Here is a 72,089-nt window from a genome sequence, read left to right as displayed (position 1 = left end):
ATGTTTTAAATGAACAAGAGGTCTTGGAGACCTTGTCCCATTCACTGACTGAGCCAATGCAAGGGGATACCGAACAAAGCATAAGAGATTTTGCTGCTTATGAAAATTGGCGCAAAAAGGATCAATCTACGCGCTTTACTATGTTAAGCAGCATGCACAATTATCTAATTGGTGAGTTCGAGGTATATCCAACAGCTCAAGATATGTGGGAAGCACTGAAGATAAAGTTTGGTGGCACTTCTGCCACTAGACTGGGTGGATTGACCATGAGATTTGACTCCTACAAGATGCGCATAGATCATACAATGAAGCTGCATCTTAGGGTGATGTCATCCATGATCCGCGAGCTCAAAGCAGCTGGAAACCAACTTACTGATGAGCAGCAGGTCCAAGCGGTGATTCGTTCACTACCAAGCTCTTGGGAAGCTATGAGCCAAAATCTGACGCACAATGAGAACATTAAAACTTTTGATGATGTTTCGCGTCATTTGGAACTTGAAGCTGAGCGCCTAGAGGCTGCTAAGCCCAATAGTTCTGCATATTTGGCTGAGTCAAGTTCGCGCAGGGCATATAGGCCTAAGCGCAAGAACAATGACAAACATGGAGCTACTGGACCAGGGCCCAAGAAGGCAAAGGCTTACAAGCGCAAGAGAGGTAAACGCGCTGGTAAAAAAGACAAGTCTAAGCTGCTTTGCTTTAACTGCGGTAAGGAAGGCCACTTTGCTCGTGAGTGCACTGAGCCGAAGAAGGTACTCTCTGACTTTTCTCACTATGTTTATGTATCTAGCCATGTTTTGGTTGCTCATTCCTCTCCTATGTGGACTGTAGATTCGGCAGCAACCGAACATGTAGCTCGAGATCGGGTCGGATTTGTGGAGTACCGTCGAATTCCTGTTGGGAGTCGAGATATAAAAGTGGGGAATGGAGCTAGCGTGGAGGTACTTGGTATTGGTACCTACAAGTTGGACTTGCGAGGTGGACGCACTCTATTACTCCATGATGTGTTATATGCTCCCGAGATTCGACGAAACTTGCTTTCTGTAGTTACATTGCTTAAATTTGGTTTTCGGTTTGTATTTGATAATGGTGTTTACATATATTTGGGAACAACATATTATGGATGTGGTTTTATTTCAGATGGTTTTTTAATATTGGATTTGGATTATTCTAGTTATGATAAATCATTTGCTTTATTGACTTCTTCTGATAATGTTGATTCAATTAGATGGCATGCTAGGCTTGGCCATATTGGACAAGAAAGGATGACTAGATTAGCTAGAGAAAACCTATTAGGCAATCTCGCTAAAGTGTCCATGTCCACATGTGAACATTGTCTTATGGGAAAGTCAATTAGAAAACCGTTTGGAAAAGCCACAAGGGCATCTTTTCCATTGCAATTAATCCATTCAGACACATCTGTGGCCCAATGAATGTAAGGGCAAGACATGGGGGGTTCTATTTCATCACATTTATAGATGATTTTTCGCGATACGGTCATGTTTATTTGATTTCCCATAAATCTGAAGCATTGGATTGTTTTAGACGATATATGAATATGGTTGAGAATCAATTAGACAAGAGTATTAAAACTCTAAGAACTGATCGTGGACGCGAATATCTTTCTGAGCAATTTAAAAGGCTTTGTGATGAAAAGGGAATCAAAAGGCAACTTACGATGCCAAGTACGCCGCAGCAAAATGGCGTGGCGGAAAGGAGAAATCGAACTCTACTAGAGATGGTTAGATCAATGATGGCGCAAGCAAACTTACCAATATCATATTGGGGGGATGCACTTTTGACTGCTGCCTACATTCTCAACCGAGTGCCCTCCAAATCAGTACCTTCTACTCCTTATGAGTTATGGACCGGCAAGAAACCCAATTTGAGTTACTTGCGGCCATGGGGCTCAGCGGGATTTGTTCATGACACTTCTCATAAGTATGGGAAATTAGGCCCTAGAGGAAAAAAATGTATCTTTTTAAGATATTCAGAGCATTCCAAGGGCTACGTGTTGATAGGAGAACAAACCGAAGGAAGGGTGACTGAGATAGTGTCACGAGATGTGGATTTCATCGAAGATGAGTTTCCAACCAGAGGTGAGGTTGAAAGAAATTTAGAGCTTTATGAGGCTTTGGATCAAGAGGAAGGCGCTTTAAGTGGCCTAGTTGACAATGAGGAAGAAATTCCTCAAACTCCTAGGGATAGTGGGAGCGACTTGCCGCCTAGTGGGAGCATACCACTACTGGAGGATTCACAACAACCTCAACTGCGTAGGAGCAAACGTGGAAATCTTCCCCGTCGTCGTTTTGAGATTGAAGGGGAAGCTTTCATGATTGCTCCGCATGATGATGATGAGCCTAGGACAATTCAAGAGGCTCTCTCATCTTCTGCAAAAGATGAGTGGATTAAAGCAATGAATGATGAGATTGAGTCAATGAAGATTAATCAGGTCTGGGATTTGGTGAACCTACCGCCAGGGCGAAAGACTATTGGGAACAAATGGGTTCTTAAGGTCAAACGCAAGGCGAATGGTTCAATAGAAAGGTACAAAGCTCGCCTTGTGGCAAAAGGTTATACCCAACAAGAGGGTATAGATTATGAGGAAACCTTTTCACCAGTAGTAAGGTTTGCCTCAATTCGTCTGATTCTGGCCATAGTTGCTTCTATGAATTTGGAACTCTATCAAATGGACGTTAAAACAGCTTTTCTCAATGGAGAACTAGATGAGGAGATCTATATGGATCAACCAATTGGTTTTGTGGCCAATGGACAAGAGCGCAAAGTATGCAAGCTAAAACGGTCCATCTATGGCCTGAAGCAATCATCTAGACAATGGTATCTAAGATTTCATCGAGCTATTCTTTTGAATGGGTTTACGATGATTGAAGAAGACCATTGTGTTTATGTCAAACGGTCCAAGGGGAGTTTCATCATTTTGTCATTGTATGTTGATGATATTTTGTTGGCCGGAAATGATAAGGATATGATAGTCGCCGCTAAAGGGTGGCTGTCCTCCAACTTTGAGATGAAGGACATGGGTGAGGCAGACTACATTCTGGGAGTTAAGATTTTCAGGGATCGATCAAAGAAACTTCTAGGTTTGTCGCAACAAACCTATATAAAGAAGGTTCTTGAACGCTTTCAGATGTATGATTGTAAACCCATTGACAAACCTATTGCTAAAGGTGAAAACTTGTGCCAAGAGATGTGTCCAAAGACTCAGGATGAGAAAGAAAAGATGACCCGTGTTCCTTATGCTAATGCCATAGGTAGCCTGATGTATGCTATGATGTGTACTCGGCCGGACATATGCTATGCAGTTGGCCTGGTTAGTAGATTCCAATCTAACCCCGGACAGATCCATTGGAAAGCAGTCAAGCGGATATTAAGATATCTCAAAGGAACCGCAGATTATGTACTTTGCTATCAGGGTTCGAATTTGAGTCTTGTCGGATATAGTGACGCTGACTGGGGTAGTGACCTAGACGAGCGCAAATCGACATCTGGATATGCTTTCTTGCTTAATAATGGTGCCATTACTTGGAGTAGCAAGAAACAACCCTGCATAGCGTTATCGACTATGGAGGCCGAGTATGTAGCTTGTTCTGCAGCGGTTCAAGAAGCTGTTTGGTTGAGGAGATTCCTTAAGCATCTTGAGATTGTCGCGGATGCTCCAAATCCTGTGACAATTCATTGTGATAGTACAGCAGCTCTTGCTTATGCTAAGGACCCTAAGTATCATGGGAAAACCAAACACATCGACATAAGATATCACTACATTAGAGACATGATTGCGCAAAAAGAGGTGGTCCTGAAACACATTTCTACTGGTCAAATGATTGCAGATCCCTTGACAAAGCCTATCGCTAGAGATGCTTTTCAGACTCATGTTAGGAGTTTGGGATTGCGTAGAATGTAATCATTTGTTATTCAATTGACGATTGTTGTACTCTTTTGGGATATTTACTTATTAATGCATATGATGTTATTCATTATTTGTTTTTTGAATTATCATATGGCATATTGTTTAATACACACACTTACCAAATGATTGGTTCCATGGTATGAAAGGTATGTCAATAGGGTTAGATTGGCTCACTCACATGAGCAATCGCCTCTGGCGCTTGGGTAGCGAGTTGAGATGAGACATTGTGCCCTTTGATACTTGTGTAGCAAGTAAAGGTAGTTGACACAAACAAATGTTGCCTTAGTTGGTGCTAAGATGAGGTCTATAGTGTTGTTTAGACCATGCATGAATAACCCACAATTCATGTAACCTATGATTAGCCGGATGTGAGACCTTAATTTGGCGCCTAAGATGGTGAGCAAATGAAGGGCTCGGGTTAGGCGCTTGTGTAGCGACTAGACTAAGATCTGTACAGTTTATTGAGTTTAGACATACATTTTTTTTAAGAGAACTTAACTGTAACATGTATTTCATACTACATGTGCTCATGCGACCAAATTGAGAAGGTGAGTGAATCAATCCCTATTTCCTCACCATGTGAGTTCCACAAGTCATTTTTCCATGACTATATATATTTTGTGCCCTTGTTGACTTTTTTTGACTATGTCATAAGACGGAGGTCTTTATGTCTGCTGCTCTAGTATGTTGCCTATGGCTATGATTGATGCAGTCTAAAGGGACATAACTGGGAAAGCGATTGTACCAAAGTTGAGTGGCATGAGTGCGAAGGGAAGACTATTCGATAACACATTTCTGAGTGTATTCACTGTCGACAGGTTAAGGCGCTATATGATAATAGCGACATAATTGTGAATACATCATGGTATTTTATGGGTAGGTCAAACATTGTTCTGAGTTAACTCAAGAGGGATTAGAGATGTTTGATCTGATGTGTTCGAATGGGTCTAGGGCATAACGAGACATTTATTAGGGATGTTGCTATGCTGGTCTTTTTGATAAAGATTTGGTATAGTGCTCCCAACCTTCTTATGCAGGTGTACTCGGTGGTCGCACAGTCTATTTGCAAGTATGAATAATGAAAAATACATTGAGAGATGCATGACTGGGTCGTGCCCATTGTGTGCGAGTGGGAGATGTTGAAAATAATGATAAGGCGTCCACAAAAGGCACGTCTCTACGTGTACGAAGCCAAGTGATACAACACTTGGCTTGCAAGTAGGAAACTGACATGGTCAGTTATTCTAAAAAAAAAAAACTGCTATCTTCATTTAAATGAGTGATAGTATAAATACTCTCTTAAAGAATAGTTTGAGAGACGTACGTATGAAAAGGAAAAACAGAAAACAACTCTCTCTCTCAATATAGTTTCATTATTGGTGCTCTTAGACTGTGGATGCTGTGAATATTACTCCAGTAATTTCTGGTAGTGTATTCCATCACTGGGAAAAAGGAAGAAATTCATTGAAGAATTTGATTGCAGACAAATAAGGTACTCATTCCGCTGTGCATATTAATTTTCTAACAATATATATATCAAAGTGGGATTCAAAATTTTCATTACTCGAAGAAACCAAGCTCGAAAGCTACAAACTCCTATTAAAGTGGGGAAAAATAGTCTTGCCAAAAATATTCGCATTATAAGATAACGCCAGTTGAGTAAGCCAATGTGCTTCTTCATTCGCCGTTTTTCTAACGTCCTGGAATCTCCATCCCCGCAGGCTACTGAGCATCCCCTTGGCGTCAGCAATTAGATATTCAAACCTGTGTCAGCTTTTCTTTTCTCTTCGCAGCGTCGGGATAATCTCCAGTTAAACCATAAGTAAATTATTTCTTAAAAATTATATATTTTAATCTTGCTCCGCCACAGCTTAATACTAGTCACAAAACACCTTGTCAAAGGTCCTTTATGATCAGTTCTCCATCGGAATATAAAACAATGACGAAAATTTGAACAAATTCATTTGGTAGAATGAATACCTTTTTTAGGAATTCTAAAAGATCTGGTGGTCACAGTAAATAAGATTTCCCCGAAAAAAGAAAATAAAAAAATTATTAGGAGAATCTTTTCTTCTTTTAAAAATACTTTGGCTATGTTTGGTTGTAGCCACAGAAGTATTCTAGCATTGGGTGGGGTTACTTAACTTTGATGTCAGCAGGCCCAAACACTTTCTCCGAGTCCAGCTCGGCCCACTGATCAGCCCTATCTCGGAACGAAAGGAAAAAGAAAAGAAGAATATTATTGCTATTTGACCCAGTCTCCACTCTAACTACAACTATAGAAATAGAATACCCACAGTTTTTCCGTCTCTCTCTCTCTCTCTCTCAATTTCTTCCGAGGCAAGCGAAGCAGCATCTTTATCCTTCAGATCTAAATCTCGATTAATCAACTGGTACGCCGATTAATCTTTTATTTATTTATTTATTTTTTCAGTTTTTACTAATCGAGATTTCACTTTTCTTCAAACAACTTTTATTTTGGTTTTTCGATTCTTAATTTCTGCAATTAGAATCTAAGTTTCCACTAAGTTATCTATACATATGCCATATACTTTCTGTTTCTGTGATTCAATCTTCTTTTTCCGATAGGAACAATTTGTCTTTTGCCTGCTATGGATAATTAGGGTTTCGATGATAGAAGCTTATCATTATTCCACCAAAAAATATTGTTAGGGTTAAGTCATAAGAAAGCTTGATGATTTATAATCGGATAAAGCTGTATATTTTGTGGATTTTTTATTTATTTATTTTTTATTCCTTCGGGTTATCGTGGAAAATTAGGGATTTTGTGAAAATCCCGCTTTTAATTTCTAATGAAATAGTTTTACATCCTTGAAATACGAATGTTGCTACGTTGTCTATATATATTCGAGCAAGAGTGGTTTGTGGCTAACTTATGACGGTTGTTAGCGATAAAGCTATAGAAGTTGAAAGAGGATGGGCCATGTTTCATTATATCATTATATTGTTAACTTGTAATACATAATTGTTATATGAAAGTGGACTATGATATCATTCACAAATATTATACATCAGTCATTATAATTAACTTAAATGTGAATTGTTCTGTTTATTTTGTTAGTCTGGACTGCCTTGCTGGATGTAGTTCTTCCTCATGAAAGGATTTTTATCATTTGCTTTCTCCAACTGATGTGCTTCTGTTTTAATTGTACAAAATTAGTGTCTGGTAGTCATTGTTCATTATTACTTGTTCTCAAGAGATAATCATTCATTTTCATGGTGTGAGCCAATTTCTGTCTATTTATATGCGTAGATTGCAGAATTGCCTTTGCTGAATGAACCATTGTATTTTTTTCAAGCGTGATCATTCTTTTCTCAAATTGTTAAAAAAAAAAAAAAAAAAACAAACAGCAGCTTAAAATATGTCAGAAGAGTTGGAGTATCGGTGCTTTATTGGTGGCCTTTCATGGTCAACATCTGACAGAGCTCTAAAGGATGCATTTGAAAAGTTTGGAAAGCTTCTTGAAGCAAAGGTAACAATCCTTCCATTATTTTTGCGTGCTTATCGATTTTTTTTGGCCCCTTTTTTAGCTTGTCTGATATATATTTTTTTTTTACTGTTTACATGTATGTTTCAATTTCGTTTCTTCTTATTGTTTGATATATTTTCCTCTGGAGTTGGTTTCTGCTGCATTCATGGTGGAAAAGACTGCCGAGGCTGAAATATTTTTTGTTTGGATGACATCGTTTTCCATGAGGCTTTGTTGATTCAGAAGTGAAATCTGTAATGTCTGCCAAAGATATGACTGGTGGTCTAAAATCTTAAAATAGATAAATATACGGCGTAACCGAAACTCATGAAACTGTTCAATTATTAATTTTTTTTGGCCCATTTTTTAGCTTGTCTGAATTTTTTTTTTTGTTTACTGTTTACATGTATGTTTCAATTTGAATTTCGTTTCTTCTTATTGTTTGATATATTTGCCTCTGGAGCTGGTTTCTGCTGCATTCATGGTGGAAAAGACTGCCGAGGCTGAAATATTCTTTGTTTGGATGACATCGTTTTCCATGAGGCTTTGTTGATTCAGAAGTGAAATCTGTAATGTCTGCCAAAGATATGACTGGTGGTCTAAAATCTTAAAATAGATAAATATACGGCGTAACCGAAACTCATGAAACTGTTCAACTTTTGTCATATGAATTTATCTTAGGGTTAGTAGTCACCAATGGGATTCTGATGGTTAAGTTGTTTTTTTTTTCTTTTTCTTTTTCAAAAAAAAAAAAGGTTGTTGTTGACAAGTTCTCTGGGCGATCTCGTGGATTTGGGTTTGTCACTTTTGATGACAAGAAAGCAATGGAAGAAGCAATTGAGGAAATGAATGGAATGGATTTAGATGGGCGAACTATTACTGTTGATAAAGCTCAGCCTCACCAAGGTTCAGGTAGAGATTATGATGGTGACCGTAACCGTGACCGGGGGCGTGATCGTGACCGTAACCGTGACTATGGAGGTGGACGTGGTTCTAATGGTGGAGAGTGCTTTAAGTGTGGGAAGCCTGGACATTTTGCTAGGGAGTGTCCAAGTGAAGGGGCAAGAGGGGGCAGGTATGGTGGCAGGGATGATAGGTCTGGTGGTAGTGGTGGTGGCGGGGCTGGCCGTTATGGTCCCGATCGAAACGGAGATCGACTTGGTGGGCGCAACAGGGACTCTGGTAGTCGTGGAGGTTCTGGAGCTGATCGGTATAGTCGTGACCGTTCTGGACCTTATGAACGTCGTAGCACAGGAGGTTTTCGTTCCGGATAGAGTGACCGCTTCTCATTGTGGTACGCAACATATACTGTAGTTTGCATGTCCTTTGTGGTTACTTTGATTGTGACTGAATTACGTCATTGTGCTATATTGCAGCTTTGGAACCGGAGGTGCTGCAGTTACCGTCTTAAAAGCGTCCAAGTTTCATTTTGCTGGATTCTTACTTAGGAAAATTGTTTGGGTGGATCAATCCAGTCTATCAGTAGTTTGAAGTGCAAAAATTGGCATGATACTTGACCTGTTTTGTGTTCCAAAAATGCTCATTTCGATGTTTTGGTCTGATGGGATATTATGCTTGCTTGACATGGACTTTCAAAATTGGTCTTGTAGTCTGTGAATGCCATTATTGCTGCTGGATATCTTGTGATTTCATGCATAGAATTGGAAATACCCTAATTGCTGCCCAATCCGCATTGGCTATCTCATAGGCAATTGCAGAAACGGAAGGTTGTTTGGTTGGATGGGTATTCGGAGGACCGATTCATGGGTATGTCATTGGGAGTATGCTTCTTTTCACTTGGGAAGAAGTGGCTCTAGAAGTAGAATGCCCATTTTGGCTACCCTGTTTCAGTATCTTACTAAAAACAGGAGTCAAGCGGGTAATATATTTTTCTATACATGCATGCTAGTTCTTAAATTATTTGATGTGCTATATTAATGTAATTAACCTTTTGGCAGGATGATTCGCAGTGTATGGTCTTTATGGATACATGATTGGGTTTCTTTGTTGCTAATTGGACATGTATATGGTTTTAAATTTTAAATTGTGAAAGTGTTTTCTACTGGAACCAAGCCATCTGCAATTTAATTCAACATAAGCCACACTCATCTTCTGCATGGCGACTGATGGAGATATCCATTTTCTGGAAACATGTGGCAGGGTTGTGTTGAAGTTCTTGATGAATGCAACAACTGGTGCTCATTGTTTCTTTTTGTTTTTTCCTCTTATGCTGTTCTGCAATGCTCTTCTTGGATGGAAGATTTTATTCTCGCCATGTTTGCACAACCTTATATACGCTTGTGATCTCTTGGTCTTGTTTCCTGAGATCCAGACAAATGGCTATGCTTCTTTCATGTTGGATTAATGGGTTTTTGAGTCGGAGTTTCTTTAGTCAGACATGGTTTGTTCCCCACCATGTTGATTCTATTTCACCTCACTGAGTGGTGGGTTCACTGTCATATTCCCTGTTGAAGACTGCTTCCTCTGCCCCCCCTAGTCCTTTGTGAGAAACCTTTTAATTAAGCAGGGAACAACATTATTCTTCTGATTCTTGTAGATTTTCTATTATTGTTATTTTACCATATGAATCACGATATGGCATGTGTCGGGCGAGGATTTATTTTGCATATTTTGTTCACGCAATTATATCTTCTTATCATTAACATGTCATCCTTTTTTTGTTAGTTATTATACATTGCTTGCCCATCTATGATGGATGGACACTATTCTTATCTTTGTCACGCTATGCTAGTCAAGTCAAGTTTCAACAAATTTTAGCTTAAAAAACGCTCGGGTATTATTTTTTCAAACAAAACCATACATTTCACTCTCAATCTTTCCCTACTTTAAAATATTTTATTTAGAGAAATAGCTTACGTTAATATTTTTCTCATCTTTTTTTTTGTATTATTTTACTAATTTAATGGATCAACTATTATATTTGTGGAGTGTTCACCATTGAATTTGTTTAGGTTCCACTTAAGTTTACGAATTTAATGGTTAGATTTATAAGATGAGATGAGGAAAATATTGGCGTGAATCATTTTTCTTTTCTTTATTCTCTCTTATTAAGAAATTCATAACTACACGAAGAGAACAAACCTCTAAAGTGACGTCTACACTACTTGTAGATCGACATATTTAAGATGAAGTTACAATAGTTCATACGCTTATTAATCTTTTTTTGTTTTTTGTTTTTTTTTTTTTATTGAAATGTTCACATAAGGAAATGAAAAAGGGAGATTCAAACTAGTGATATTTGTTACATGAAACGTGATTTATAGCCGATTGAATTACTCTTGGGACCATATGCTATACCGATTGAAATACGAAGTACAAGGAATTCCCACCAGTTACCGTTTCCAACTCTCCTGTCTTTGTACAAGCACTGCACCATTGTATAAATTCTTAAAGGGCAAAACAGCTTCAAGAAGCATATTACAAATTAAACAATAAAAAACATAAGGAGAGAACCTCACAAATTCGGCAAATCAAGGAGTGAAGTCCTAAGTTGAAAAAACAATATTCTGACCCCAAGACGTGCATAACAAATACAAAGAAATTTATAAATTCAAATTAAAAATACTACAGTTATAAAAATGTCAAACCACAAATACAAAAATCTTCAAACACATCATCAACACACCAATATGTTGATGAAGAGGAAGACCTTTGACAATTTAAAGGAAAAATCTATTCGGAACAGCAAAACCAAGAAATATGCTACGAAAAATAATACAAGGACAAGACACTTACAAAACCTATTGTAGTTCCTGATTCTTTGTACAGATGAGCTCCTCACTCACCTCCCTGCATCCTCTGCAGACTCTAGTTCCACACTGGTCAGATTTCTCGTAGACTCCTTATCGACCCACTGATAAACTTATTGTTAATACATGAATGTGCAGCAAAATCGTGGTTTCATCCAAACTTCAAGAGTCTTCACATCGCATGAACTGTCCTCTTGGCACACAACCCCAAGGTATCTTGTGTATCAACACAATCAAGAAGATACTTGGTACAGAAAGATGTCTCTCAACTTCTCTTGAGTTCTCTGGAAAATCGTGCTTAAAAGAGAAAAGAATGAACAAGATTGGTATTTTAAATAACAAATTGAGTTTGCTCTGCATGGTGGCATCTAGACATGTAAAAGGAATGTCCAGATATAACTAGGGGTTTTCATGCATAATCAAACCTTTATGTCTGAACATTAGGGCACTGTTACGTGAATGCTTTTACATAAACGTAATAGGATAGATTATCAGGTTTTGAGGGAACCTAGATCCTTTAAATTCGTTGAAGGGAACCAAAAACCTTTTCAAACATAAAATTTAGATTAATTTTCTGGTTCCTTTATTCATAACATAAAAGCATTTAAATAGGCAAACTATTACAATATTTTCTAGGGCTAAGTCATCAGCTCTTATTGGAATATAAACTAGAGCTGAGTCATCAAGACTCTTATATAAAAATAAATAAAGACAATATCAAATAAAAATAAACATAATATAATATTCTATCGTATCATATATTTTAATATATCATAATATTACTAATTGTTCCGCATAAACTCCATTCTTGCAGCATTCTTTTCCCCTTGAAGAGGACCTTGTCCTCAAGGTCCGAAATCTTGTTCTTGAAATAATCTTGCTCTTGGAATAGGGCAAGATTTTTTTTTTTGAAAATATCTGAAAATATGTTCAATTATTTATTTTATTTTATTTTTTTCAAGAAAAAAGCTTGCTCACTCACGTGGCCTTCTTTCATTCCCACCATTTTTTTTTTTCTTTCTTTTTCTCTTTTGGAACCAAGCAACATCTAAGCCCTTTTTTCTTCTCCTTTGGGTGAGCCACGATCTAGCGTGAGATGACAAAGTTGGCATGATCAAGCAAGACGAAGTTGGTGATTTCAGTGGAGACACAGCTAAGATGGGGCAGTGTTGGACTGTGATGGCAAAAAGGCGCATATATGCAGTTGGGGGTGTTGCCTTTTTCTGATCCATTGGCGTGATTGGATGGTGGCGGAATTGGGTGGCAGTGAGATTGGGTTGTGGAATTGAGGCTTCAACATGCCGGAATGGCTGAACGATGACTTTATTTTTTTTGTACATCAAACCCCTTCTCTAAGAGAAAGCTATCGATTTTTTTCTCCATCCTTTTCATCTGCTCTTCTCATTTCATTATCAAGCCTTCGAACATAGTTATGAGACTAGCAAATTGTTGTTCAAGTCAATCAAGATGTGAATCCTCCATGGATTGTTAATTTCTATAGAAAACAATCAACTTGGCTTCTCTGATACCAATGTTACGTGAATGCTTTTACATAAACGTAATAGGATAGATTGTTAAGTTTTGAGGGAACCTAGACCCTTCAGACTCGTTGAAGGGAACCTAAAACCTTTTCAAACATAAAGTTTGGATTAATTTTCTAGTTCCTTTATTCATAACATAATGACCTTTAAATAGGCAAACTATTACAATATTTTCTAGGGTTGAGTCATCAGCTCTTATTGGAATATAAACTAGGGCTGAGTCATCAAGACTCTTACATGAAAATAAATAAAGACAATATCAAATAAAAATAAACACAATATAATATTCTACCGTATCATATATTTTAATATATCATAATATTAATAATTGTTCCGCATAAACTCCATTCTCGTAATAGGCACATGCTAGAGAATATGCACTCTTGGGTTTGGAGCATGTCTGGACATGTTTCCTCTGTGTCTAGACATCATTGCTAGTGATGCTTTTCGACCTAGGCATATCTAGACATGTTAGGGGACATATACTCTTGGGTCTAGCTCATGTTCGGACATCACCTATTATATCTGGACATCGATCTTCATAAACTACCTCATATTCGGACATCAGGGCACATGTCTCAAATAAAGATAAACACATGTTTAGACCCTGAATGGGCCAACATAAAACCTAACGAACTCCCCCTATGATTATTTGGGGACAAAACAGTTATAGACACGTATGAGTTACAATTTTCTATGAAACCACAAATAGATTAGTTGCAGGCTTGAATGAAATTCCTAAAACACTTGAACAAACTAGTTACGCACTTGGGGATATAGTAGATATTGAAACAGTTCAAGAATTAATTTCAGAACATCCAACAACAATTCAATAATACCAATTTACCTCTCCATAGAAATCTGGCTATTAGCCATGGTAGTGAGCTTCTCCATAAGTGCACCAAAAGTGATAGCTGATGATGAAGATCCTGGGTCGCCACTGAAAAATTTCATAATCAAATGGAAAAATAAAATAATAGCGGAATTAAAATAAAAGAGACAAAAGATTTTTACATAGTTCGGTTTATGACCTACATCCACATATAAAGCTCCAAGGGCTACATTATGCTTTTATTCAATGAATTGTTTACAATACAGAATGCTCTATTTATAGAGTTTACACATAAATGTAATCTTAATCAAATCCCTTAATTTACGGTGATCAAATCATAATAAAATCCCTAAATTAGGTTAATATAATCTTCATCAATCATAATCAAATCCCTAACTTTATGGTCATTCAAATATACTCTAACATCCTCCCTCAAACTAAAGGTGGAAGATCCTAAAACCTGGAGTTTGACTTTCCCTTTTTTTTTTTGTTTTTTTGTTTTTTTTTTTTTTTTTGAGATAGCAAACCAATACAAAAGAGGACCATCTATGGGCCAAAAAAGGGAGCCAACTTTGGGCCGAAATGAGAGCAAACTATGGGCTGAAGTGGGAGCCAACTATGGGCTGAAGTTGCCTAGGTTTTAAACAATACCACAAAGGCTGGGCCTGGGTTTTAAATAATACCACAAAGGCCAAACAAAAAGAGAGCCAACTTTGGTCAGAAGTGAGAGCTAACTTTGGACTGAAATGGACTCGGTTTAAAACAGTAGCACAGAGCCGAACAAAAATAGGCCAACTATGGGCAAATGGATGGGCAACTTTGCCTATTAAGAATCACCTTAATCCTGTAACCGAACACATCTAAAACTAGGATAACATATTCCTAAACTAGAATAGGAATATCTACAAGATTAAATCAAACCTATAACCAAACTCACTTCATCTTCTCAATGAACCACAAAAGAAAGCTTCGTGTTTACTGTCATGAGATGAAATATCTACGGCTGGGAGCCTGGGAGTGGTAGAGATCGGCACAGATGAACGGCGTGGTCTGGACGGTGATTGTACGGAGCAAGCCAGAGTCAATTCTGGGATACCGACAAAGAACGGCGACTAAGGGATGTAGATTTGCAGTGAAGGACCTTGAAACAGCCATGAAAGATGGTTGGGAATCATGATGTTTATTTAAAGCATAAACTTGTTCAACTGTTTTTACGCTGTAATCACTGCTAAAAGATAAGGGTGAAAAACTTGATTTATAAATTTCTTTGGTTGGGACCTTGGGTATGTTCCAATCATTTGAATCTGTATTTGTTTCAGGAATGTTATATTTATTTTGGGGAGGCCAATGAATTGTAGAAGTTTGAGTCATCTTTCCAATGCCGCTTGAATCACCTCAATCGGATATCTGAGCTGAAAGTTATGGCCAAAATACCGAGACGTATTCAGAATCCAATTTTGCATCCAATCCGATTTGACTTCAAATTGAGAAATTCCGAATTAATCCTTTCCTTTATTTGATTAAACTTTAACCATGATTGGTTAAGCTTAACCATATCTTCTAGATCTTCCCAATTTGCCCTTTAAGCTTGGAATTTTTCCATAAACGCTTTATTTTCTTCCAAAAGCCTATAAAACAAAGAAAATACAAAAAGGAAGTAAAATGGCCTAATTAACCAAAACTAAAGGATTAAAACATGCAAGTTAAGGGCTGAAAATATGAATATTCTAGCACTTATCACACCCCCAAACTTACATATTGCTAGTCCCTTAGCAATACAAAATTAAAAACAAGAATGGAAAAACAGAAAACAAAAGATAAATCCATCTTTCGTGGGATGTACGATTGCATTTAGCGTATGCAACAAGCCTTTTAAACCCCTAGGCATCCCTAGAGGACGAGTGAAGTCTCGTGAGGGTTTAATAGAAATGATACCCACAAACATTTTTAGCACTATGTCATTGATAAACACAATTTTCATACAAACATATGGTTCTCATATCATGAGCAGGTTTAACAAAGTAAACACCACAATCAAATCATCAAGCCAACCACAAATCATTCAACTCAAAGGTGGAAATTTGAGACAACACAAGCTCCAAATGTGCAAAGTGAGACTAACACAAAGTTAAGAGGTTTCAATTTTTCTCAAAGTTTGGTGTACCTCAAAATTCATAGGAATTTACACAAATGAAAACACCAAAGGCTTAGATCAAGACATGCATTTTATTTTTATTTTTTATACATATATTTTTTATTTTCATTTTTTTTGTGTAGGCTGTGCAATGTTCGGCTCCCTTAAGCTTTCTAATTGACCTATGTAACGAGTATTGGGCCAGTGACTCCCAAACCAGATGGTTTTAGGGCACTAGATGTAAAACATCCCTAAGGCTTAATTACTCAAGTCAAAAAGGCTACAAAGCCAAACTAGCCATACAGTCAACCAAGTTGAATTTCTCATCTTTTTACGCGAACACTCAATGCTTAGTGAGGCATGAGATCCGGTTACTCAATGAAAAGCTCAAACTGATGATGACAATTTTTTTTTTTTTTTTTTTAATTTTTTATCTTCAAGCCAAGGTTTCATCAACACTTCATCCTACAAATCACAAGGCACACCCTAATCAATCCAAATCTCATACCTCACAAACTTTATGCTAGTGTGCTTGTGATAATCAACTCAGACATGTGAAGTCTCTCTAATCCACCGAATGAGTCAAAGGACTCGGATTTCTAATGACATGTAGTGTTCAAAAAGTTAAACACACTAATGACATGCAAACCACAGTTATGATGTAACTCATGACCAATCAACAACATAGCACAATTTTTTATTTTTATTTTTTTTAAACAAAACAAACAGATAAAAACAAACAAAAAGACAATGTGTTTGTCCACACCCCCAAACTTAAATGACACATTGTCCCCAATGTAGCAAGAGACACAATACCGTAGGATGCGGAAACTCGAGTGTGCAAAGGCCAGGGCGTCCCCCAGACTTGAACACCAAAACACCTGTCAAAATCTAGCAGCAATATTTTCTCATAGAAACAAATATCAAAAGATTAATTGCTGATAGAAATAAAAAGAAAATGACACAAAATGAAATGACAAAAAGGAAAAGAAATCAAAATAAAGTGCTGAAAATAAAAAGAAAGAAAGAATACCACACTTTCCTCGATCATTTGGGTGTCCAACCAATCCCTTCCATCCTTTCTTCTTAAGAATTTGATAGCCCTCTGGAAGGATGTTTTGCCGTCTCAGGTAGCCTAGTTGCTTGCTTCGAAAGATCTTCTTAGGAACATGGTTCCTAGATTTGTGACCTTGTGTGCATAGATCCTTGAGAATTTTAGCATGAGATGGCTCTTTGAGACATTGAAGAACTGAAGGTTGGGGTTCATGAATTGTCTCAAGAGGGATTTTGATGAAGGAGTGAGCTTCAGTACTCACTCCCTTGTCACTGGACAGATTTGGAGTTGATGGGGGCTCAATGTGATCAACCTGCTCCTCTTTTTCTTTCTCCTCATGGTTACCCACAATGAAAGGCTTAGCTGCTAATGAGGGTGAGTTAGGGAATGATATCTCAGTGGTTTCCCCATTTTCAATTCGCATCTTAGGAGTGGAGTCCAATAAGGCATCAGCTTGCTCAAGTAACTTGTCAAGGTCTAGGTCACATCCAAATTGAGCAAAGCACTTTCCCAATGGGTCCTCTAGACTTGTCTCATCAACAGTCTCCTCAACAATTTTCTCTCTCCTAATTGGGGTGGTGGCTTTGACATGCTCATTATAAGGATTGCTAGAATCATCCTCATCAATCATGTAGTGCCTTTCAGCCATCAACTGACTTTGAAGCTCTTCTTCCTCTATTCTAGTGAGTTCAGCAACTAAATAACCAAGCTGTCCATCCAACTTTTCAATTGCTTGAGTGTTGGCCATGGCTGCATTCTTCACTTCATTTATGGCTTGGGAGTTGACCATGGTGGCATTTTTCAGCTCTTGCAAGGTTTGGCCATTAGACTGTATGAACTCTTTAAGGATGTTTTCCAATGATAAATCTTGTGGAGGATAATTGCAGGGTGAAGGGGTAGAGGATTGGTTGTCGAACTGCGGATATTCAGGATGGTGCAGTTCATCAAATTGGGGAGCATAATTTCCCGTAGCATTAGCTTGCCACGAGAAATTAGAATGGTTGCTCCAATCGAGGGTGTAGCAATTGAAATTTGATTCAGACCCCAAACTGGAGAAATTGGTGTTCATCTGCTCATGTGAAAAATTGGAAAATTGTCCCCAAGATGGACAATTACCTGAACTATGATAAGGGTTAGAGTAGTATGAACATGGTCCATGTGGGTGAAAATGATGAGGATGGTTGGAAAAAGCGGGTGTCCTACAACTAAGGGTAGCATTAAAATTACCTAAAGGAAAATTCATGCTTATCCTCACTCTTAAAACAAATCACACTTCCACATGCAACATTAACCAAAAAATTTTTTGGATTTTTTTTTTTAGTTTTTTTTTGGTTTTTTTTTTTAAAAAATAAAATAAACAAAAATACCAAAAATTAAAAACAAAAAAATCAAAACAAAAACTCACAAAACGGACCAAACATAAGTTTGGCAAAATTCAAGGTGCTGGCCCATTTTGGTGTAGTCTGCGAAGGTGCACTCAAGCGCAAGTGATGTGCGATCGAGCGTACATGGGCGTCGGGTGTGCGCTCGCGCGCACCTGCAGAAGTGTCGAGCGCAGGATGCTTGCTGCGTTAGGCTCGAATGCGCTCGAGTGTAGGTGATGTGCGATCAAGCGCTTTGGCAGGGACTAGTTCCTTCGGCAGAGCTGCAACAGAAACAACAAAAACAAACAACTTTTTCTCTTTTTTATATTTTTATTTTTATTTTTATTAGTAACTATAAACAGAAACAAATAAAAAAAATAAAAATAAAAGGCAACAAACTGTAAAAAGAAAATAACTAGTAGAAAAATAAAATCAATTTAAACAAAAGTCAATTTTCACAAACAAACAAATCCCCGGCAACGGCGCCAAAATTTGATGTACAAATTTAATTGTACTCGCAAGCGCACGAGTCGTGTGCAATATAGTGTGTGTGCAAGTGCGAGGTCGATCCACAGGGAATTGTGTTTGTGAAATTTAATTTCTATCTAAATCAATTATATCTTAACCTAGTTCCGAATGATTTTGATTTTGAAAATAAGCTAACATAAACTAAATAAAATAAAAATAATCAAAAGATAAACGACTAAGGTTTTAGAATTCACCTCACCAAATCAAAGCATACATTCTTATGTTTTCATTCATGCATCCGACAAACAATTAAACCCTATATATGTTCTATTGTTTTTTTTATAAACCAATTAAATCATTCGATGAATCCATCTCTATTACAAATCACAACGAATATCCAATTGAGATCAAATCATCCATTGTATCCGTAAATCACAATGGATATAAGTCTCAATCAAATCATTCGATGTATCCGTTGGATGAAACACAACGAATATCCAACATTTTTACGATTTATAAACAACAATCAATCACAATTTTGTCACACAATTGAACTGAAACGAACATACATTACATTAAACGACGGATTTGTACGAACGAAACATAAAAATATAAAACTAATGGTGAGGCTTCATCTTCAACCTTAGTTGAAGAATTAGCCTCTCATGACAAAAGAAATCATAAAGAAACTAAATTACTTCATTAAAATTAAAAACTCACAAAAGAATTCGAGTTCCAAGCTACAAAAACCCAGAAAACACGGAAAGCGACCAAGAACGGCGCCCCCGGCGCGTCTTCGTCTGATCCCCTCAATTGTAAGGTTTAGAGGTCTATTTATAGGGGTTAGGAGAGTCCTAGAAGCCCTAGTAATCCTAGGAATTTCGGAGATTTAAGTCCAAGCCCAATTAGGTTAAAGAAAACCTAAGCCCAAATCGGAATAGGATTCGCCCAGAATTGCGGTCCTATCTTGCGGCATGATTTTGGCCTTGCGGCGCTCCAAATTGGGAAACTTCTATTTCACAATGAATTGTAGAAGTTTGAGTTATCTTTCCAATGCCGCTTGAATCACCTCAATCGGATATCTGAGCTGAAAGTTATGGCCAAAATACCGAGACGTATTCAGAATCCAATTTTGCATCCAATCCGATTTGACTTCAAATTGAGAAATTCCGAATTAATCCTTTCCTTTATTTGATTAAACTTTAACCATGATTGGTTAAGCTTAACCATATCTTCTAGATCTTCCCAATTTGCCCTTTAAGCTTGGAATTTTTCCATAAACGCTTTATTTTCTTCCAAAAGCCTATAAAACAAAGAAAATACAAAAAGGAAGTAAAATGGCCTAATTAACCAAAACTAAAGGATTAAAACATGCAAGTTAAGGGCTGAAAATATGAATATTCTAGCACTTATCAGCCGTTATGAGCCATTTGAACAGGGCTTGTCAAGAGTCATCTTTTTCATCATCAGACATAGAGTTAAGAAAAGTTTGGATCCATTGTTTCTTTTTAGAAACAATTGAAGAAGAGAATTTCGGTACTGGAGGAGGAGGAGGTGCTAATATTGGCATAGCAGCAGCAACTCTTTGAGTTAAAATTTCAACTTTTTTGACAATGGGGTCAATCTTGGGGGACATTTCCCAAGTTTTAGCTTGAAACTAATGTCTTTCAATCTTTTCATTGTTCCTAACATATTTCCATTTTAGGAACCATGGAACTCTGAATTTTTTGGCAAAATGAAGTATTGGAGGAAATATAGGGTTATAATCATCACAGCAACCGTCACATGCGATATGGGATGAAAATAGATGGTAAGCGTAAACAAGCTGAGGGGGAAGAACGTCTAAAGTTAGATCAAATTGATTCCACCACCGGTTAAACCAAGCGGGGAGAAAACCATTAAATTCTTTATCAAAGCTGATAAACCAAAAGTGTTTAGAATCAAGGTTATGAAAAAGCATAAAATAAAACTAGGCATTCACATAATCATAATAAGAATAGGGAATTTGAGAATTGGAGGAAGGTATAAGGGCAGAAGGGTGAGAGCCCCATTCATCGACAGAGATGAAATTGACAAAATATGCAATGGTACCAACAATCGTTTGAGGATTGTTATGTTTGGGATCGAATGAAAATGACAAGGAAAGTAAGAACGAGCCAGTTGCTCTGGGGTTTGAGACTGATCTTCAGAAGAGAATAAATATTGAGAAAAGGGGAGAGTAACCCAAGGAAAGGAAATATTGACAGGAGGACTAGGTTTCGTTGGAGGAGCCATAGAACCAGGCTTAGTGAACTGACTAAAAGCAGAAGTATTTGACTGGGAAATTTGAGGGTGAGTTTGGGGAAGTTTTGAGAATTGAGCAGCCAAGGGATCATCAGGGGAAAGAGGAATAGTAGGTTTGGGTTTCAAAACAGTATTAACTTTTTCCTTGCCCTTTTTGCTGGCCATTGTGGCACTGCAAAAATTCACGAGTAAGAAAATCAGGAATTGAATTATTGACACCTTTAATATATTCAATATCAAAATAAAAAAACACTTAAAATGGCTTGCCATCTGGCAAAAATCTGTTTTGATACAATGTTTTCAACATCTTTTTTCAAAATATATTTGGCAGATTTACAGTCAATAAGCAAAAGAAATTTTTGATTAAGTAAATCAAATTGAAATTTAGTAATACACAAAACAACAGAAAGAATTTATTTCTTAATAGTACTGTAATTAATCTGCGCACTGTTCCAGGAACTAGAGTGGAATCGAACAATTTGTTTGGGAGATTCTGGGGAAGATCCTGGGGAAACAATTTGTTTCAGAATACCTCCAAATCCAATTTCAGAGGCGTCAGTATCAACAATCTTGAAAGAATTATCAAAGGGAATGCCTAAGCAAGGGAGGGTTTTAAGATGAAGCTTAATTTCTTGAACAAGAGAAGTATGAATATCAGACCAAGGGGGAGGATTGCCTTGTAACCTTTCAAACAAAGGTTTACAATGTTTTCGTAAATCCTTGTAGAAATCAGCAATATAATTCAGAGATCCAAGAAATTGTTGAAGTTGTGATTTCTCAGTGATAACATCAGGAAATTTGTCAGCAAATTGGATAGCCCTGTCAATAGGGTGAATTTGTCCTTTGGAAATGTCAAATCCAAGAAATCTGATTTTATCTTGGAAGAGTTTGATCTTTTTAGCTGAAACAACAAGCCCGTTATGTTTGATGGTTTCTAGAAACGATTTCAAATGTTTCCAGTGTTCATCAATGGACTTTGAGAAAACAAGGACATCATCAATATAGACAATAGTGAAATGACTGAAGGGATTAAAAATATCGTTCATGATATTTTGGAATTCACTAGGGGCATTCTTTAAACCAAAAGGCATGACATTCCATTCATAGTGTCCAAAAGGGGTAGTAAAGGCCGTCTTGTACCTATCACTATCCTTAATCTGGACTTGCCAAAATCCTGACTTCATATCAAACTTGGAGAAGACAACAGCATCGTTTAGACGACTGACCAGATCCTTCCTATTAGGGATAGGATACCTAATCCATTCTAAAACATCATTGAGGGGCTTGTAGTTGATAACTAACCTAGGAGCACCTCGTTCTAACTCAGCATTCTTCATGACATAGAAAGCAGCACAGGACCAAGCAGATTTACTCTTTCGAATAATTCCTTTAGCAAGCAAATCAGCAATTTCTTTTTGGCAAAATTCCAAAGTTTTGGCATTCATCTGAATAGGCCTAGCTTTAGTTGGAATTTTGTTTTCAGAAAAATCTTTCACATAAGGTAAAGAAACAATATGCTTTTTCCTATGCCATAAAGCATTAGGAAGTTCAGAGCAAATAGAATCAACAATCAAGGTATTGAAAGCAGAAATCTTTGATTGCAAAAGCTTGTCAGAAAGCTGTTCAGCAATCTTTTTATATCTTAACTCTTGTTTGAGAAAATTAAGTTGTTTATGCTTGGCAGAAACCAAATATAAACAACTATCATCAATATCAAATTTGGAAGCAAAATGAAATTTTACTTCAAATCCCATTTTAACAGTTGAGACACCAGTATCATCAATAGTTATCGGGTAGAGCATGGCAATAAAAAGGAAGACCAAGAATTACTTTATCAGTCATATTCTTGACAAGAACAGCAGGAATGTGAAAACAAACATTGTTTTGGCAAACATAACATTATTCAATTCATACTTAATATGCAATTTATTTCCACTGGCTGAATGCAACCGTTCCGTAGATTTTTCAAAATATTTGCTGGGAACAAGTCCTTCTTGGATACAATTTAAATCAGCACCAGAATCAATCAATGCAACGACATCAAGGGTAAAATCTGGGGAAACAATTATATGCACTTTGGAATACCATTTTGGAGGAACCACTTTGTTGATCAAATTGACAAAATTAACATTATCATAAACATGTATGTGTTTATTCCTTTTTAAATCAACCATATCTTTGCTAATGTTACTAATCTCATGTTGCAAATCTGAGATTGTAACAACCATGGATTTTTGTTTTGAAATTTTTCCCAAAGTATTTTTAGGAGAGATTTTAGCATTATCTTGTTCTTCAGATTTAGTCAGAACAGAACAAGTACTATTACTATCATGGCCAAATTTACCAGGAAGAGTTGGCTCTGGATGAAAATTCTTTGTAAGATTAAAGGGTTTAGATCCGTCAAAGATCCTTTGGGGTTTTGGCTCCATTTCAATCTTACCAAAGTTTTGTTCAAGGATTCTAATATCAGAATCAGTAGAATCCTGAGAAGAAGTTTCAGAATCAGAAGAGGAAACTTTTTTAATACCAAAATTTTGTCCAGAAGAACTGGCACGAACATTAGTTAACTCAGAAAGCAATTTGTTGACTTTCTCAAGGTTCATTTGAGAAGTCGTTTTCAAACCTGAAGATTTTTTCAAATAAGGGAGAGAAATCAGGGGTTTTTCAATTTTTGAAGGAGTAGAGGAAACTTTTGGATCAAAAGAGAGAGAGGGAATTTTCTCTTCGATACGGTCCAATTGTTGTCCTAAAATATGAAGAGAGTGGGAGACAAAATTGTTTTGTTCGATAATTTTCCTATCGTTATTAATAGGATTCTTATCATCATGTGTTTTAAAAGGGGAACATTTAACAACAATTTTATTGACATCAAGAAGAGTGTTTTCAAGAGGAGGATGAGAAGATCTGATGATAGATTTATCTTTTTTGGTAAAATTCTTTTTGACAACATTCAAAACATTATCGACAGGGAAATATTTTTGAAGATAATCAAAAAACAAAAAATGTTTTTGGGACTTAATCATCATCTGGGCCCATTTGACCCTAGTGAGATTTCGTTCATTTTCAGAATATTTGGCACGGTAAGCATGCCGTAAATCACGATTTTCAGAAGAATTAAAATCTTTGTTCAAAGTAGGCCAATCAATGATAAAAAAAGAAATCTTTGATGGGAGCAGTAGCAGTGATAACATTACACTAATGATGAGGAGCAATAGGAAGAGGAGCATTAAAATCAGAAGCAGAAGGAGAAATAGATCCACCTTCGTCATCCATTTGGGGATGATTTCTAGTAGAATAAAAAGCGGAAGAAACTTGGGAATCGGTAGAAATTCCTTTGAGTTTCAAATCAGGGTTAACAGTAGGATAAAGAGGAAGAGGAGCGTTAAGGGACTCATCCACTTCTTTATCACGACGTCGAAGTCCTTCTGAGGTTGTGGAACCAGCAAAAGAATTCCTTCGTTCGTTAACCAACAGAGGCCTTTCGATTCTACCCGAAAGTCCTAAATCAGAAAAATTGATTTTGACAGATCCATCCATGTATTGCTGGATGTAATCAAGATTAGAGGCATCATTCACTACTCGAGAAGGTTTTGTAACACCTTCCAAAAGCCACTCGTTGGGGAGGTCAATCTCATCCCAGCGAATCATTTTTGGAGTTTTGATATTAGCATTCTGAGTAGAACTTTGAATTAACAAAGTAGATTCACCTAGATTCTTGATCACAGCTCGTGGATCTAAATTTGTCTTCATCAATTTATAATGAATACGGTAGATGATAGTAAGAGGTCTGCTACCTTCTTCCATATTATAACCAGAAGTAAGAATATTAAGCGTCAAGGCTTTCAAAATATGAGCATCATTTAAAGCAAGAGAGATATTGGGAAAAACATCAAAATGGACAGGGCCATTAAACAGAGAAGACTGAATCATACCAAGAATACTAGTATGAAAATCAACAAATCTTGCGTCACGCAAGCATAACAAAACAGAAGCATTAATACCAAGTCGAGTCAATGGCTTGACAACAACTTGAACAGAACCAATATGCAAAAACTTGTAACCTTTTGCAAGAGAATCATTGACAAGTTTTTTGTTAAACAAGGTAATAGTTTGATTATTACCTGATATGGCAAATGTTTGTTCAACAGTTTTGACAGAATATGAAATTTTAAAAGAAGATTTAAACCAAGAAGTAGTGTAAACATCCTTAGCGTCCAGCTTAGGGATGTTCCATTTATCAAATTTAAAATCAGAATCAGTTTCAACAGAAAAGTTTTCAAAATTAACCACGTCAGGTGGTAAACTAGAATTGGAGCTAACAGAAGAATTAGATCTCCACATTATGACACACAAACTAAACTGAAAATTACTCACTAGGCAAAGTCTTAACGGATCTCATCCTAGGTACTCACTCACAGGGCAAACTTCCTAAGCATGTCCTCCCTAGACGCAAAACTATCCACACATACCCTTGGCCTAACCCGCAGTTGAAACCAAAACTATTCACACATACCCTTGGCCTAGCCCACAGTCACTTCTTCACGCCCTAACACGCCAACCCAGGCTTTCAACGGGACTTACAGATACCTCAACAACTGTAGTGACGGGGTGGTGAACTACCGTTTCTTACAACTGTAGTGATGGGGTGTTGGACTACCGTCTAACAACTAGGAGCTCGACACAGAGAAAGGTTAACAGGGAGTAAATAAAGAGGAGAAGAACAAGACAATACTCAGGGGGGTCAAGAAAGAGCAGGGTGTACATCAAGCAGCAAAGAGATCGGAACTCTTATGGCTCTGATACCAAACAAAGGGGGGATGGAGGAAGTGCAGGATGCATATAGATGCAGGGAGTAGGGGAGAGTGATGTACATGCAATAAGATAATTTAAAACAAAGCAGTAAAACTGGCCATGAGGCGGTAATGACAGTTGTATGATCAAAATAAAGAACGAAAATTATAGATAGTTGATAAACTGGATAAACAAAGCTTGATAGAAGCTGAAATCGTTATAGATTAGATAAAGTTTACAAAAGTAAGTGATAGTGCTTACTGAAGTAAGTGATAGAGAGGGAGAAGATATAAGAACAGGGGAATGGCTAGAGAGCAAAGGAGCTTCAGAAGATGAAGATCTCTGGTAAATTGCTTCTGCCTTACAATGGGGGAGGGGAGCCCGTTACATAGGCGAATTACATTCAATAAAACAAAATACAATCATGAACCAAATAGTAAAAGCAGATGCCGCGTTAATGCGGTCAAAGATGAACAGTAGAGGCACGTTTGGCGCCAATCTGGAACAGTTAAAGTAGTCAATCTGGAACAGTGCCTGTCGGCACTGTAGTGTCGGCAGACAAATCTTGAACAGTGAAAAGTGCGTCTGAACAGTAATCCTGTACAGTGTCGTCCGTGACAATGAACAGTAAAAGTGAACAGTGGTTTGCACAGTAACTACAAATAGTGATGAACAGTGATCCGTTAGAGAATCTTGAGAAAATCTTGGAGAAGGGCCGTTATGAGCCACTCTGTAAATATTGAAAGTTTAGCCGTTAGGAGGCCATTGATTTACAAGTCTTCTATCCCTGGGTAGGGATAATATTCCTGTGTGTCTTCATAATATGGGGGAATCTGAATGGGCTTTCCGGATGATGGTTTAGACTTTTCTTCATCTTCATCATCAGAGTCATCCAGGGCAGCAATTTTTTCCTTCTTCTTAGAAGATTTCTTCTTTGAAGATCCCGATGAAGCAAAAGGGGGAGAAATTGGTGATAAATCTTTTTCTTCTTTTGGAGAAGAGAAGATGCTGGGAGTAATCAAGAGTGGTGATTGAGCCGTTAGTGGCAAAACATGAGCCTTAGGGGCTTGGGATAATTCTTTGACAGAGATGACAATGGAATCAACTAGTGAGCATTTATCCCACCATTTGACAAACCACTACCGTTGGATCTTGTCTTCTGAAAGGTGATATTGCCATTTCAGAATCCAGGGAATTTTGTATTTTTTGACAAAATGGAGCATAGTTGAAAACTTAGAGCCATAAGAATCAACTTTATAGTTGTTCTTGAATAATTGGAAAGCTTCAACTAGTTGGAGAGGGAGGATATCAGGGAGAAGGCCAAATTGGTTCCACCATCTGGAGAACCAGAGAGGAAGGATACCACATAAATTTTTGTCAAAATTGCTAAACCAGGAATGATCAAAATTCGAGGTTTGATAAAGCAAGAATTTAAACTAGGCATCGACATAATCATAATAAGTACAAGGGATAGTAAATCCGTTAAGGAATTTTGCGACAGAGGGATGGTTACCCCATTCCTTTTCAGTGATAATCCTTTTAAAATAGACACTATGATAAAGTATCTTTTGGGGATTATTCCTGTCAGGAATAGCTTTGAAGGAGACAGAATCAGTTTGTTTTGAGACAGCAGAATAATATGCCAAATTTTTTTGGGGATGTTCAGGAATCCAGTGAAAATTTGGAGGGAAGTAGGAGAGGGCAATATCTCCGGCAGATTTGGAAGAAGAAGAACGATTTAATTCGACAAAGAATAAATTCTGAGAATAAGGGAGAGTCATATAGGCAGACGTTTTATCATACCTAATGAAGGGATTTTTTGATCTATCAGAAAAGGGATCATAAGAGGAGGCAAGTGTACTTGAGTACGACATCTGAGAATCAGGATAGAACGGAGAAAATCTGTTGGTTATGGCAACAGAAGAATTAGGCAGAGAAGAAGCAAGGGAAGACTCTGATTTTAAAGTCAGAGCCTTAGAATTGACTTTCTCTTTATCCTTTTTGCTTGCCCTTGTGGCACTACAAAAATTCATAAGGAAAGTAATTAGAACCAGAATGGTTAAAATTTTTATGAAATATATGCAAAATAATGTCAAAATTACTTTTTGCAAAAATGAAATAATAATATGCACCATGTGATGGGGATAGGTATGAACAAAGAATTCTGGGATAACACAACCGTTAGGGGGGTGTTTAAGCAAGATAAAATTCTGATGGGAATAGGGTCCTTATCCAACTCTAGATCTGGGGACTGTCTAAACTTAATGTTCAACCTATTAATATCAATTTCAAATTTAGAAGCAAAATGTAGTTGAATATTAACACCAAATTTAACAGTTGAAACACCAATCTCGTCAACAGAGAATGGATAATGCAAAGCAAGGAAAGGCATTCCAAGAATTACTCTTTCGCTCATATTTTTGACAAGAACTGTAGGAATATGAAAATGGATATTATCATAATAGACATAAGCATTATTTAATTCAAAATCAATGTGCAATTTGTTTCCACTTGCAGAGTCAAGTTTCTGAGTGGATTTTTCAAAATATTTGCTAGGAATAAAGCCTTCTTGAATACAATTCAAATCAGAACCAGAATCAATTAAAGCAAAGACATCAAAAGCATAATCAGGGAAAATGGTAATTCTGACTTTTGAATACCATCTGGGAGGAACAATTTTACTGATCATACTGACAATCTTAACTTCATTAGACAGAGATTTATGACTAGATTTAGCCTCATCATCATGCTCAGTTGTTTCGTCATCAGAAACACTTCCTGGAAAACATTGGTTAAGATTTAAAAGCAAAAGCTTTTGTTGTAAATCTTTGTTCTCAATATTAACATTTTGCAAGGCAATTTGCAAGTTAACAATATCTTTCTTGATGATACTAATCTCATGCTGCAAATCTGAGATAGTAACTACCTTGGATTTTTGTTTTGAAAATCGTTTCAAGGTATCTTCAAGAGAGATTTTAGTGCCAACAGGTTTTTCAACATCTTTGGTCATGAGTTTCTTAAGTTTTTTAAGATACTCTTCTTTTAAATCAGAATTATCAATTTTTGAAATCAGGGTAAGAAGTAAATCTTCTTGTTCTTCTGATTTGGTCAGAATAGAACAAGTTTTTGGATTGCAGCAAGATTCAGTACAACCAAAATTGACACAATTTGCAGAAATATCAGAGGCAGAGTGATAATCAGAATCAGAGGAAGATAGAAAATCATTATCAGAAGAATAATCAGAAAAGGCATTGTTTTGAAAAATTCTAAAGATTTTTTGCTTATCATCGTCATTGATGTTTAAAGCATTAATCTCTTTTTTAATCTTTTTGGGAGGTTTTGGGCACTTCTCAGCATAGTGTCATGCTTCTCCACAATTGAAACATTTATTTTTAGAAAAATATTTTTCAAATTTAGATTCTTTATTCCTTTTAGGAGGTTTTGAAAATTTAGGTTTATTAAATTTTCTTTTCTTGTGGCTATTGTAATATGGAGGGGGTGATTTCATGAAAGCTTTAGATTTCTTCCTTTGCGTTCTGGTGGGAGCAATAGGAGGTAATTTAAACTGTGCATAGAAATTTCCCATTTCATACTTAGATTTCTTGGCGTTCTTAAGCTGCTGTCTGATCATCTTTTGATCGATGCACATCTTAATACCAAGTTTTTTGACAGTAGAGAATAAATCTCCATAAGTTAAATTTTCAAAATCAATAAGACCAGTGTCAGAACTAATCAACTCATCTTTAACTTTGTGAGCAAATAATGAAGGCAATCCATCAATAAACTTTTCTTTCCAATAAGGTTTTTGACTATCAGGTCTAACCATGACATGGGAAAGAAAGACATCTTGATACGATTTATAGTCAGACATAGTAAGGCATCGAAGATTATTCAAATAATCAGAAATACGAGAAGCAATATTAGAGGGAGTACCGACAAAATGTTTGATAATTGTATAAATCAAAGAGTTAACACCATCAGGTTCACCTATACCAATTTGTTCATTGAAAATGGGTATTCCTTCTTCATCACTTTTTACTGCTTTCCTGATCTGATCTCTTCTCAGTTCAGTGAGATAATTATCCCACCAATTTCTAAGAGTACCAGAAAAACCAGTAGCAAGTAAGTCCACAATATCAGCTTGGCTTTTATTGTGATTAGTGAGATAGGCGTTAGCAACCATGGACATATGATTCATCTTATTAAGTAGTTCTTGCTCAGACAGAGCATCGATATTCCAGTCATACAATTTATCAGCAGAGACAGAGAATTGGGATTGGAGAAACCTTTCCTCAAATTGTAAATTAGGAGGAGTGGGTTTTGAATAAAAATTCTTTGTAAGATTAAAGGGTTTAGATCCGTCAAAGATCCTTTGGAGTTTTGGCTCCATTTCAATCTTACCAAAGTTTTGTTGAAGGATTCTAATATCAGAATCAGTAGAATCCTGAGAAGAAGTTTCAGAATCAGAAGAGGAAACTTTTTTAATACCAAAATTTTGTCCAGAAGAACTGGCACGAACATTGGTTAACTCAGAAAGCAATTTGTTGACTTTCTCAAAGTTCATTTGAGAAGTCGTTTTCAAACCAGAATATTTTTTCAAATAAGGGAGAGAAATCAGGGGTTTTTCAATTTTTGAAGGAGTAGAGGAAACTTTTGGATCAGAAGAGAGAGGGAATTTTCTCTTCGATACGGTCCAATTGTTGTCCTAAAATATGAAGAGAGTGGGAGACAAAATTGTTTTGTTCGATAACTTTCCTATCGTTATTAATAAGATTCTTATCATCATGGGTTTTAAAAGGGGAACATTTAACAACAATTTTATTGACATCAAGAAGAGTGTTTTCGAGAGGAGGATGAGAAGATCTGATGACAGATTTATCTTTTTTGGTAAAATTCTTTTTGACAACATTCAAAACATTATCGACAGGGAAATGTTTTTGAGGATAATCAAAAGACAAAATATGTTTATGGGACTTAATCATCATCTGGGCCCATTTGACCCTAATGAGATTTCGTTCCTTTTCACAATATTTGGCACGGTAAGCATGCCGTAAATCACGATTTTCAGAAGAATTAAAATCTTTGTTCAAAGCAGGCCAATCAATGAGAGAAAAGAAATCTTTGATGGGAGCAGTAGCAGTGATAACATTACACTGATGATGAGGAGCAATGGGAAGAGGAGCATTAAAATCAGAAGCAGAAGGAGAAATAGATCCACCTTCGTCATCCGTTTGGGGATGATTTCTAGTAGAATAAAAAGCAGAAGAAACTTGGGAATCGGTAGAAATTCCTTTGAGTTTCAAATCAGGGTTAACAGTACGATAAAGAGGAGGAGGAGCGTTAAGGGACTCATCCACTTCTTTATCACGACGTCGGAGTCCTTTTGAGGTTGTGGAACCAGCAAAAGAATTCCTTCGTTTGTTAACCAACAGAGGCCTTTCGATTCTACCTGAAAGTCCTAAATCAGAAAAATTGACTTTGACATGTCCATTCATGTGGTGCTGGATGTAATTAAGATTAGAGGCATCATTCACTACTCGAGAAGGTTTTGTAACACCTTCCAAAAGCCACTCGTTGGGGAGGTCAATCTCATCCCAGCGAATCATTTTTGGAGTTTTGATATTAGCATTCTGAGTAAAACTTTGAATTAACAAAGTAGATTCACCTGGATTCTTGATCACAGCTTGTGGATTTAGATTTGTCTTCATCAATTTATAATGAATACGGTAGATGATAGCAAGAGGTCTGCTAACTTCTTCCATATTGTAACCAGAAGTAAGAATATTAAGCGTCAAGGCTTTCAAAATATGAACATCATTTAAAGCAAGAGAGATATTGGGAAAAACATCAAAATGGACAGGACCATTAAACAGAGAAGACTGAATCACACCAAGAATACTAGTACGAAAATCAACAAATCTTGCGTTACGCAAGAATAACAAAACAGAAGCATTAATACCAAGTTGAGTCAATGGCTTGACAGCAACTTGAACATAACCAATATGCAAAAACTTGTAACCTTTCGCAAGAGAATCATTGACAAATTTTTTGTTAAACAAGGTAATAGTTTGATTATTACCTGATATGGCAAATGTTTGTTCAACAGTTTTGACAGAATATGAAATTTTAAAAGAAGATTTAAACCAAGAAGTAGTGTAAACATCCTTAGTGTCCAGCTTAGGGATGTTTCATTTATCAAATTCAAAATCAAAATCAGTTTCAACAGAAAAGTTTTCAAAATTAACCACGTCAGGTGGTAAACTAGAATTGGAGCTAACAGAAGAATTAGATAATATATATATATATATATATATATATATATATATATATATATATATATATATATATATATATATATTTCTGTGCGTGTGTGTGTGTGTGATTTTCACAAGCATGAAAATAACATAAAATCAATGATTCATGGATAAAGAGGTAAATAATTAAGTAGCAGTATCCTTAGCCTTAACTTTGCTACGAAATATTTCATGGATGAATCATAAGTTTGTTAAATACGTCAAATGGATTAATTATTTAATCAAAAATATTTATTCGAGTATTGTCAGAATAATTTAGTGGAATTAATTGTGATTAAAATATTGTCGCGTAACGAATGTCAGGGTGACATGATTACAGATTTATTTAAGCTAATAATTAGTTTTTCCTTTAGGTCCCTCATCAAGATGATGTAATTTAACCATAATATGGCTTTCTTATTTATTAGGCTAAATGTTTTATTTAAAGCATGGGCTAGAAAGATATAATGCAATTGAGCTTGAGATAAAACCTAGATGCATAATGAGCATTATCGAACGCATAAGGCCAGCGGAAATTCTCTAGACTTGTGCGTTGGAGACAGAGGAAAGGCCTAGGATTAAATCCCAGGCTGAGTTCCCTAAGCAAGAGCAAAGAACACAGAGAAATTTTCCTTGGCCCTTGCAGCAAGGTGAATGGGGGCTATGGCCATGCCCTGGCTGGCCATGCACCTCTCCTAGTGTTCCTTGGATTATTTTTTATTCCTAATCCCACATTGCTTAAATCTAAAACTCTTCTTCTTACTTAGCCAATAAATAGGTAGGACCCTAAGCTCTCAAATCATCTTATCAAGTTCTCTGATGTGGTATTTTTGTGACCAAACATATCAATTAAAAATAACCACTCGCAATAGGAAGAATCTTCGTAGGATACGGCTATATTGATGGTGTCGAACCTCAAGGACTGTAGGGGTTTAATTATCAAAATTTAAAAAAATTAAAGTTAACTTAATTAAAAGGAGATTTGATTTGATTTGCTTAAAAACTAAAGTGCATGAAAATAAAAAGAGTTAATATATGAGAGAGAGAATAGGGTATTGATTTCACCACGATCTGCACATCAGTGGTTAACCATATTTAATTCTAGCAATTCATTCTATGCATGTTGTAATTTAAACAAGAAAACATATGAAAATAATTTCATACAATCAACGGAATAGCATAACCCATCTTCGGTTGGCACGGATCGTCTACCTAAATTACACTAAACTAGGGTGTAGTATGATCTGCCTTTCCTAGGTATGGTCTATCTAACCCAATTGATTGCATGCCAATTAAGTACCATTGTATAACCATCATTCTTATAATTACAGAAAATAAGAATGATTTGAGTTCAATAATAGTAAAATAATTTCTAAGACAAGATAATAATTTTACTAATATTGAATTGGAATTAAAGAACAATTGCATTTAATATGAAGAACAGAAATCAATTGTAGCAATCCTCAGAGTTGTACAATCAACATGCATAAATTGAAAAACTAGAAATTAAATACAATCAAACCATTGTGCTTGGAAAGGGTTACATCAATACCCCACAATTGGGTTTAGCCGCTCATGATCTTCTAAGCTCCACAGACAATTTACTGAAATTTTAACTCTAGAAAGCGGTGTGTCTATTTACAACGTTTAGAGCCCTATTTATAGGAATTAGGAAAACCCTAAAAACCCTAGAAACCCTCAGAAAATCGGAGGTTAGCCTCCCAGTCCAATTGGGAGATTGAAAACCAATCCACGCGGGAAAAGGATTGCTGCCGTTCAATACACGCCCGAGTGCGCTCGATCTGAAGTTTTGTGTGCTCGAGCGCAGTGCGCTCGAGCCTAGCTGTTATGCGCACGAGCGCAGGCATCCACTCGATCCCTGGCCATAGACGCTCGAGCGCAGGTGCGCTCGAGCTCAGGAGTGGTTGCGCTCGATCCTAGATTCAGAATGCTCAGCTTTTTGCCCTTTTAAGCCCAATTTTTCAATGGTTTGTCAAATAAAACCTGAAACACAAAAACAAAACAAAATCAAACAAATAACAACGCTAAGGAATAAACATATGTAAATTAAGGGGCTTGAATGTGCAACATTTGGCGCTTATCACACCCCCCAACTTACATATTGCTAGTCCCTCAGCAATTCAAAATAAAAAATATACTGAAAAACAAAAAGATAAATCCATCTTTTGTGGGATGTACGGTTGCATTTAGCATATGCAACAAGCCTTTTAAACCCCTAGGAGTTTCCTAGAGGACGAGTGAAGTCTCGTGAGGGTTTTCCAGGAATGATACCCACAAACATTTTATAACCATGTAGTTCCCAAGGATGCAATATCATGACCATCATGGTTCTCAATCATTAACAGGCTTAATAAAACAAACACCATCTTCAAAATTTCAGGAAATTACAACTTAGCTTCAATCATGGCAATTATGAGATATTACAGGATTCAACTAGTGTATGTGAACTCAACACATAGTCATGGGATTTCAAAACTAATCTCAATCATGCATGGATCAATACTCAAAATTCATTAGACTCCCCATCGGATAAAACAACCAAGGCAAAAATTTCTTTTTTTTTTTTTTTTTTTTTTTTTTTTTTTTTTCATTTAATAACTTAGCTTTTTTAAGCTTTCTGATTGACTCATGTATCGAGCGTTAGGCCGATGACTCCCAAACCAGACGGTTTTAGGGCATTAGGTGTAAAGACACCCCTAAGGACTTACTAACACGGGTCAAAAAGGCTACAAAGCTAAGCTACTTTTTTTTTTTTTTTTTTTCTTTTACATTATCAATCAAACTAAACTTCTCACTTTTTGATGCGAACACTCACTGCTTAATAAGGCAAGAGGTCCGGTTACTTGGTGGAAAGTTTAAAATGATCATTTTTTTTTTTGTAAGAATTTATGCCAAGGTCATTTTCCCAATAAGTTACCCAACTACATTCCAAATATTAAAACCAAACACTATTGATTCTAGATTTTATGCCCCACAGACTACATGCTAGTGTGCTTGTGAAAATCAAATTGAAACAAGTAATATTTCATGCTGCCAATGAAAGTAACACAATTTTAATTCCTTAATCAAGTGATCATGTGTTTGTCATGTTAATCCCATCAATGAATTTCAAATCACAACAGGAAAATTAATTTCATGCTCAGAAGAAACATGTATGCCCACACCCCCCAACTTAAAACGCACAATGTCCTCAGTCTGTGGAAAAAACAATAAAGCAGTGCAAGGGATAAAAGTACTTGACCTGTCACTGTGGCGCGGAAGAAGATGCCTCTGAATCAGGTGGCAGCAGTACTAAAATGGCGCGCTGCAGTTCTTGCTGGGCTTCAAATCTTTCATCTACCAGGCGCTTATCCTCTGCCCTCTGGGTAGCAAGCTCAGATCGGAGCTCCTGCAGTTCTTTGTGGAGGGACTCATATTGTGACATGCTCATAGTAACGGTCGCCGCTGCTCCCTCTCTGGCTACCGGCTCAGTTGCAGGTGGCTCATTGTGTATAGGCCCATCGGCCTCTCTAACGACCTCAGCTACTGCGGGCTCCCGACGTCGTCTCGGCATGTGGGAACAACTCTGGTTCCACTGGATCCGTTCGAACTGAGGGTGAGCAGAAATAGGCCCATCAGCCGGTGTACCCTCAATGCCTCGGGTTTGAAAGATATGGATGAGGAGAAAAGGGAAGGGAAGTGATAAGCATTGAATGTTGCACATTCAAGCCCCTTAATTTGCATATGTTAATTCCTTAGCATTGTTATTTGTTTGATTTTGTTTTGTTTTTGTGTTTTCAGGTTATAAATCAAGATGCAATTAATTCCATTGATTTTGGGCTTAAAAGCACACTTTGGGAAGACCTAGAAGATATGATTAAGCTTAACCAATCATGGTTAAGTTTAAATCAAATAAAAAAAAAGGATTAATTCGGAATTTCTCAAATTGGAGTCAAAATCGGATTGGATTCAATTTGGGATTCTGCATACGTCTCGGTATTTTGGCCATAACTTTCAGCTCAAATATCCGATTGAGGTGATTCAAGCGGCACTGGAAAGCTAACTCAAATTTATACAAATCATTGTGAAATAGAATGTTCCTAATTCGGAGCGCCGCATTGCCAAAATCGCCCCGCAAGATAGGAACGCAATTCTGGGCGAATCTTATTCCGATTTGGACTTAGGTTTTCTTTATCATAATTGGACTTGGACTTAAATCTCCGAAATTTATAGGATTCCTAGGGCTTCTAGGACTCTCCTAAGCCCTATAAATAGGCCTCTAAGCATTGAGAAAAGACACACCGCTTCTAGAGCAAAAATTCAGTAAAATAGTCTGTGGAGCTTAGGAGATCATGAGCGGCTAAACCCCTTCGTGGGGTGTTGATGTAACCCTATCCAAGCACAATGGTTTGATTGTATTTAATTTTTAGATTTTCAATTTATGCATGTTGATTGTATAACTATGAGGATTGCTACAATTGATTTATGTTCTTAATTATTAAATGCAATTGTTCTTAAATTCCAATATCAATACTTGTGAAATTCTTCTCTTGTCTTAGAAAGTATTTTACTTTTATTGAAATCAAATCATTCTTATTTTCTGTGATTATGAGGATGATGGTTATACAATGGGTTTAATTGACATATGATCAATAGGATTTGATAGGCCATGCCTAGGGAAGACGGATTGTACTACACCTTAGTTTAGTGTAATTTAGGTAGACAGTCCGTGCCAACCGAAGATGGGTTACACTTATTCATTGATTGTATGTATCCTGTTATAGAATTTGATAATTTATACCTAGGGAAGACGGGTCGTACCGCGTCTTAGTGGTTAGGTGGACGATCCGTGCCAACCGAAGATAGATTATGCTTATTCTTTAATAAGGTAGTTTCTTGTTTATTTATAACATGCATATAATGAATTTATGGGATTAATTATGATTAACCATTGTTGTGCGGATAGAGGTGAAGTCAATACCCTACACTCTCTCTCTTATTTTAAATCTCTTTTATTTTCATGCACTTTAGTTTTAAAGAAAATCAAAACAAATCTCTTTTCAATTAAGTTAATTTTAATCTTTTAAATTTTGATAATAAAACCCCTGCAGTCCTTGAGGTTCGACACCCTCTCTATAGCCGTATCCTACAAAGATTCGTCCTATTGCGAGTGGTTATTTTTATAATTGATATTTTTTTGTCACAAAAATACCACATCAGGAAGTCCCCATGAAGACGAACCCTGAGTGCACCGCACAATCACCCCGTCCCAAAACTTGTGTATCTGATCCCAAATGAGCTGAGGGATGGAAATCCAAAAGCCTCTCTGAAAGGCATAGAGGGCCGCGAAGAAGGGGCCGCGCCGCTGAGTTTTGTGTCCAAAGGGACACACATTCCTCTGCAAAATGAAATCCACGAACCAAATTCGGGAAAGCAGCAGAACCTTGCTTGTACAGTTGCGGAGATCATCGGTATAACGGCCGCGGCAGATGTCGTCCACAATATATTGCAGTGTAAGATCGGACGGTAGGTCTGAGTACCGAGGGGAGCCATCCCGAGCCAAAATATTAGACAGGCAAGCATGAGAACATTGCAAAGCAGCAGCACTGTTGTCGGTGGTCAGCTTAACGTCCATGCCCGCCACTGATGAAGAGAGGATGCCCGGCCGAGTACAATCAAATGTGAGATGGGCATAAAATTCTCAGACCAAGCCTTCGTAAGCAACAGGGCGGCCTGGTTGGAACAGTGTTGTGAGGCCGTGGTATTTGCATTCTTTGACCGCCCACTTTGTTGTTTGGAGGCGTTGGAAGACGGTGTCAATGGCAAACAACGTTTTCAAGATAAGCTTCTGTTGCTTCCCACGGTGTTGTAACGGCTGGGATGGGGCTTCGGGGGTGGTATCCTGAGCGGGGGAAGACTGGGAGGTGGAAGTGGGGGCCAAAAGCATGATGTTGCTTAGTTGAGGCTTTGTCGAACACCTGGTGGGCACCTCAAAAGGGAAGTGGTAGAGAACCACCTTACTCGGCTACCCAACGCCCTGCACAAAGAAGAAAACACAACACAGAGCAGACCTTGTGTGGTGGAGCACCCACATACTGCTATTTCCACAAAAAAAAGGAAAGAAAATTGGGCACAGTGGGGATTTTGGGGAAGGGGGAATGGGGGAGAGAAGAGTGGACAGGGAGGGGGAAAAAGGGAATGTGGTGGCGGCGTTGGGTGTTTCGGCCGTCGTAGTGGAGTGCGGCGGTGATAGGGTGGTGATTGGTGGTGGTGGAGATTCGGTGGTGGGTGAAGGCAGTGTGGCGGTGATGGGGTGCAAGGGAAGTTGGGTGCTTAGGGGATTCGGCATTTGGGGGGGAAATGGGAGAAAGAAAAGAGGTCATGACCTAAAAAGGTCACGTGAGACCTCTGAACGAGTGCGCTCGATCGTACTTGCGCAGAGGGTGGAATGGATGGGTGGGGGTATGCTTGAGCACTCCTGAAGGTGCGCTCGAGCGCATTTGTGCAAGTGTGTTTCAGTGTGGAGCTGCTGCTCTTGATCCCACTCAGGGTGGGCTCGAGCGCAAGCCCGTGTTCTGGGATCGAGCGCACAATGGGTGCGCTCGAGCCCAGAGTGCCAGTGCCTCAATCAAAAAAGTAGACGGGATCAGTCAAATCGACGAATTCCATGTCAATACCTGGCTCGAAGTTCTGGATGCAGGGCTTCAACCTTTGACCGTTGACCTTGAACAGAGTGCCGTCCTTTAGGTCCCAAAATTTGATGGGGCCATGGGGCGACACCGAGGTGACTATGAAGGGGCCATCCCATCTGGAGCGGATCTTCCCAGGGAAAAGCCAGAGTTTGGAATTGAAGAGCCATACTTTCTGGTCCAGTACAAATGTGTTGGGCAAGATATGTTTGTCATGAAAAGCCTTAGTCCGCCCCTTCTAAAGGCAAGCACTATCATATGCATCTTGCCGCAGCTCATTCAAACTCTGTCAACTGAAGTTTCCGGTGGGGACCGGTTGCTTGCATGTCGAAATTGAACTGCTTAATTGCTCATAGATCCTTGTGTTCTAATTCCACAGGGAGGTGACACGCCTTGCCACATACCAGCCTATAGGGAGACATTCCAATGGGGGTTTTGTAAGTTGTGCGGTAGGCCCATAATGCATCATTGAGGTGCAAGGACCAATCCTTTCGGTCTGGCCTAACTGTCTTCTCCAGAATATGCTTAATCTCCCGGTTAGAAACTTCCACTTGGCCACTTGTTTGAGGATGGTAGGGAGTGGCTACCTTATGTGTGACGGAGTACTTGAGAAGCAAGGCTTTGAAAAAATGATTGCAAAAGTGTCTACCTCCATCACTTATGATGGCCCGAGGAGTACCAAATCTGCTGAAAATGTTGGCTTGGAGGAACTTCACCACAACCTTGTGATCATTGGTCTTTGTGGCAATGGCTTCTACCCACTTAGAGACATAATCCACTCCTACCAAAATGTACTCATATCCACAAGATGGTGGGAAGGGTCCTATGAAGTGGATACCCCAGACATCAAAAATCTTGACAATGAGGATGGGGTTCAATGGCATCATGTCCCTCTGAGACATAGCTCCTAGGCGTTGACATGTCTCACAAGCTCGGTAGAATTCATGGGCATCTTTGAACAAGGTGAGCCATGTGAATCCGTATTGTAGAACCTTGGCTGTTGTCTTCTTGGCGCTGAAATGTCCTCCACAAGCTAGAGAGTGACAGAATGTGAGAATACTGGAAAATTCACTCTCAGGGACACAGCGTCGGATGATCTGATCAGCACAATACTTGAACAACTCCGGATCTTCTCAAAAATAGAATCGAACTTGCTTGAAGAAGCGGTCCTTATCTTGCTTAGACCAATGAGAAGGAATCCGTCCTGTAGCTAGATAATTGACAATATCGGCATACCATGGTGGATTTCGCGGAGTGATTTCAAATAATTGCTCATCTAGGAAAGAGTCATGAACTGGAATCGGCTGGGGTGTCTCCAATAAAAGTCGTGACAGATGGTCTGCAACAACATTCTCAGTGCCCTTCTTGTCCCGAATCTCAATATCAAATTCTTGCAGAAGTAGTATCCAGCGGATCAATCGTGGCTTTGTTTCCTTCTTGGCCAGCGAATGTCGCAGAGAAGCATGATCAGAAAAAATGATAACTTTTGATCCCAAAAGATATGAGCGGAACTTATCCAGGGCAAAGACCACGGCTAGCAATTCTTTCTCGGTAGTTGTGTAATTGACTTGAGCATCCATTAGAGGCTTGCTAGCATAGTAGATGACATGAGGAAGCTTCTCTACCCGCTGTCCCAATACTGCACCTACAGCATAGTCAGATGCATCACACATGATTTCAAAGGGCAAGGACCAGTTAGGAGGCTGCAGGATGGGGGCAGAGGATAACAAAGACCGAAGCTTCTGGAATGCCTCGTGACATGCTTCATCAAAGTGGAAAGGGGCATCCTTAGCAAGCAAGTTACATAAGGGCCTTGAAATTTTACTGAAGTCCTTGATGAAGCGGCGATAGAAGCCTGCATGCCCTAGGAAGGAACGGATCTGCTTCACTGAGGTGGGTAGTGGTAAATTTTCAATGAGCTCAACTTTGGCCCGGTTCACCTCAATACCTCTTTTGGACACTATATGGCCTAAAACTATACCTTCCTGCACCATGAAGTGGCTCTTCTCCCAACTTAAAATCAGATTAGTTTCTTTGCAACGTTGAAGCACAAGTGAAAGATTATGGAGACATTTATCAAAAGAAGATCCAAAAATAGAAAAATCATCCATAAATACCTCCAAAAATTTCTCCACCATGTCGGAGAAGATAGACACCATACATCTCTGGAATGTGGCAGGTGCCGAATGGGCAGGTGAACATCGTCTTCTCTTGGTCTTGGGGATCAACTGCAACCTGATTATACCCGGAATAGCCATCTAGGAAGCAATAGTAGCTTTGGCCAGCAAGATGCTCCAAAATTTGATCAATGAATGGGAGCAGGAAGTGATCCTTCCGGGTATGGGAATTGAGCTTCCTGTAGTCGATGCAAACACGCCATCCTGTAGTTGTGCGTTGTGGAACCAGCTCTCCAGTAGAATTCTCAATGACGGTGATGCCGGATTTCTTTGGAACCACTTGAGTGGGGCTCACCCATTTGCTATCTGAGATAAGGTAGATGATGCTTGCATCAAGTAACTTGACTACCTCTTTCATGTTGGGATTCAACCGGCGCTGTGCCTTATGGGAAGGTCGAGCATCTTCTTCCAAATGGATCTGGTGCATATAGACAGAGGGGTCGATGCCTTTCAAATTTGCCACGGTCCGCCCAATGGCCTCTTTATACTTCTTTAACACTGCGAGCAGACTGTCCTCTTGGTCCTTTTGAAGGTCAGAAGCAACGATAACCGGCAGAGTGTTGTTAGATCCAAAAAATGCATACTTGAGCTTTGTTGGCAGGGGCTTCAACTCAAGCTTTGGTGGAGACAATAGAGAAGGAATAGGAGAAGTGCTCGATGTCACAGGTAGGGGCTCCTTTACTACTCTCCATGGATGGAAATCTGCACTTGCGGCTGTTTCTAGCAAATTATGAACCTCTTTGATGTACTGGTCGGTGTTGAATTCTTCAAAGTCGAAGTAATTCAAGCAGGCTTCCACTGGATCCTTTGTCAGGAGACTAGGTAGTGAATCTTCTACATATTCTTCAATGTTGTCCAAAAAGAAACACTCATTCTGAGTAGGACCATGCTGAAATGCAGTAAAGATATTCAAACAAACCTTTATATTGCCAAATGAGATCTCCATGACTCCAGTTTTACAATTGATACATGCATTTGCTATGGCTAAGAAAGGACGCCCAAGGATGACAGGAACCGGCTTCTCAGGATTGGGCACAGGCTCGATGTCAAGCACTATAAAGTCAACTGGAAAGAAAAATTTATCCACCTGGATGATCACATCTTCTACAATCCCTCTAGGCTTCTTAATCGAACGATCAGCTAGTTGTAGAATCAATGTGGTGGGCTTCAGCTCCCCTAGGCCAAGTTGCAAATATACTGAATATGGAAGTAAATTCACACCAGCTCCCAGATCTAAGAGTGCCTTATCAATTTCCCTTTTTCTGATGATGCATGAAATTGTAGGAGCCCCGGGGTCCTTGAACTTCGGAGGAGTGTTGTGTCTAATCAGGGAACTCACTTGCTTAGTCAAAAGGACTTTCTTGGGGATGTTATTTCTGGTCTTCCTGTTTTGAGTACACAAGTCTTTAAGGAACTTGGCATACGCAGGCACTTGGGCGATGGCATCAAGAAGAGGGAGATTGATTTTTACATGTTTGAACATCTCCATCATTCCTTGTATTTTCTCTCCTTGTTTCCTAAAGTGGGATGGTGCCTTGAGACGTTCTAGGAAGGGGGCCCGTGCCTCATATGGAATCTCTGGAGTGGGAGCTACTGATGACGAAGCCTCATTGCTTACTTGCTTGCATTTATATTTCTGCAGATTCCGTGCAACCTCCGTGTGCCCATCCTTCTTCTCCTCCACATGATTGTCAACTATTCTTCTGCTTCTCAAGGTGGTGATGGCTTGAACTTGCTGATGGTATGAAGTGCCCTCATCTACCATGTAGTGCCCCTTAGGATTTACCACCGGCTAACTCGGAAGCTTTCCTTCGTCCCTTCTATTGAGGGTGTTGGCAAGTTGTCTGACTTAAGCTTCTAGCTTGGAAATGGATTGGGAGTGTGAGTTTACTATTTCCACCTAAGATTTGGCTGTCTGCTTTATCTTGCCCGCCAGCTCACTCATCATTTTGAGCACCCAATCCTCAAAATTAGAATCTGCGGCCTGGTATTGCTGCTGTGGAGGCCGGTAAGTGGAATGAGGTTGATAGGGCTGCCTGTTGGATTGAGCTTGATTATGTGGCCCTGGGGCTGAGTTGCCCGAATTTGGATTCTTCCATGAGAAATTTGGATGATTTCTCCACTCGGGGTTGTAGGAATTGGAGTACGGATCATTACCCGGTCTGGAGAAAGCTGCATTAACCTGCTCATTAACAATATCAGTATAATTTCCATTAACAGGGTAGTTATTTACATGATGCATAGGACTGGAACAAAATGAACATGGTTCAGGTAGTGTGTGCGTGTGAGCAGCATTAGGAGAAAAACCAACAATCATCCATTGGTCTAGCTTCTTGGTGATAGCCTCAACTACTTGGTTAGCCATATTTGGGGAATGGCCTACTTCATACAAACTCTCTGTCTTGATTGCTTTAGGTGCTGGTGCCTTTCGTTTGGTGGAAACCTGCTGAAGAGAATTGTTACTCAAATTTTCAAACATAGCCCATGCTTCATCTTTGCTTTTTAACATGAAAATTCCCCCACATGATTCATCCACCATTTTTCTATTGGACTTGGTCATGCCATTATAGAAACACTGCACGAGCTGCCATTTAGGGACAGCGTGGTGTGGACATGATCTAAGCAAGCTCTGCAGCCTATCCCAGGTCTCATGGAAATCTTCTCCCTCATATTGGGAGAAGGTAGTGATAGCTCTCCTAGTGTCATTGGTCACTCCTATGGGATAATACTTCTTAAGAAATTCTTGTTGCAATTGAGCCCAATAAGTGATAGAGTTGGGTGTTAAGGATTGGAACCAATGTTTGGCTTTTTCCTTGAGGGAGAAAGGAAAAAGACGCATCCTTAGGGCATCCTCAGTGAATCCGTTCATTTTAGTGGTATCACAAATTGCTTCGAAATCACTGAGGAAGTCATAAGGATTTTCAGTGCTAAGCCCTAGGAATGAAGGTGAACTTCGTATAGTGCTAGGCTTAATTTCATAATGGGTTGCTGTAATTTCCTGCAGCCGAAGACATGTGGGAGTAGTGTAAGTGGTAGGAAGATAATGATCTTGCAAAGCTACGTGGTTACCGTCTCCCATGGTCTCAATGGAACGCTCTTCTAGCAAATTAGGGGTCCTTTGGGATCTAATTTGTCTAAGAGTGCGTTCAATTTCAAGGTCACAAGAAATTAATGGAAAAGGCAAAGAACGGCGATCGAGCATAAACAAAACACAAAATAAAGAAAAACTAAGCTAAAACATAAAAATAAAGCTCACAAACGGCCCTTAAATGTGCTGGGATTTTGGATGCAGGTTGCCCAAGTGCGCTCGATCGCACGGCAGGGTGCTCTCGAGCGTACTGTCGCAGATGGGTGCGAGCGCAGGAGGGGAGGGCTCGAGCGCTACTGGCTTGATACCTACTAGAATGTGTTCGTGCGCTCGATCGCACGCGACCTGCACTCGATCGCAGTCACAGAGAAGGTAGCTTACGGACCTGTTTTTCAAATTCTAAAAAAAAAATAAAAATAATAAAAATAAAAACCAAACACACAACATAATTAAAATTAGCAACTTAAAATAGAAAAATAAATTATTAAGCTAAAATCAATCCTTAAAATGAGATAATGAAACCGTTAAGCAGTCCCCGGCAACGGCGCCAAAAATTGATGTGGTATTTTTGTGACCAAAAATATCAATTAAAAATAAACACTCGCAATAAGACGAATCTTTGTAGGATACGGCTATATTGAGGGTGTCGAACCTCAAGGACTGCAGGGGTTTAATTATCAAAATTTAAAAGATTAAAGTTAACTTAATTAAAAGGAGATTTGATTTGATTTGCTTAAAAACTAAAGTGCATGAAAATAAAAAGAGTAAATATATGAGAGAAAGAGAGTAGGGTATTCATTTCACCACGATCCGCACATCAATGGTTAACCATATTTAATTCTAGCAATTCATTCTATGCATGTTATAATTTAAACAAGAAAACATATGAAAATAATTTCATACAATCAACGGAATAGCATAACCCATCTTCGGTTGGCACGGATCGTCTACCTAAATTACACTAAACTAGGGTGTAGTACGATCCGTCTTTCCTAGGTGTGGTCTATCTAACCCTATTGATTGCATGCCAATTAAGTACCATTGTATAACCATTATTCTTATAATTATAGAAAATAAGAATGATTTGAGTTCAATAATAGTAAAATAATTTCTAAGACAAGATAAGAATTTTACTAATATTGAATTGGAATTAAAGAACAATTGCATTTAATATGAAGAACATAAATCAATTGTAGCAATCCTCAGAGTTATACAATCAACATGCATAAATTGAAAAACTAGAAATTAAATACAATCAAACCATTGTGCTTGGAAAGGGTTACATCAATACCCCACAATTGGGTTTAGCCATTCATGATTTTCTAAGGTCAACAGACAATTTACTGAAATTTTAACTCTAGAAAGCGGTGTGTCTGTTTACAATGTTTAGAGCCCTATTTATAGGGATTAAGAAAACCCTAAAAACCCTAGAAACCCTTAGAAAACCGGAGGTCAGTCTCCCAGTCCAATTGGAGATTGAAAACCACATCCACGCTGGAAAAGGATTGCTGCCGTGCAATACACGCTCGAGTGCGCTTGATCCGAAGTTTTGTGTGCTCGAGCCTAGCTGTTATGCGCATGAACGTAGGCATGCGCTCGATCCCTGGCCGCAGATGCTCGAGCGCAGGTGCGCTTGAGCTCAGGAGTGGCTGCACTCGATCCTAGATCCAGAATGCTGAGCTTTTTGCCCTTTTAAGCCCAATTTTTCAATGGTTTGTCAAATAAGACCTGAAACACAAAAACAAAACAAAATCAAACAAATAACAATGCTAAGGAATAAACATATGTAAATTAAGGGGCTTGAATGTGCAACATTCGGCGCTTATCTCCTAATACATAATTTTAAAAAACACTGAGAATTATTAGTTCTTGTATTAGCTCACAAAGAACAAAAGTTTAAGATTTGAAGAGCCATGTAAGAGTCCATACTCTCTTGATTATTATTAGTCATTGATGAGAAGATCTATAGGTGTTAATATCCTGGAGATCAATTGTGTTCTTGGAGAAGAAGAAGCAAAAAGTTTTTGTTCATAGCCAAGATGTGGCTGTAGATCTTCAACTAAAAGTAGTCTTTGTTCTTGCTATTTAATTAAAATAGCAACTGTTCTTCATAAAGTTGTTCTCGGGCATGGGAATATGATTTTTCTGTTGCGCAAATTTTGATTTGCATATGTATTCCCAACAAACTTGTTGTGCAAATTTATTTAACTCGCAAGTGCACGAATCGATTGTAGTTTAATGGATTGCAAGTGCGAGGTCGAACCTACAGAGAATTGTATTTTTGAAAGAGTAACTTATATCTAAACTAATTAAATCCTAATCTAGTTCCAAAAGGGTTTTGATTTTGGTTTTGAAAATTAAAAGACAAACATAAACTAATTAAAATAAACTAAGAGATAAAAGACTAAGGTTTGGGAATTCACACTCATCGAATCATAACAACATACTTCCATGTTCATCAATATTAATCTGAAGTTCTCACAATTAAAATCTTAGATATGTTTTACTATGCTTCAACAGTTAATCAAAATCATCCTATGTATCCATTCATTGCACAAATCACAAGAGGAATCCAATATCAATTAAATCATCAGATGTATCCGTAAATCACAAAAGATATCCAATCTTAATTGAAACACCAAATGTATCAGTAGAAAAAATCACAAGAGATATTCAATTATTTAGGCAAATAAAATCAAGCAATCAATTATGTGAAATTATCTTAAATCATCAAGTGTATCCTTGAATCACAAAAGATATCCAAGAATCACTCCACACATTGAAAAGAAGTAAAAACAATTGAAATATTAAACCCAATAAAATCAGATAAATAAAGACTTACATGAAAGTATTGATTTTCTTCATCGGTGAGGCTTCATCCCTAATCTTAGTTGGGAATTTAGCTCCACATAAAAATAAAACCTAAATCTAAAGAAAACCTAAACTAAAAAGAGAAAAACTGTAGAATTTTGCTATCTGGAATTTTATATCTTTTCTTGAATGCAAAGAGGTCTATTTATAGGCTTAGGGAAGTCCTAGAAGCCCTATTAAACCTAGATAATTTAGAGGTCTGTCTCCCAGTCAAAATAGAAGTCTGAAATCGGAATAGGATTCGTCCATATTTTTTGTCCTTTAATTTCGGGGCGATTTTGGCATAGTAACCGTCCGAATTAGGAAAATCCTATTTCCCAACGAATTGTAGTATTTTGAGTTATATTTCCAATGCCATTTCAAGCATTTCAATCCGATATTTGAACAGAAAGTTATGGTCAAAATACTGAGGCATGTGCAGAATCTAATTTGAATCAAATCCGAAATTTTTTCCAAGCTGATCTTTAATCCAATCTAATCTTTAATCCGATTTAACCTTTTCTTGGATTTGGTTAGACTTAACCACATCATCTAGGTCTTCTCAAAGTATGCTTTCTTCCAAACTTTGCATTTTTCCCTTTAAAGTTGTAGGTTTTCTTCATTGACCTAGAAAACATTAAAAACACAAAACTAACACAAATATTAAATTACGACACAACTAAAAGATTAACTAATATAAATAAAGGGGTCCAAATATGGAATATTTGGTACTTAATGCATGAACTCATACAATCATAAAGATTTGCAAAATACTGAGAAGCAAGATTTTATGGAATTTTGAAAACCTAATGTAGGAATAGACAATTTATCATAAGGCAAAGTGAACCATTGTAGAATGCAAAAACAATCAAACTGAATTAAAATTCCAACAACAATTCTACCTAGACATTTGATCAATAACCACATGTGCATACCCAAAATCTAATCAAGTTGTAATACCCCAACCTTTAATATGGGTTAAGTACCCTTTATTGGTATAACTGAGTACTGGGATTATTGGAAGTGTTTAAAGGTAGAGTTTTGGACTTTTAAGGGTTTCTTGCATAGGCCGAATGTTCAAATGGGATCTTGAATGCTCAATGCCAAACCTTCAAGTTGGATCTCAAATGCTCAAATGGGAGTTCGAACGTTCAATGTTGGACCTTGAACGTTTTAAAAGTGTCTCAAAGTTTTTTTTTTTTTTGAACAAAACTTGGACAACTCAGCCCTTTTTAACGTCCATAAGAGGCCTATAAATCCAAACATATGTTCAGCCTTCTCATTTTGGTTGCCCTTCACCTTAGAACCCTAGAGTGAGAAGGAGTGGAGTGTTGTGAGTTTTAAATTACTCGCATGCACACGAGTCGTTTGCAATATAGTGTGTGCAAGTGCGAGGTTGAATTTGTAGGGAATTGCGTCGTGAAAATAAATTTCTACTTAAACTAATCCTATTTTAACATAGTTCCAAATTGTTTGAGGTTTTTCTTGCAAAAATGAATAAACTAAATGAAAATGATTTCAACAATGATTAAGACACTAAGGTTTTCAGAATCCACCACACTAAATCAATACAACACACTTTCATGTTTTTGTTCATAAATCCGAAGAACGATGAAAATCCAAACATGTTTTATTTTTTTATAAACCTTATTGAAAGATTCAATGAATCCATCCATTGTATAATTCACAACGAATATCCAACTTAAACCAAATCATCCAATGTATCCGTTTAATCAACGAATCACAATGGATAACCGACCTAAATTGAATGATTCGATGTATCCATAGGATGAAACACATCGAATATCCAATTTTTGCAAAGTTAATAATCAACAATCAATCACAAGAATTTAATCACATAATTGAAATGAAAATAGAACATCAAACTTTATTTAAATGCCGGAATTGTATGAACAATCACATGAAAGCATGAACATACATCAATGGCGAGGCTTCATCCTCATCCTTAGTTGAAGGATTTAGCCTCTCATGACTAAACACAACATAATCAAATGAATTAAAAACATTAAAATGAGTAAATTACAAGAAGAAATGAACTCAGCGCTCAAGAACAACAAAAAGTTGAAGTTATGCTTTGAACAGCGCCTCCAATCTCTGTTTACAAAATAAAAGAATAATATAAATACTAAAAATCCTAGGGTTTCGGCACTGCCAGGTCAGCCCTAGTGCGCTCGATCGCACACTAGGTGTGCTCGAGCATACTCGGGCGTGCATCAGGGCTCCTACAGTGCAGCACATGGGTACTGTATGTTTGGGCTTATGTGGACGTGCGCTCGAGCTTTCAATGCTGGGCTCGAGCGTAAATGTGCTCGAGCGTGGTGCTGTGCGCTTGATCCCAACTTCCCAGAAATGCACTTTGCCAATTTCTTTGCATCTTTCAAAATAATACTGTAGTTTTTCCTTAGCAACCTGCAAAACACTAAAACACCAAAACTAACAAAAACATTAGAAAATAACAAAGCTAAAGGCTTAGCAAATGCAAATTAAGGGGTTGAAATATGCAATATTTGGCACTCATTAAATACCCCCAAACTTACATTTTGCTAGTCCCTTAGTAAAACGAAATGAAAAACAACCAAAACATGAAACATAAGTCCGCTGTCGTGGGAGAAACGATTGCATTTAGCATATGTAATAAGCCTTTTAAACCCCTAGGCATCCCTAGAGGATGAGTGAAATCTCGTGAGGATTTAACAACAATGATACCCACAAACATTTCTAGCACTATGTCATTGACAAACAAAAACTTCCACACAAACACATGGTTCTTACATCATAAGCAAGTTTACCACAATCACATCATCAAGTCATCCAAAAACTCATTCAATTCCTAGATGGAAATTTTAGACAACACATGCTCCAATAAGTGCAATGTGATACTAACATACAATTATTAGGCTTCAATTTTTCTCAAGGTTTAGTGTACTTCAAAATTCATAGGAATTCACTCAGATGAAAACAACCAAGGCATAAATCAAGATATGCGTTTTTTTTTTTTTTTTTTGTGTAGGCTGTGCAATGCTCAGCTTTCTTAAGCTTCTTAATTGACCTATGTAACAAGTGTTGGGCCAGTGACTCCCAAACCAGATGGTTTTAGGGCACTAGATGTATAAACTTCCCAAAGGGCTTAATACTCAAGTCAAAAAGGCTACGACGCCAAACTAGCCACACAAACAACCAAGTTGAATTTCTCATCTTTTTACGCGAACACTCAATGCTTAATGAGGCAAGAGGTCCGGTTACTTAATGAGAAACTCAAACTAATTTTTTTATTTTTAATTTTTATATTTTCAAGCCAAGGTTTCATCAACACTCCATCCTACAAATCTCAAGATACACCCTAATCAATTAAAATCTCATACCTCACATGTGAAGTCTCTCTAATCCAACAAATGAGTCAAACGGCTCAAATTCCTAATGACATGCAGTGTTCAAGATGTTAAACAAACCAATGACATGCAACCACAGTTAAGGTGTAACTCATGCTCAAACAACAACATAGCACAATTTATTTATTTTTAAACACACAAATAATAACGAGAAATGGACAGAAATGTCTACCCCACCTCTAAACTAAAATGACACATTGTCCCCAATGTGTCCAGAAATACAATACCGAAATGGGTGCACATGTTGGGCGTCACGTAAGAGAACGTTCCCCCAAACTTGAATAACAGACACTTGTTCTAAAAACACAACAAAAACAAAACAAACAAACAAAATCAGATGACAAAGAACAAAAGAATGATGGTTGCCTCCCACAAGCGCTAAGTTTACAGTCTTCAGCCAGACACTCCACAGTAGACAACAATCACTTCGAATAACTAGGATCCTCCAACAGTGTCGTCTCACTATCCAGACTCTTCAACTCCAAGAATGGTTTCGGCCTTTTTCCATTTTCCTTAAAGGTGTTACCATTCTTTGTATCCTCAATCTCAATGGCCCCTTGAGGAAAAACTGACCGAATAATAAATGGGCCTGCCCATCGAGATTTGAGCTTACCTGGGAAAAGATGCAGACGTGAATTGTAGAGAAGGACTTTCTAACCAGGTTCAATGGATCGTCTCAAAATACTCTGGTCGTGAGCCTTCTTCATTTTTTCTTTGTGCCACCTTGCACAATCATATGCATCATTCCTCAGATCTTCTAATTCATCGAGTTGGAGCTTCCTTTGTGAACCAACCTTCGTAAGATTGAAATTTAGCTGCTTGATTGCCCAAAATGCTCTATGCTCCAACTCCACCGGAAGGTGACATGCTTTTCCGTACACAGGACGATATGGAGACATGCCAATCGGGGTCTTGAAAGCTGTACGGTAAGCCCACAGTGCATCATTCAAACATAGAGACCAATATTTCGTTGTAGGGTTCACAATCTTTTCCAAAATTCTTTTGATCTCTCGATTTGAAATCTCCACTTGTCCACTCATCTGTGGGTGATATGGGGTGGCAACCTTGTGTGTGATGAAATACTTCTTCATCAACTACTCAAAATCCTGTTGCAGAAATGCATACCTCCATCACTTATGATTGCTCGAGGAGTACCAAAACGAGCAAAAATATTGTCCTTCAAAAACTGGACAACAACTCTGTGGTCATTGGACTTGCATGCAACATCTTCCACCCATTTGGACACGCAGTCCACAGCAACGAGGATGTATAGATAGCCAAAGGAGTTTGGAAAAGGTCCTATGAAATCAATGCTCCACACATCAAAAATTTCAACAATCAAAATGGCGTTGAGGGGCATCATATTCCGTCTTGAAATACTCCTTAACTTCTGACAATGCTCACAAGAGGTATAGTAAGTGTGAGAGTCTCGGAACAGGGTAGGCCAATAAAATTCACACAGTAAAATCTTGGCAACGGTATTCTTAGCATTAAAGTGGCCTCCACAAGCATGATCATGACAAAAGGAGATGACATTGGATTGGTCAGGCTCAGGTATACACCTCCTAATGATCTGATCGGGACAATACTTGAAAAGATGAGGATCGTCCTAGAAAAAGTACTTCACCATGGCCTTAAACTTGGACTTATCTTGCCACCCCCAATGCAAAGGCATTTGGCCGGTGACAAGATAGTTTACTATATCAGCAAACCGCAGTTCAGAATTATGAGCAATGTGCATCAATGGCTCATCCGGAAAGGTCTTAGAAATGGGGATGGTGTCTTGGGTGAAATCCACAGTCAAACTACACAAATGATCCGCCATCACATTTTTGGAAACCTTATCCTGAATCTCTATGTCGAACTCCTGAAGTAGTAAAATCCACCGAATGAGACGAGATTTAGCATCTTTTTTGAAGAAAAGATACTTCAATGCTGCGTGATCCGAGTAGATAATGACTTTAGACCCTAGCAAGTAGGATCTGAACTTATCCAATGCAAAAACGACTACCAGCAACTCCTTCTTTGTAGTAGAGTAGTTGAGTTGTGCATTGTTTAATGTCCTGCTTGCATAGTAGATGACGTGGGGGAGTTTATCATAACACTGGCCCAAAATAGCTCCAACTACATAATCTGAAGCGTCACACATAATCTCAAAAGGTACACCCTAGTTGGGTGGCTGAATAATGGGTATGGACGTCAGAATCTTCTTCAGAGCCCCGAATGCTTGCTTACAGTCCTCATCAAATATAAACGGGGTCTCCTTCACCAACAACTTGCACAATGGCCTAGCGATCGTGCTAAAATCCTAGATAAATCGCTTGTAGAATCCTGCATGGCTCAGAAAAGAATGAACCTCCTTCGCTATATGTGGGGGTGGAAGGTACGAAATTAGATTCACCTTCGCTTTGTCAACCTCAATCCCACAATGAGAGATCACGTGGCCCAGTACAATACCTTGCTTCACCATAAAATGGCATTCTCCCAATTAAGTATCAGGTTCTTCTCCTTGCATCGCACTAAGACCAAAGTGCGGCGGTGCAGACACTCCTCAAAAGATGAACCAAAGATGGAGAAGTCATCCATGAAAATCTCAAGGAAACGTTCTACCAAGTCAGAAAAGATACTGATCATGCATCGCTAAAAAGTGGCAAGTGTATTGCATAACCCAAAGGGTATGTGATGGTAGGCGAACGTCCCAAAAGGACAAGTGAATGTCATCTTCTCCTGATCTTCGGGGTACACAGGGACCTAGTTATATCCAGAATAACCATCCAAGAAGCAGTAATACTCATGCCCAGCCAAGCGCTCCACCATCTGATCAATGAATGGAAGTGGAAAATGATCTTTCCTTGTGGTGGCATTCAGCTTGCGGTAGTCTATGCATACTCTCCATCCTGACTGAATACAAGTTGGGACCAACACGTCATCCTTGTTTTTCACTACCGTCAATCCAGCCCACTGAGGCACTACATGAATCTAGCTTACCCACTTGCTATCAGAAATTGGATAAATGATCCCTGCACTTTATCACTTCTGCCCTCACAACTTCTTGCATAGCTAGGTTTAGCCTCCTCTGTGGCTCCCCCGATGGCTTGGCATTCTCCTCCAAATGTGTCTTGTGCATTACCACCGAGGGGTTGATTCCCTTGATATCTTCAATGGTCCAACCGATAGCTTCCTTGTGCTCTCTCAAAACATCCAATAACTTCTCCTCTTGAGCATCAACCAAATCTGAAGATATAAGCATAGGCAAAGAATCTACTGGACCGAGGAACTTATACTTAAGAGTTTCCGATAAAGCCTTAAGTTCCTTCTTGGGAGCTTCTGGTACTGCGGTCTCCCCACTTTCACAGCTCAGTAGAGGAGTACTCTCCAAAATCGCATCTGCTTGCTCAAGTGTTGTAACAATTACCTACCTAAATTAATAGGCAAATAATTAGATGTTTTACCCGCAAGTGCATGAGGTCATTCCCACGAGGATTGTTGAATTTTCCTTAAAAATAACTCCAAAAGTAAACTAAAAAAAAAAAAAATGGAATTGAGTTGATAATGATAAAAGGGTAGGGCTCTGATATCCACCATTAATTATATTTAGCTAATATATCAATATGCCAATGTTTTGATCATGTTATGAATATCTAATGTTTGTCAACCTAAGGGCATTGGTGTCGATTACTTAAGCTATTGATTTTCCTAAGCAACGAATTAGGCATGGGTGTCTACTCTAATTCTTTTCTTTCTTAAATGATTTAGCATGAGTGTCTACTAAGTTGTTCTTTAAGAAAGCATAAAATTGTGGAAATCGACAAACATATGAGGCCTAGGGCGTGGGTGTCTACTCCCGATTCCCCATGTTGATTAACCCAAGAACCCGGTGTGGATTTCTTTTGTTACTTTTATTAAACCCAGGACTCGGTCATCCAAATTGATTTAACTAACTAGTCCATACCACATGCATATGTTGATTAGGCACACACACATGAGGAATTCATGAAAACAGGAATTAATCAATTTAGATATCACAACAAGATCATCACAAGGGCGCCAATATTGAATATCAACTAAACATAACTAGGGCTTCAATCTAGCCCTACTAAATAAATTAGTTACACATAAGTTTGATGTTAAACATTTTCATAAAAGAAAATAAGAGAAAGGAAAAGAATAAACCAGAAACTTGAACTTGAAGAGCTCCAATTCTTCTCCTTGGAAAGTATATCTATTCTAGAGGCTTAAGGGTCTATTTATAGGCCTTTAGGAATACTCTAGAACCCCTAAAAATCGTAGGCTTTGAGCCCTAGTTAGCACTAAGCTACAAAACCCTAAAAGTTGCTCTTTCCTTATTAAGGCTGGTGGCTGGCCATCACGCACAGGTGCACTCAATCGTAGCCCGTGTACCATCGATCGCAGGTCTGCGATCGATCCTCTTGGTGCTTGTGCTTGATCGTGGTTGCCTTGCATGTTGCGGTCCTCGCCTGTAGTGCACTCGATCACAGATCCCCTGCGATTGATCGCTCTACCAGAGCCTTCCAATTTCCAAAAGAGCTCTTTTTAAGTTCAAAACTTCTGAGATTGCTTATTTTTCTTCCAATGACCTACATAATCAAGGAAAACACAATAAAGAGCTCAAATGACATAATTAACTAAAACTAAAGGATTAAAACATGTAAGTTAAGGGCTAAAAATATGAATATTTTAGCACTTAACACACCCCCAAATTTACATATTGCTAGTCCCTTAGCAATACAAAACTCAAAACAAAAATGAAAAACAGAAAACGAAAAGATAAATCCATCTTTCGTGGGATGTACGATTGCATTTAGCATATGCAACAAGCCTTTTAAACCCCTCGGAATTCCCTAGAGGACGAGTGAAGTCTCATGAGGGTTTTCCAGAAATGTTACCCGCAAATATCATGCACAGTTCATGTTATTCCAAAAATTAAAGCATCACTTCAAGATCATGATTTTCATTCATTAGCAAGCTTAAGAAGATGAACTCCATCTTCATAATGAATTGGAATCCCAAAGTTCAATTACTTACAGAGGATATGCTAAAACATCACAAGTTTGAAAATAGTGTAAGGCCAACTAGCACAAAATTATGAGACTTCCAAATCTTTCCAATGTGCATTGTCCCCATATCTCAAAAGCCACTGAAATCCCTATTAGAATGAACAACTTTGGCATATTTCCTTTTCTCTTTTTTTTTTTTTTTTTTTTGTTGGTAAGGTTGTGCAATGTTTGGTTCCCTTAAGCTTTCTAGTTGACCCATGTAGCGAGTGTTAAGTCAATGACTCCCAAACCATATGGTTTTAGGGCATTAGGTGTAGAGATAAACCTCAGGACCTACTAACTCGAGTCAAAAAGGCTACAAAAGCAAACTAACCATGACATTGATCAAATCCAAAATTTTCACCTTTTGACGTGAACACTCAATACTTATGAGGCAAGAGGTCCAGTTACTCAGTGAAAAGCTTATTAATGATCATTTATTTTATATATATATATATATATATATATATATATATATATTTTTTTTTAATATATGCCAAAATGTCCATCTAATAAGTCATCCAATTCGCCTAAGATACAGAAACACACACATCAGATTTCTTGTCATACCTCACAAATTATGTGTTAATGTGTTTGTGTGATCAGATCAAACATGTGATTTTTCAACTGTCATAAGCAACCAAGATAACAAATTCTCTCATCAGATCATGTGTTCAAAATTTTAAGCTCACTGATGAATTTAAGCCACAATTCTTTTAGATTAACTCAAAATTTTAGGACAAACATGAACATGCATAAACTTTTTTTTTTTTTTTCAAATAAACAAGCAAACACACAAAACAAATAACATGAAATTGGGACAAAGTGTGTGTGAACAACATGTGTGCCTATACCCCTAAACTTAAATGACACATTGTCCCCAATGTGTCTAAATTAAGGAAAGAATGTACCTGGTAGATGGACGACATTGTCTTGGAAAGCATGGCTCATAGCACACCCCCAAACTTTAATCGAATCACACTTGTCCCTACAAAATAAGAAAACACAAAAACAAGTAAAAAGAAACAAAACTAAAGATAACTAAAAAGATTAACTTAAAACACACTAAACAAACATAATAAAAAAAATAAACTATGGGGTGCCTCCCATGAGCGCTAAGTTTAACATCTTTAGCCAGACGGTGGTCCTTGCTCAATGCTGTCCAGAAGAAGATGCTCCAGATGGTGGTGGCATATATTGGACAGATTGAAGTGCCAAATCTTGTGATGCCAGATCTTGATCTCTTGGTGCAAAGTTCGTTTCAATGTATGGCTTCACTCTGTGTCCATTCACTTTGAATGACTGATTTGTCTGTGGGTTGTGGACTTCCAAAGCTCAATGAGAGAATACTTGTGTGACAAGGCAAGGTCTAGACCATCTTGACTTAAGCTTCCAAGGGAAAAGTGTCAATCTTGAATTATAGATTAATACCTTCTATCCTATTTGAAACTCCTTCCTAACCAGTTGCTTGTCATGGTATGCCTTTGTTCTATCCTTGTAGAGCTTCGCATTCTCATATGCATCACGCCTCAATTCCTCCAGTTCATTTAGTTGGAGCTTCCTTTTGTCACCAACTTACTTCATATCAAAATTAAACTTCTTGATGGCCTAGTATGCATCGTGTTCCAATTCCACTGGTAGATGACATGCCTAGTCTTTGAATAGCTTGCTCGATCCTTTGAGTGGACTGATCATTCTTGGCATTGGTTTGTTGTTGCGCAATCACAAATTGTCGTAAAAGACTCTTCAGGTCATCCTCTTCTGGCTCTTGGGCTGGTTGGACTTCTTGTTGGGGGTTCCTTTGCTGTCCTTGAGGGTTCAGAATATTCCTACTATTACTCCATGAGGAATTGGGGTGGTTGCGCCACCCTGAATTATAAGTGTTGGAGTATGGGTTGTTCTTGGGAGGGTAAGTGTGCTGTCCCACATAATTTGCTTGCTCCTGATTTGCAGATGAGTACAAAGGGCAGGTCTTAGTAGTGTGATCTAGATGAGAACATATGGCACATACTTGGAGTTGGGTGGTTGGCTGAATGAGAGAGATGTTTTGAGTAGTCATGGAGTTTACAAGCATATTTAATGTCTTCTACATGGCAGCCATCTGATTTTGCATTCCGCTATTTTCTTCATTCCTGCCTTTGCTCCTTACACCTTGCCTCCCTCTTGATGGGAATTGTTGGGTGTGTTCACTCAACATCTCAAAAATCTCTATGGCTTCCTCACTACTCTTTTCCATCAGCACACCTCCACAAGCTGTATCAACAACACCCTTGTCCAAATCATCTAACCCTTCATAAAAGATTTGTACCTGGTCATCTTGAGATATGTTGTGATTTGGACACTTAAGAAGCAGCACATTAAAGTGGTCCCATGCTTCAAAGAAACGGTCTCCATCTCTTTGTTGGAACGATTGCAGCTCCCTTCCAAGCTGCCTTGTCTTTTGAGCTGGGAAAAACTTCTTCAGGAACTTACTGGACAACTCTTCCAAAGTATGAATGGATTCTACAGGCAAGGAATTATACCACAACTTAGCATTTTCTTTCAAGGAAAATGGGAATAAGACTAACCTGAGTTTCTCTGGAATTAGGCCTTGAATGTGCTGAAGCTTACAGAGATCAAAGAACTCCCTGAGGTGCAAGTTTGGATCCTCAGTAGTTGTGCCTCTGAAGTGAGTCAAAACACTGAGTATTTGTGGGGATATATAGTAATCGCCTTCCACCTTCGGTTGATAGGCAATGCATGATGGCTGGTTAAGGTTCGTTGGGACGAACGCCTGCTTCATTGGTCTCTGCACCGATGGTGGATTTGCCTCAAGTGGTCTTGGCACTATTGGTGGATTCTCTTGCAAATCTTCCATCTCAATTTCTTCCTCTTCTTCTTTGTCTCTAGGTCTGTGTCCAATTGTCCGCTCAATTTCAGGATCTAGTGGAATGACTGTTGAATCTTGAGATCGACGACCTTGCATCAATTGAATTGCTTCTTCAGTCAAAGCAGCTTCAGTGCTGCTTGTCCGGATGCTCCCCGACAACAACGCCAAAAACTTGTTGTCACAATTACCTACCTAAATTAATAGACAAATAATTTGATGTTTTACCCGCAAGTGCACGGGGTTAACACAGTAGTATAGGGTGCAAGTACATGGTCATTCCCACGAGGATTGCTGAATTTTGCTTAAAATTAATTCCAAAAGTAAACTAAAACAAAGATTGGAATTGAGTGATAATGATAAAAGGGTAGGGCTTTGATATCCACCACTAATTATATTTAGCTAATATATAAATATGCCAATGTTTTGATCATGTTATGAATATCTAATGTTTGTCAACTTAAGGGCATTGGTGTCTACTCCTTAAGCTATTGATTTCCCTAAGCAACGAATTAAGCATAGGAGTCAACTCTAATTCTTTTCTTTCTTAAAGGATTTAGCATGGGTGTCTACTAAGTTGTTCTTTAAGAAAGCATAAAACTGTGGAAATTGACAAACATATGAGGCCTAGGGCATGGGTGTCTACTCCCAGTTCCCTATGTTGATTAACCCAAGAATCCGGTGTGGATTTCTTTTGGTACTTTTATTAAACCTTGGACTCGGTCATCCAAATTGATTTAACTAACAAGTCTATACCACATGCATATGTTGATCAGGCACACACATATGAGGAATTCATGGAAACAGGAATTAATCAATTTAGATATCACAACAAGATCATCACAAGGGTGCCAATATTGAATATCAACTAAACATAACTAGTGCTTCAATCTTGCCCTACTAAATAAATTAGTTACACATAAGTTTGATGTTAAACATCTTCATAAAATAAAATAAGAGAAATGAAAAGAATAAACCCAAAACTTGAACTTGAAGAGCTCCAATTCTTCTCCTTGGAAAGTATATCTATTCTAGAGGCTTAAGGGTCTATTTATAGGCCTTTAGGAATACTCTAGAACCCCTAAAAATCGTAGGGTTTGAGCCCTAATTCGCACTAAGCTACAAAACCCTAAAAGTTGCTCTTTTTTTATTAAGGCTGGTGGCTGACTTGGCCATCACGCATCGGTGCGCTCGATCGTAGCCCGTGTACGATCAATTGTAGGTCTACGATTGATCCTCTTAGTGCTTGTGCTCGATTGTAGTTGCCTTGCATGTTGCGTTCCTCGCCTGTAGTGCGCTCGATCGTAGATCCCCTACGATCGATCGCTCTACCAGAGCCTTCCAATTTCCATAATAGCCTCTTTTTAAGTTCAAAACTTCTGAGATTGCTTCTTTTTCTTCCACTGACCTACATAATCAAGGTAAACATAATAAAGAGCTAAAATGACATAATTAACTAAAACTAAAGGATTAAAACATGTAAGTTAAGGGCGAAAAATATGAATATTTTAGCACTTAATATCAAGTAACTTGTCCAAGTCCAAATCATCTCCAAACCGAGCAAGGCATGCTTCCAAGTGGTCCTCTATGCTTGATTCATCAATAGCCTCCTCCATTATCTCCTCAATCAAGCATACACTCTTGACCTCATCATATTCTAGTGGTTGTTTGCTGATATTGGAGATATTAAGCTCCACTGTCATGTTTCTGAACAAGATCTTCATCACCATCCCAAGATCCCATAGAGCCTTCTCGATCCGACTGACTCCTATCATGCAAGAGATGGTAGGACACCCAGAGTCCTTGTACTTAATGGGTAGCTTGCACTGTAGGATTTCTCCTAAAAGATCTCTCAAGCTCGTGATATAAAGGAATCACTACTAAGTTCAACGATCTTCGACCAAGCATTCACCAAACAAAAAGAATGCGAAAATAAACTAACTAACAAAAACAATGTATTCACAAAAACAAAATAGACAAAATAGAAACAAAATGTAAAAATAGAAAACAAAATATTCACCAAATGGACCAAAAAGAAATTGCAAAAATAAATTTTACTAAGTTGCTTCTGGTCTGCTAATGCTATCTACGGAGGTGCGCTCCAGCGCAGGTGAGGCGGGATCGAGCATGCGTTTGCTATTCGCATGAGCGCAACTACGAAAGGGTCGAGCGCAAGTGTGTGGGATCCTTGGGGCCTTATGCTCAAGTGCACTCGAGCATGCTGAGGTGCACTCGAGCGTCTTGGCAGGGACTGAAATTCGCCAGAAACTGCAAAAACAAACCAAACAAAAAAATCTTTTTTTTTTTTTTTTTTTTTTTTTTTTTTTTTTTAAGACTTGCAGAAACAAATAAAAAAAACAAATTGCAAAAAGAAAAATAAAACAAAAGTACTAATTATAACTAGTATAAAAATAAAATCAATTTAAACAAAAATTTGTTTTCTCAAATCAACAATTCCCCGGCAACGGCGCCAAAAACTTGTTGTGAGTTTTAAATTACTTGCAAGCACACGAATTGTTTGCAATATAGTGTGTGCAAGTGCGAGGTCGAATCCGTAGGGAATTGCGTCATGAAAATCAATTTCTATTTAAACTAATCCTATTTTAACCTAGTTCCAAATTGTTTGAGATTTTTCTTGTAAAAAAGAATAAACTAAATGAAAACTATTTCAACAAATGATTAAGACACTTAGGTTTTCAGAATCCACCGGACCAAATCAATACTACACACTTTCTTGTTTTTGTTCATAAATCCAAAGAAAGATGAAAATCCAAACATGTTCTATTTTTTTATAAACCTTATTGAAAGATTCAATGAATCCATCTGTTGTAAAAATCACAACGAATATCCAACTTAAACCAAATCATCCAATGTATCTTTTTAATCAACGAATCACAATAGATATCCGATCTAAATTGAATGATTCGATGTATCCGTAGGATGAAACACGTCGAATATCCAATTTTTGCATAGTTAATTATCAACAATCAATCACAAGAATTTAATCACATAATTGAAATGAAAATAGAACATCAAACTTTATTAAATGTAGGAATTGTATGAACAATCACATGAAAGCATAAACGTCCATCAATGGCGAGGCTTCATCTTCAACCTTAGTTGAAGGATTTAGCCTCTCATGATTAAACACAACATAATCAAATGAATTACAAACATTAAAATGAGTAAATTACAAGAAGAAATGTACTTAGCGCTCAAGAACGACAAAAAGTCGAAATTATGCTCTGAATGGCGCCTCCAATCTCTGTTTAAAAAATAAAAGAATAATATAAATACTAAAAATCCTAGGGTTTTGGCACTGCCAGGTCAGCCCTAGTGCTCTCGATCACACACTAGGTGCGCTTGAGCGTACTCGGGCGTGCTTTAGGGCTCTTGCGGTGCAACACATGGGTACTGCGTGTTTGGGCTTATATGGACGTGTGCTCGAGCGTTCAAGGCTGGGCTCGAGTGCAAGTGCGCTCAAGCGTGGTGTTGTGCACTCGATCCCAATTTCTTTGCATCGTTCACAATAATACCGTAATTTTCCCTCAGCAACCTACAAAACACTAAAAATACCAAAACTAACAAAAACATCAGAAAATAACAAAGCTAAAGGCTTACCAAATGCAAATTAAGGGGGTCCAAATATGCAATATTTGACACTCATCATGGAGCTTTTGAGAGAGAAGGTGGTTGTCTTTGGTCTTATCTTCTTCAAGAGATAATACCCAAGACTTAAATTTTTTGGTTTGATGTTATCAATATGTTTAGTTCTGCCAATGTTGTTTTCGTGGTTTAGACATCTCTATCTTGTAGATCTAAGTTATGGGTCTGTTATTGTAGGATTGTGTTAAGCTTTAATATGTGTTTTATGGTAATTAGATTTTGTTGATGTTAGATGTACTTCACTTTGTATGAAGGTGTTTGTTGTGAAATTTTAATGTACTCGCAAGTGCACGAATTGTTTTGCAATATAGTGTTGCAAGTGCGAGGTCGAACCCACAGGAAATTGTGTTTATGAAAAACAAATATATCCAAACCAATTAATTCTTAACCTAGTTCGGAAAGATGAATGCTTTTTGAATAGAAAATCAAAAGCATAAACTAAATAAAGTGAAATCAATCAAAAGACAAAACACTAAGGTTTTGGAATCCACACCCACCAAATCATAGCAACATATTCTCATGGTCGTCAATATATCAGAAATTCTCAACATAGAAACCTTATGTCTACTTTGCTTCAAAGAATTAATTAAATCATCTAATGTATCCGTGAAACAAACCACAAAGGATACCCAATTTAAACCAAATCATCCAATGTATCTGTAGAACGAAACACAATGAATATCAAATATTTTGATAAATGAAACCCAAGCAAATCGATTAATAGAAACTATCTCAAATCATGAGAAAAACATGACTGAACTCATATCCAAGAATCATCTCACTAATTGAATTGAAGTAGAACAATTGAAACATCAAAACCCATATATTCGAAAAATATCAACTTACATGAAAATATGGTTGCTTTTCATTGGTGAGGCTTCATCCTCAACCTTAGTTGAGAAATTAGCTACACATAACTTTGGAAAATAAATCCTACAAAATTATTAAACATAAAGGAAAAACTAAGCTAAAGACACTGTTGGTGTGAAATTTTCGTCCTTTGTCTTCAGCCTCTTCCATTTCTTTCTTCTCTTGTTTTTTATAGGGCTTGTAGGGTTTTCTTACCCTGAAAACGGCATTGGGCCAGCCTGTCTGATGAGTACGCTAGAGCCCATGACGGTTGCTCTCGAGTGCTCTCGTACATAAGGTCTTTGTCTCTACAGTCTGGTGCGCTTGATCCCTTTCCTTGGTGGCTTTCTTCCAAACTTTGCATTTTCCACTTAAACCTGTAGTTTTTCTTTAGCCACCTGCAAAACACTAAAATCACAAAACATTAGATTATAATACAACTAAAGGATTAACAAATGCAAATTAAGGGATCAAATATGCAATATTTGGCACTCATTAAACACCTCCAAACTTACATATTGCTAGTCCCTTAGTAATAGAAAACAAAAAATAAAATGAAAACATGAAACATAATTCATCTATCGTGGGAGATACGATTGCATTTGACATTTGCTACAAGCCTTTTAAACCCGTAGGCATCCCTTGTGGACAAGTGAAGTCTCGTGAGGGTTTAACAGAAATGATACCCACAAACATTGTCTGCACTATGTTATTGAAAAGAATGAAGTTTCACACAAACCATGGTTCTTCTTCATGAGCAAGCTTAAAAAGATAAACTCCATCTTCAAAAATCTTTAGGACAACCAAAGTCACTCATAAATGGGCAGTTAAGACATCATATGTTCCGATAGGTGCAAAGTAAAATTAGCATACAATCATGAGGCTTCAATTTAATATCAAGACAAATGGTTTAGTACCTCAAAATTCGTAGGAATTCCTATCAGATGAAACAACCAAGGCAAGATGAACATTTTTTTTTTTTTTTTTTTTTGTATAGGCTGTGCAATGCTTAGCTCCCTTAAACTTTCTAATTGACCCATGTAACTAGTGTTAGGCTAATGACTCCCAAACAAGATGGCTTTAGGGCACTAGATGTAGAAACATCTCTAAGGGCTTATTGACTCAAGTCAAAAAGGCTACAAACCCAAACAAGCCATACTAAAAGTTTATACGGATCGTGTTCTACCTCTTTCAACCAAAATATTCAATAGTAAAAACTAAGCCATATAATCATGCACAAAAAAACGTGCACAATGGAAAAAAAAAAAAACAAAAAAAAAAACAACACATAGTTTGTTTACAAAGTGGAAAACCCTTGAGCACTGATAAGCGCCGAATGTTGCACATTCAAGCCCCTTAATTTGCATATGTTAATTCCTTAGCGTTGTTATTTGTTTGATTTTGTTTTGTTTTTGTGTTTTAAGGTTATAAATAAAGATGCAATTAATTCCATTGATTTTGGGCCTAAAAGCACACTTTGAGATGATTAAGCTTAGCCAATCATAACAGAGGACCTATATGTTGTGGTTAAGTTTAATCAAATAAAGGAAGCGATTAATTCGGAATTTCTCAAATTGGAGTCAAAATCGGATTGGATTCAAATTTGGATTCTGCATATGTCTCGGTATCATTGTGAAATATCATTTTCCTAATTCGGGGCATCGCAATGCCAAAATCGCCCCGCAAGATAGGAACGTAATTCTGGGTGAATCCTATTCCGATTTGGACTTAGGTTGTCTTTATCCTAATTGGACTTGGACTTAAATCTCCGAAATTTCTAGGATTACTAGGGCTTCTAGGACTCTCCTAAGCCCTGTAAATAGGCCTCTAAACATTGTAAGCACACCGCTTCCTAGAGCTAGAAATTAGAAATTTGTCTTTGGAGCTTAGAAGATCATGAGCGGCTAAACCCCTTCGTGGGGTGTTAATGTAACCCTATCCAAGCACAATGATTTGATTGTATTTAATTTCTTGAATTTCAATTTATGCTTGTTGATTGTATAACTATGAGAATTGCTACCTTTTGATTATGTTCTTAATTATTAAATGCAATTGTTCTTAAATTCCAAAATCAATATTTGTGAAATTCTTCTCTTGTCTTAGAAAGTATTTTACTTATATTGATCTCAAATCATTCTTGTTTTCTGTGATTATGAGGATGATGGTTATACAATGGGTTTAATTGACATATGATCAATAGGATTTGATAGGCCATGCCTAGGGAAAACGGATTGTACTACGCCCTAGTTTAGTGTAATTTAGGTAGACAATCCGTGCCAACCGAAGATGGGTTACACTTATTCATTGATTGTATGTATCCTATTAAAGAATTTGATAATTTATACTAAGGGAAGATGGGTCGTACCGCATCTTAGTGGTTAGGTGGATGATCCGTGCCAACCGAAGATAGATTATGCTTATTCTTTAATAAGGTAGTTTCTTGTTTATTTATAACATGTATAGAATGAATTTCTGGGATTAATTATGATTAACCATTGTTGTGCGGATAGAGGTGAAGTCAATACCCTACACTCTCTCTCTTATTTTATATCTCTTTTATTTTCATGCACTTTAGTTTTTAAGCAAATCAAATCAAATCCCCTTTTAATTAAGTTAATTTTAATCTTTTAAATTTTGATAATTAAACCCCTGCAGTCCTTGAGGTTCGACACCCTCTCTATAGCCATATCCTATAAAGATTCGTCCTATTGCGAGTGGTTATTTTTATAATTGATATTTTTGGTCACAAAAATACCACATCAAGCACCTTAAGGTAAAAATCACTCTGGGGTAGCCAAACCTAGGAAATTACTAAACGAAGATTCACAGTTACAAAATAGATGATACCCACACCCTTGAGTACCTCTAAACTTAGTAAGAACGACAAACCTTTAAGCTTGTGTCCATCGTGGCCATCTTCAAACAACGACCTCCTTTGCCGACCCTTAGGTAGACTTCTTTAGCAAACACCAACCAAAGATTCCAGCTTTGTCATCATCAAGTGAGCAAGGCAACAGGCGAAAGGCGAAGATGCTAAACAAGAGAAAGGACAACTTCAAGCTATATCATGTCCCCTCTTGAAAATCAATACCACTAGGACCCAGTGCTAGTGCAGAAAAGGAGACTTCAGAGAAGAGAGAGCTCTCAAAATAAAATCCCAAAGTCTGAAGAGTGAACAGTGACTAAAAATCTTTTATAGAGGAAACAATTCCTTCTTCACGTCATAACGGGACACTTTCTAGTTATGACGGGAAGAACAAATTTCACAAATCTGAAATTCCCATGTCTTAACGAGACATCAATTTTGTTCTAATGAGAAGGCAAAATGCCTCAGCTATGTCACATGTTCTGTCTTGACGAACTAGCTAACGGGAAACTAGGGAATCCAACTTTGGTCCCGTTACATGTCCCGTCCTGACGGGCTTCCTGACGAGAAACCAGGGAGACAAAATTTTGCTCTTGTCACATCCTCGCCCTCACGCCATTCCTGACGAGAAACAAGGGAGTCCAAAAAGTGCTCTCGTCACATCCTCATTCTGACGCTGTTCCTAACGAGAAAACAGGAAGACTAGTTCTTGCTCTCATCACATTCCCGTCCTGACGAGAAACCATGGAGTCTAAAAATGCTCTTGTCACATCCTCGTCTTGACAAGCTTCCTGGCGAGAAAATAGGGAGACCAATATTTGCCCCTATTACATGTTTCGTTCTGAGGGTACTTCTAATGGGAAACCAGAGAACTTCTCAGAAGACCCTAAAAACTCTAGGAACACCCCCCAAACAAACTCTCAAAGTTTTAAGCATAAAAAGATTACATGAACATTCATTGAATTTAGGCCAATTTAAAACCTAACAATCTCCCCCTTTGGCCATTCAATGACAAAACCCTAAAATAGAGGTTTAAAACTTCTACAAGGCACAAGGCCACCAAAGACCTACACATAGGCCATAACTTCCAAAAACAACCCAAAGTGCTAAGTCAAGGGAAACTTCACCAAGACCATTGTTGCACTATTTAAACCGAAACCAACCCAACAGTTTTCTCTTAAAACAAACTCAAGAACAAGGATTTGTTCTAAAATCTCATACCTCACATACTATATGCTAATGTGCTCATGATAATTCAACTCAAAACAAGTGAAGTCTCTTTTGCCCAAAAATAAGTCATAGGACTCAGATTCCTAATGAAATGATCATGTGTTCAACACTTTAAGCAAGCCAATGAAATGCAAATCATAGTTACGGCTTAACTCAAACTTAACAATAACATAGAATTTTTTTTTTTTTTTTTTTTGGAACAAACAGACAGATAAAAACAAACAGACAAATTAAAACAAACCAATAGACAGTTTGTCTTTCCATACCCCCAAACTTGAATTACACATTGTCCTCAATTTATAGTATAGAAATACATTACTAGAAGGAAGGAAACATCTGAGTGTGAAAAAGGCAGGGCATTCCCCAAACTTAAACACCAGAACACCTGTCAAAATTCACAGCAATATTTTCTCACATAAACAAGCATCATAAGATTAATTGATGTTAAAAATGAAAATAAAATAACAACAAATAAAATGACAAAGGAAAAAGAAATCATGACTTGAGGTGCAGAAAATAAAATGGAAAAAAAATTTAAGGTATTTTCCCCGATCATTTAGATGTCCAACCAATCCCTTCCACCCTTTCTTCTTTAAAACTTCATAACACTCAGGAAGAGTGTTTTGCCATCTTAGGTAGCCAACTTGCTTGCTTAGAAAGATCTTCTTAGGAAGATGGTTCCTAGATTTGCACGCTAGTGTTCATAAGTCCTTGAGGATTTTGGCGTAAGATGGCTCTTTGAGACATTGAAGAGATGAAGCTTGGGGTTCATGATATGTCATAGAAGGGGAAATGATGAAGGAATGAGCTTCAGTATTCACTTCCTTGTCATTGGTCAAATTAGGATTCGACGGGGGCTGAATTTGCTCCTCTTTTTCTTCCTCCTCATTGTTATCAACAACTTCTTCACTCCCAAGTGTGGTGGTGGCTTGGATATGCTCATGATAAGAATTACTGGAATCATCCTCATCAATCATGTAGTTATTGGGTCAAGTTGACTTTGAAGCTCTTCTTCCTCGTTGTTATCCTCTATGCTCTCATTGTCCCAATATTGAGTTATTGGGTCAAGTTGATGTTCAGTTGGATAGTCATTCTTATTCTGGCCAATCCATAAAGTTAACATGTATAGAAAGCCCATGGCCATTATCCCGCATGTACCGGTGTACCATGTCATACAATGCAATTTATCTTTTTTCTATTTTACATGCATGCTTTTACAAATCTCACTTTCGTTAACATGTTAAGTACAACATTTTTCACAAAAGCTAGAGTTCATGTGCAGCAGAAAATATATCTCCGTGAGAGTTGCAAATATGCATGTATTGGTACACAAAATAGATGTGCAAATGTGGGAAAATAATGGTGAACATTATGTGAGGTAAAACTTACCTGGGTCAAATAAAGTCTTTGAATATTCCTCTAAATGGTCCGGGTTCTCCAAATTTGTGGGAAAGCCTTCTATTAGTCCGAAGTCTGACTAAAGCAACCCTAGGACATGAAAACAGGAGCTATCGGATGACTGGCCAAAATAGCGTTCCCTGGAATGCTTCTGATCGTATGTCCGGGCTCGAGGCCGTACATCCACCCAAAACGTTTTAGGTGGAACCTCATTTGTCCATGCGTCCTCCTATCCTCCCAAAATTAGTTCTAAGTCTATCTAAATAGATTTTTAAGACCTCCTACCTCAAAATAAGGCCTCCATGCGTACGAAAACAAGTTTGATAAAAATGAAACACGAACCCATCTCAAATCAAGGTTAAAGCATAACCTAGCTAGAAACTCAAACCAACACTAAGCTACTCAAGAAATCATTAAAAAAGCTTAATGGCTTAAGAAACAAGCAGAGCTTAGAAGGTTACCTCCTTAAAGCCGAAGAATCACCTCCTTTCTCCACAAATCACTCAAACTCACAACAACACACTCACACAGGGTTTTAGAGAGCCTAGGGGCGAGAATGGATGTGAAAGAGTGAGGGGTAGGGGGTATTTATAGGTGAGAAAAAGCAGAGGGTGATGCAGGTTGTTCTAAAAAGTAGCGTACGTCCGGTACTATTGTTGTTACAAATATCTACCTAAATTAATAGGCAAATAATTGTATGTATTACCCGCAAGTGCACGAGGTCAACATAGTAGTATAGGGTGCAAGTACGGGGTCATTCCCACGAGGATTGCTAAATTTTGTTTAAAATAAATTTCAAAAGTAAAATAAAACAAAGATTGGATTTGAGTTGATAATAATAAAATGGTAGGGCTTTGATATCCACCACTAATTATATTTAGATAATATATCAATATCCTAATGCTTTGATCATGTTATGTATATCTAATGTTTGTCAACCTACGGGCATGGGTGTCTACTCCTTAAGCTATTGATTTCCCTAAGCAACGAATTAGGCATGGGTGTCTACTCTAATTCTTTTCTTTCTTAAAGGATTTTGCATGGGTGTCTACTAAGTTGTTCTTTAAGGAAGCATAATTCTGTGGAAATCGACAAACACATGAGGCCAAGGGCATGGGTGTCTACTCCTGGTTCCCCATGTTGATTAACCCAAGAACCCGGTGTGGATTTCTTTTGTTACTTTTGTTAAACCCAGGACTCGGTCATCCAAATTAATTTAACTAACTAGTCCATGCCACATGCATATGTTGACCAGGCACACACATATGAGACATTCATGAAAGTAGGAATTAATCAAGTTAAATACCACAACATGATCATCATAAAGGCGCCAATATTGAATATTAACTAAACATAACTAGGGCTTCAATCTAGCCCTACTAAATAAATTAGTTACACATAAATTTGATGTTAAAATCTTCATAAAATAAAATAAAAGAAAGGAAAAGAATAAAGGGTCTATTTATAAGCCTTAGGAATACTCTAGAAACCCTAAAAATCGTAGGGTTTGAGCCTTAGTTTGCACTAAGTTACAAAACCGTAAAAATTGCACTTTCCATAACAAGGCTGGCGGCTGACTTGCCCATCACGCACTGGTGCGCTCGATCGCAGCCCGTGTGTGATCGATTGCAAGACTATGATCGATCCTCTTTGTGCTGGCGTTCGATCACAGGTGCCTTGCGCGTTGTGGTCCTCGCCTGTAGTGCTCTCGATCGCAGCTTCCCTGCGATCGATTATACTACTAGAGCCTCCAATTCCCAAAATAGCTCCTTTAAGTCGTAAACTTCTGAGATTGCTTTTTTTTCTTCCAATGACCTACAAAATCAAGGAAAACACATAAAAGAGCTAAAATGACATAAATTAACTAAAACTAAAGGATCAAAACATGTAAGTTAAGGGCTAAAAATATGAATATTTTAGCACTTAACAACTATTGGGGCATACGTTTGGTACTATTTACCCAGCGGTCCAAAGTCTGTAGCGTATATTCAGGTATTATCTAGGGGTTTTCCAAAAAGTAGCATACGTTCGGGTGGTCCCTAGGCGTACGCCTTTGTACTTTTTGCAGGCATACGTATGGTGGTCCCCCTGTGTATGTCATTTACTAAAGACAGAAGCGTACGTATGGTACTATCGGGCGTACATTCGATCAGAAAGTCCAAAATTTTCAAAATGCCCCTCCAATTGGCCCTAGTGACCCAAATCCTAAATTAACCCCCTAACTAAGCTACCTAATAATTATTTGGGTCACTACATTCTCCCCTCCTTAAAAAAATTTCGTCCTCGAAATTTCTAGATAAAATACCAAAAGAACATCAACCAAATGGGGTAGAATGTTACCTTTCGTCTGCCACATCATCAACATCGTGCTCAATAGGCTCCTAGGCTATGTAGGTCAATCCCTCCTAGAATTCTAACTACTTGTATTCCACAATTTTGTCGAGGTTTGTGACATACTTTCTTAGCATTGAGACATGGAAAACATCATGTGTCTCAACCAAGTCTGCGGATAAGGCGACTTTGTACGCCAACCTCCCCACTCTTTGGGTGATCTCAAATGGTCCAATAAATCAGGGGTTGAGCTCCCCTTCTTCCCGAATCGTATCACTCCCCTCATTGGTGATATCTTGAGGAATACGCAATCCCCTACTTTGAATTCCAACGGTCACCTCCGATTTTCGGCATAACTCTTTTGCCAACTCTAGGCCGCACTCATCCTTTCTCTAATGATAAGCACTTTGTCTCGAGTATCTTGAAATAGTTCTAGCCCCAACCTCTGCCTCTTGCTGACGTTGTCCCAGTACAAGGGAGATTGACACTTTCGTCCATAAAGTGCTTCATAAGGCGGCATTCCAATAGTTGCTTGATAGCTGTTGTTGTAGGCGAACTGAATCAAAGGTTGGTACTGGACCCAACTACCTTTGAAATCCAATATGCAAGCCTGTAACATATCCTCTAGGATTTGGTTAGTCTACTCTGACTGACCATCCATCTGTGGGTGAAAAGCGGTACTAAACTTCAACTTTGTCCCAATTTCCTTCTGCAGACTTTGCCATAACCTTGAAGTAAAGCGTGAATCTCTATCCGAAACGATTGCCGATGGTACTCCGTGTAATCGGACTATATTCTGAACATATAGTCTGGCCAACTTATCCCTTGGATCCTTAACCTTCATCGGAATGAAGTGAGCACTCTTTGTGAGACGATCGACTACCACCTAAATTGAATATTCTCCAGTTGGCCTCTTGGGTAACCCCAAAATAAAATCCATGGCAATCTCGTCCCACTTCCACTTCGGTATAAGCAATGGCTTGAGAGTCCCTACCGACCTTTGATACTCTGCCTTCACCTGTTGGCAGGTTGAGCATTGCTCCACAAGCCTTGCGATGTCTCGCTTCATATTGTTCCACCAATATGACTCTTTCACGTCCCTGTACATCTTTGTACTACTAGGATGTACAGTATATGGGGAACGATGAGCCTCGCTCATTATCTCCTTCCTCAGTCCTTCGCCTTCTACTACACACATTTGCTTGAAATGGGTGAACAACCCATTGTCCTTAAGGCTGAATTCCTAAGCCTTGCCTTCTCCTAGCAATTGCTTGATCTTAGCACACTCAAGGTCCTCCAACTGAGAGGCTTTAATCCTTACAAGTAGCTGTGACTGAACTATCACGTTAGCCAAGTGTACAGGTGCACCTTTGCCTACTACTTCTAGTCCCATCCTAGCGAATTTCTTGACCAACTCAGGCTGGGAAATTCCAAGGGCTGCAAGGTCCACCGTTGATTTCCAACTCAACACGTCTGCAACTACATTTGCGTTGCCAGGATGATAATTGACCTCACAATCATAATCCTTGATCAGCACCCACCACCTTCTCCGCCTCATGTTAAGCTCATTCTGAGTAAAGAAGTACTTCAAGCTTTTGTGGTCCGTGTAGATCTCGCACTTCTCTCCATACAACTAGTGACTCCAGATTTCAAGGCAAACATGACC

The 72,089-nt window shown here is 38.0% G+C and overlaps 3 protein-coding genes across 4 annotated transcripts; 1 reads left to right on the top strand and 2 right to left on the bottom strand.

The window, feature by feature from the left end:
- The first annotated feature begins 6,185 nt into the window (after positions 1 to 6,185).
- ATRZ-1A (RNA-binding (RRM/RBD/RNP motifs) family protein with retrovirus zinc finger-like domain-containing protein) lies at positions 6,186 to 9,053 on the top strand. Of its 2 annotated transcripts, none has more exons than XM_059590166.2 (4): positions 6,186 to 6,318; positions 7,301 to 7,419; positions 8,172 to 8,710; positions 8,793 to 9,053. In XM_059590166.2, exons 2-3 carry the CDS (start codon positions 7,309 to 7,311, stop codon positions 8,688 to 8,690), a joined length of 630 nt encoding a protein of 209 aa, XP_059446149.1. In that variant the 5' UTR covers positions 6,186 to 6,318; positions 7,301 to 7,308; the 3' UTR covers positions 8,691 to 8,710; positions 8,793 to 9,053. The 2 variants fall into 2 exon arrangements, with proteins under 2 accessions (XP_059446149.1, XP_059446148.1); XM_059590165.2 differs by having other exon boundaries at positions 6,187 to 6,318; positions 7,298 to 7,419.
- Positions 9,054 to 39,542: 30,489 nt separating this feature from the next.
- LOC148586365 (uncharacterized) lies at positions 39,543 to 42,577 on the bottom strand. Its single transcript, XM_088515589.1, has 4 exons — positions 42,355 to 42,577; positions 40,792 to 41,877; positions 39,787 to 40,280; positions 39,543 to 39,668 (listed from the first exon to the last, which is right to left on the bottom strand). The coding sequence occupies exons 1-4, from the start codon at positions 42,575 to 42,577 to the stop codon at positions 39,543 to 39,545; spliced, it is 1,929 nt and encodes a 642-aa protein (XP_088371715.1).
- Positions 42,578 to 50,582: 8,005 nt separating this feature from the next.
- Positions 50,583 to 71,267, bottom strand: LOC148586364 (uncharacterized). Its single transcript, XM_088515588.1, has 12 exons — positions 71,078 to 71,267; positions 70,867 to 71,011; positions 62,815 to 62,996; positions 59,614 to 59,923; positions 59,416 to 59,491; positions 53,207 to 53,575; positions 52,932 to 53,121; positions 52,172 to 52,293; positions 51,783 to 52,027; positions 51,286 to 51,473; positions 50,819 to 51,079; positions 50,583 to 50,773 (listed from the first exon to the last, which is right to left on the bottom strand). The coding sequence occupies exons 1-12, from the start codon at positions 71,265 to 71,267 to the stop codon at positions 50,583 to 50,585; spliced, it is 2,469 nt and encodes an 822-aa protein (XP_088371714.1).
- Positions 71,268 to 72,089: the final 822 nt, after the last annotated feature.

Source organism: Corylus avellana, chromosome 4 (genome assembly GCF_965113065.1).
Source record: "Corylus avellana chromosome 4, dhCorAvel1.hap1.2, whole genome shotgun sequence".
Classification (NCBI taxonomy): domain Eukaryota; kingdom Viridiplantae; phylum Streptophyta; class Magnoliopsida; order Fagales; family Betulaceae; genus Corylus; species Corylus avellana.
This window is presented reverse-complemented; position numbering and strand designations above follow the sequence as displayed.

Bases quoted from the DNA above. Each gene is read 5' to 3' on its own strand.
- LOC148586365 (XM_088515589.1), bottom strand. From the start codon at position 42,577: ATGGTAGATGAGGGCACTTCATACCATCAGCAAGTTCAAGCCATCACC. The intron at 40,281-40,791 runs GTGTCTATCTTC...ACTATGCTGTAG, and splicing joins CCACATTCCAGAGATGTATG to GTGCAGTATTGGGACAGCGG. The intron at 39,669-39,786 runs GTTCGATTCTAT...GTCACTCTCTAG, and splicing joins AGGACCGCTTCTTCAAGCAA to CTTGTGGAGGACATTTCAGC.
- LOC148586364 (XM_088515588.1), bottom strand. From the start codon at position 71,267: ATGAAGGTTAAGGATCCAAGGGATAAGTTGGCCAGACTATATGTTCAG. The intron at 52,294-52,931 runs GTTATTCTGGAT...GTGACGCTTCAG, and splicing joins GTATTACTGCTTCTTGGATG to ATTATGTAGTTGGAGCTATT. The intron at 51,474-51,782 runs GTACTTTTTCTA...TGATGTGTGGAG, and splicing joins AAGTTTAAGGCCATGGTGAA to CATTGATTTCATAGGACCTT.
- ATRZ-1A (XM_059590166.2), top strand. From the start codon at position 7,309: ATGTCAGAAGAGTTGGAGTATCGGTGCTTTATTGGTGGCCTTTCATGG. The intron at 7,420-8,171 runs GTAACAATCCTT...AAAAAAAAAAAG, and splicing joins GAAAGCTTCTTGAAGCAAAG to GTTGTTGTTGACAAGTTCTC.